At 43.1% G+C, this 72089-nt stretch overlaps 1 protein-coding gene and 1 pseudogene across 1 annotated transcript in view; both read right to left on the bottom strand.

The window, feature by feature from the left end:
* Positions 1 to 6920, bottom strand: part of LOC115329808 (enteropeptidase-like) — an 11155-nt gene extending 4235 nt beyond the window's left edge. The window contains exons 1-3 of the mRNA XM_040223543.1: positions 6700 to 6920; positions 4298 to 4502; positions 4091 to 4226 (exon numbers count right to left, since the gene is read on the bottom strand). Coding sequence (XP_040079477.1) covers positions 4091 to 4226; positions 4298 to 4502; positions 6700 to 6881 — 523 coding nt within the window. The 5' untranslated portion in view covers positions 6882 to 6920. The remainder of the gene's footprint in view (positions 1 to 4090; positions 4227 to 4297; positions 4503 to 6699) is intronic.
* Positions 6921 to 36585: 29665 nt separating this feature from the next.
* LOC115323498 lies at positions 36586 to 71836 on the bottom strand (annotated as a pseudogene).
* Between the last annotated feature and the right edge of the window lie 253 nt (positions 71837 to 72089).

Below are 72089 nucleotides of genomic sequence, written 5' to 3'. Positions count from 1 at the left end.
GTAAATAAAATAGAATTTTGAGATTAGTATATAGGTTCAGCCATGCAAAAATAATACATTTTTAAGGGAGAGCTACAGTTACGTACAGAAAGATGAGACAATACCAACGCGCTCCGTAATAAAAGATAATAAAAAAATACTTTCAGGTTTTGTTTAGTTTTATCAATGTTATGTTTTTTTTAAACAGAATTAATCTTGCATTGACAATTCTGGAAAAAACAGGGAAACACAATATGTATCGCACGTGTGTCGCCCGTTCGTTGTGAATTTTTCTGCTAGTTGCTTTGACCTTTGGGTGGTTTTGGATGCGCTGCACACTCAACACACACCTGTGATCTTCGGATTCATCAGAATTATTAACACAAGTTTAAGCTTCCTCAGGCGTAGAGTGTTTTAAGTGCAGGTTTCAATGATAATGTTTTTTGGTTTTGCTTTTTAATGGGCGTGTGTAGGGCCATGAATCTTTAGTACTTTTGAATTATCAGAATTCTCTTGTGGTAAAGGAAGTTAATCGCGACAGAGAAGGTTTATTGTGCAATTTACTCTATCAATTGCTATTTTTTTTCGAAACTCTGTCATCCATCGCAAGCTGTGCTATCTCTTCGATACGCTATGGTTCATAATTCTAGAATTTCCCGAGACTGCGTGAAGGCAGAGAAACGACAGGAAGAAGGAAAAATTTTTTTAACGCAGCATAAATTATATTGCCACGAAATACATTTATATCTGACCTGGACAAAAAAAAAGAAGAAAGGGGAAAACATGGAAAGGGGAAAACTCTCCAGTGGCACGCTCCCAAGGACAAAATAGTTGGTACGAACACGAACTGTATCATACATATTGATGTCAAAAATATGCTGAAGCTGAATTGTTCAATCAATAGTTCACAGTCTGAACAAACACATACAAAAGAGGTCGCCTCAAAACCATGGATTGTAATTATAACAAGCTCAATTGTAAACACAGTGTGCAGGGAGGCACCAAAGTTGCGGTTTTCAACAAAGAGGCCGGAGAAAAACATTTTCCACAATTTAGACATCCAGTTAGGACTACATCCGCGTTTGTATACAGACCGTATGGCAAGGCGACGGCAAAAGCAATTCTTTTGTACACCAGCTGCCATTAAAAAACTTTGAAGTCGGGTCTAGTGAGCCATCTCCTAAGTAACGCAGTCCAAAAGCCCAGCGCTCACTCTATAGTGGAGTCATTACCAAAACTGTTCAGCCGTCTCAACGAGGCAAAATACCCTCAGGAGCTTTTGTACAAGTAGCTGCACTAAGTCGTTTCTTCCAAAAGGAATGCTAAGAAAAGTTCTGGGGAGGAGGGGAGGAGAACGATGCTGTCTTACCGTTTTTTTTTTCTTTTAATACACCATAACCCCATATCTATCGCTAAATTTGGGTCCCATACAGCAATAAGCATAGACTACAGCTTTAAAAGGTTGATTACCTTCACTCCAGCTATAAAAAATTACCTTACAGCAAGAAGTCTCGCGTGTGTTTCAGCGAGTCTCTACAAAACCACATTTGACTGTGGTTTGCGCTATATTGGTGAACCCAAGCGCTGTATCAATGACCGTTTGAGCGAACATAGACGGTGTGTACATAATAAGAATCCGTATTCGGTAGTTTCAAAGCACGCCGAAGAAAGTAACAATTGTGTACCGTAGTGTAATTTGACGTCTTCTGTGATTTCAACAGACAATAATGACTACAAACATTTTTTTTTTTAAAGTGAATTTTAATAGGAAACCATAGAAAGTTAGTAAATAAGCCGGTAGAATATTTGGAGGCCGAGTGGAAAATATTTCTTGACCTCTAGCTTCTGTGGGGGTGGAGGGGGAAATATTTGTCGTAAAAGTTGTCTTTTTTGTCGTTTTTTTATTTTATGTTTTCTTCGTACATGCGTGTTCTTTAAGATGCACGGCTTTGAGGTCATCTCTTTTGTATGTGTTTGTTCAAACTGTGAACTATCTTTTGGATAATCGAGCTTCAACATCGTTTGGACCTCAAACTGACTGATATAGATAATATTCATATCGTGTGTTTTACCCCTTAGATTATATTATTTACGCTTTTTTTCCCTATACCCCGGTTTTCTTTCTCCCACTTTCTTGTTCAGCCCATATAAAAATGAATTGCATGGCAATGAAAATTCGAGCTGCGTTCAAGTATTCTCTCCTTCCTGTCGTTTTGCCTCGACACCGCAGTCTCGGGTAATTTTACAATTGTGAACTTACACCAGCTACCTTCCACCTTCCCCTTTCTTTCATTTATGTTTTGCCCGTGGTGTGATGAGTAAACATGAGGAGGAATGGCCTTCATACAGGAATCAGCTGCGGGCGCCGACGGTCACCCAAGGGACTAAGTATGGTGGGCTAGGAATCACTCGCTGCCAAAGGTGGCCTGTGGACTCCGTTTCACATTAAGTCCCACCGCAGCCACCGACGGAGCCAGTCAAGCAGTACCAAAAGTGCATAGTCAGAGCGCTAATTGCCTTTGCAGTTTTGGTATAACAGACGTCTAGGAAAACTGCTAGGACCACCTCAATGACAACGTCTAGGATGACGTCAAGGACGTCAGGTCAGCTTCAGCTGCCGGCGCCTACGAGCTTACGCGACCCGCACTTACGCGATCGGCGCGTACGCACCTGCGCTTACGAGCTTAAGCGACCGGAGTTAACATGAGCGGTGTTTAGGCGACTGGAGTTTACGCTTCAGCCGCCATCGCTTCAGCCACACTCATTACGTGACCTTCAGCGTTGTTGGGACTATAAGACTACTTACTGCCTTCAAACAATTTATGTTTTCCGGATGTCCAGCTGCCAGCTACTTAGTATGCAATTAAAGTGATGACAACCGAAGCTACGGAACGCGGTTTCACAGAGTGGACATTTTTAAATGTAATATTGCGTGCATGCGTACCCCCCCCCCTCCTCCTTCTCCTCTCCTGGCCCTGCTTTCGGCTGTCACCATTTTCGCAGACCAAAGTTCCGTTCGACCAACATATTCAGCAGCTATCTTTACGCATATTTCGTTTTCTTGGCGATTCTTGTTTGACTATATGCTAACTTGGGGCCATGAAATGCAACGAAGATCAATACAACTGCACGATTACAATATATTTTGACGGACAAAGGCAAGTCTGGCTTCGTTTCATTTGCACTTCAAAGACAACCCCGCAAGCTGAGCTTGTTACTGGAAGAAGCTTCATTGTCATTCTTAATTATGCATCACGGTTTTTAATCAATAATATACTAAATATCACAAAGGCTCGTGATTACTTTTTTAACAATTCCCGTCGATTTGATTGTTATAGGTGCACAATATAATTTAGCTGCGTATCGAACATGTTGGGAACACTTTTGAAGCAGCGTGTTGTGTTGTGGTAAACGCCCTGTACCTGGAGAATCAGAGTCGCGTCAGTGTTAAGATTCTTTGATGCTCATTTTCGCAGCCACTATATTATCATGCCCATAAAAGCATACAAAAGAGTTCAATTTTAGTCAATTATCCGTTTAAACATTCTGTCGGGGAAATCTGCGTTAACAGTTAGGTCAGTGGATACGATTCATAGCTTCAATTATTAAATACACCATTGTGCCGCCGTGTCTCCGGAACTTTTTTGTGTGTATATAAGCATTTGCTATTATTGGTTTCGCAAATACATTATATAAAATATTCAGTGAAAATTACAGACATGAAGGTAAGTTATACTAATACAGTGACTGTACCAATGAGGGCACTCTTGTTTTTATTGCTTGTTTCTGTATCTCAAAGTAGATCTATCCATGTCCCCGATCGATAATCACTACCGTGACAAAAAAATCTGATTTGTATCAGATATTTCAGAAACGAGGGAGTGCCCGCACGCCGTCCTTAAGAAATAATTTAAGGAAATATATAAAATCACCCGCATTCTTTTAGCATTTCAGAATCCACTCCTGCCACTGACCTGCCTTTTTCGTATACTGCAGCAAACTCTGTATCACTCAAAGGCTTGACTTTTATATTCTTTCTAAAATCTTTGTCCCTCTTATTTGTTTACGATAATTGATATGTGGAACAAAATGAGGCGGGAAAACTATTTACCATAAACTCTGCCCCAGCCAACAGCATACACGTCGACACTTGAAGGTGGTTCCTCGCAGTGTTGAGGAAGGCAGATTGGCTGAATGTACTTTGTAAAATTGACAGGTTTTCTTAACTTCAATATTGCAAGGTCCCTCTGTAAGATAATACTGTAGTTTAAACAAGAACCGGTTCAAAGCTTTTTTTTTTTAAAACAACAATACATACCATGAAAAGGGTACAGTTGTCCTGAAGGGGTACACAGACGTGATCGACTTCCATGCAAATGACCTGGCCTTCCAGATCCTCATGGACGGCTCTTGTATCACTTCTTTCTAGATAGTTCTCTGTGTTTTGTTGACAATGTACGGTATAATTGTTTTTTTTCGTACTTCCCAGGCGAACAGAAAGGAAGTCTGTAGTGTTCTCGGATCTTGAAGCATTAGGGGAATGGAAGAAAAATGGCAAAAATAACTATTTGTTGTTGAATTACTGAAGTCTACGTCAAAAGATGAATCGCTTCCACCACTTCAAATGATGGAGGAAAACAAACAAAAAAAAAACGGTTAGTGATATCACTACTTAAGGCCTGATAACTATGGAATATAAGAAACGTATTCTATGCATATACCGAGCGTTCCAGCTAAGACAGAAACAAAAGCTGCTGCAGTAATTTGATCACAACTAAACTCCTCGCACGTATTTTTTTTTGAGGTGTGTAGTTATTTTGGAGAAATAATTAATCTATAGAGATTGATTCAGCAACTTCCAACGAAAGCGTCATTGCTTATCGCTAATCAAAGTCGCGGTCACATCATATATGTGAACTGTTATTGTGTTTAGTATTTAGAGTTTTGCTTAAAACAAGCAGCGAAAACCACACTAATGCAGTCTACGCACGTGAGTCATGCGACCAGGGAGACATACAAGTAAAAAAGTAAATTAAGTACAATATGCGAATGCACTTGACAATTAGTAAGAATAAGCATGGTTTCCATTATAAGCTTGCTGAGCGTCGTCGAAAACCATTTCTTCATCAAATGTTAGAAGATTCTGGAGTCCGTGGAAAGCGCAGTACTAAACTAGGTGCACGACGGTGTTATTTTATACATCCGCGCTTTCGCACCACAATTTCCGGCTTCAACTAAACAAACGGCCACCTAGCGTTTCATATTCGAACTTTTCCAGGAACGGTTTCGCACTAATTAAAGTTTATGCAACGGGATTTTCGGTCGCGTGGTGGTGGAAGCACGAAGCTGTTCCGTGAGGGCCTGAAAACACGTGCTTTTAGTCGCGGATAGCGTTGCACCTCTTGCACGAGTTATAACTTTAACGCACCACCGCGTTTCTCAGGCGCTCTAAATCATGCTAAATTTCACTGACTTCGCTTTTTTTATGCCGCTCAGCAAGCTCCTAATTGGAACCATATGTTTTTTTTCACTAATTACGAATTCATTTGACATTTCAGTTAATTACTACACTTATCGTGAGCTATTCAAATGTGGCTTCCTCAAGGACCGTGCTTTTGGGAGTTCAAGCGTTGCGTGTTATCCAAAACAAAATATTTATCAAAGTAAACAATTAACCGAAATATCATCTTAATAGCCACCAAACCCACGAATTGGGGGGGGGGGGGGGGGGGTAAACTTACTTTAGACAGTGATTCGGCTACAATCACGACTTTACTAATTATTGGAATACATTTGTTCGTATTTTCCCGAATACTTTTTGCGATTCTGTTTTCAAAAAAAAATTTCGCCCGTGAGCCTTAGACAATGGTGCGACTCACGCAGATTTTCTATAAGAATGGAGCTTAAACTGCGAAATCTTGTGAGGGGGTTATATTTCTCGTTCGAAGTGAGGATAAAAGTATTTAAACTTATCCACGCATACGCTAATACTGCGTTCATATTACGCACATGCGGACTTTTCAATGCCGTTTCGACACTTCGGCGATACATGTTCCATTTTAATTCAGATTTATTCAAAACATTCGTATAAGATGCGCTAATGCGGCTTGCGCAGGCGAGTTATACGGTCAGGGTTGCATAATGTGGGTAGCTAATCTTTGCGATGAGTTGGTCGTATAATTAACTAAACTTGCTTCTTTAGCTTTTGAATTAGTAAAAATATTCATATGTTTTAATATAGAAACAGGGTCTGCAAAATCGAAAACCACTGTATCAGTCAATTGTTGTAACGACTTGAAGCAGTGGTTATTTTCCAGTTTATGAAAACATTAACTAAAATTGGGAAGTGTTCCGTAGAGGATTAAGTAAACGCAGCCCCAAAAGTTGTCTGCCCCGTCTGCGTACGGTCCTAATCACAGTTAGCGGGAACAGGTGAGCGTTTGGCATCACACGCTATCAGAGCATTCGGCATGGCAGGATTGCAGTATAGCGATTCGGATGCTCTTTAGTTATCTGCCGGGCTGGTAGAGTGCTCTCGTAGTACTTAAGAGCACGCACACTGACGTTCTCGCTAATAGTGATCAAGATAGTACCTCGTCAAGAGCTCGACTCTTATAAACCCAATTTAACCAATGTGAAATCCCAAAACGTAACGGAGGGTCTCGCAACTTTATTTTTGTCCTGAAAAAAAAAAAGCAGATGGATTGAGTGTATACATACCCATAGCAATGAGCAGCAGTTAAGACATACTGGTTGCTAAGTAAAACGCCACCACAATGGAATTGATCTTCCTTAGTGTACAGCCCCACCATCCACGGCCAGTGGCCCGGAGTTGCATTTGTGCCGTTAATAATTCGTTCAGAAACTGTATCCTGTATTCCGCGTCGTCCACATATCTTCATTAAATTATCTTTCTCCCCGTTTGTGTATCTCGAGCATGCCCCCGCTGTAAATGAAAAACAGGAAATAACCGTTTTCATATGAGGAGATCTAGGCGGTAATAATAATTATTATCAACTACTTTTTAAGCAAAATAAATAGTTTGGAAAAGTTTATTGGGCTGAGGTTGATGAGTTCACTTTCATAGCTTTCAAAGAAATTCAGCTGCGCTAGAATACTCAAATGATTGCCGACTAAAAAATAAATAATAAGTCCAGAGAATATCATCGAGACTCACTGAGAAGAATTGCATCGTTTTCTTACGAACTATAGTCATGTCTTGATTAAATCCTTCTACTTGCATTCATTTATGTTATAAATTTCACGTATATTAGTGGGCTTTCCGGCGATATAGCATATAATAAATAAACAAAGATAAACGCTATATTCCGTTAATGAGAATAATTTCTGCAGGAAATTATATAGGCAAGTTAAATTTTTTTGAGATGAACGAAGAGCATATCTCAGTAGAGAAATATTTCTGTTGCGTTGTCCTAGTAGCGGGCATCTCATATAAGATTATTTTAAGGCAGTGTAGAAGTGAACAAAATAAGTTTGGTCACGCGTTGTAATCTAATGCATATTTTATTCCCTCGACCCTTCTAAGTACTACATTTTCTTCGGAGAAACATTACTTTGCAATACGTGCCCATCTAGGCACTCTTAACATTTATTTGTTTTTCCGTTTCAGCTTTTTTTTGAGCCCATAATTGACGGTATATATATAGATGTGTTAATAATGAGCTCACCATCTGCGAGCTCTGATTGTGCTCACATGAACGTTAGTGCGTTGCATGAGTAATTTATGCGCGAGTCCCACTAGAGCAATAAAAGAGAAACAAACGATAGCGACAAGCATCAAGCCATATCCTCCAATATACTCACAAAGCCTGGCCGATCGCCGCGAGAAGCGGCCGTCGAAAGGGGTAAGGGGGAGCGGCGGACAACGGGTGAAATGTGAGCCACGTGACTGCTGCGAGACGCCGAAACACACTTGTCCGGAGCTAACAAGTGTGTTTCGGGTCCTCGCCGCTGCTGCAGGCTGTGCGCTGACGTCCAGGTTCCCCGAGAAAAGGCTCTTCGATGCTCTGTGATACAAGATCCTCGCGCTCCAAATCTGCGACCGGGCACTTTATGGCTCCATCGTCGAGCTCCCAGGCATTGTGAGTATAGAGGAGGCTATGCTAAAACACATGCACGGTGCTCGCGATGATACCTTTGGCAGGCGTTTAGTGATTCTGTGCTGGTGAAGTAAGCACGAGTGATTGCAAGCCTGCCAGAGACACCCTCGCATGCATGATGCTCGTGTTTCAGCATAGCCGTCCTTTATTCCACAAAGCCGGCCGAATTGCGAAAGACTCTAGTATGAGGCTTGTCGCTGTCCTCTATTTCCGTTTGTCCCTTTAATGGGACCCGTGCACTAAAACACAATTCCATAGGACAAAACCTTGTAACGCATTTTGAGCAGCACTCAAATTACTTTCAATATACATGAACCTGAATAGAAAGCAACACATTTCGAGACGTAAACTAACTATTTTGTCAGATATATGACAATCTGAGAAGCAAGTGATGAAGTTATATTTTCTTAAGAAATAATAGAAATGTAGTCCCCTCGCTTAGATCTTTCTCAGTAAAAATCGCGGTGATCTCTTTAATGGCCCTTCACCACCTACACAAATGACTTCCCCTAGGAAACCTAGTTGCCATAAGTTTAGTTGACTTCACAGGGATCTTCATCATAAAACAGAATTGGGGAATGTAGGCGAGAAAGTCGTAGAATAATTATGGCGCATACGGGGTTAACTTCTTTTAGGCATGGCACTTGCTGTTACATCGTCTGCTTGCAGGCTTGCTTCATAAACCGTTCGGGGAGAGTGCACAGAGGTGTGGCTTCCATAAACCGAGAAGCTCGTCAATTTTTCTCAGTGCCGCCCCTCCCTTTAATTGTCTAAGTGCTCAGTCTAGATGCGTATTATTGGCAGAAGAAAAAATGCTTGATTGATCTTGACACTACGGATAAAGTCAATGAACGCAGAGTGCGTTTCCGCGGAATTTCTCGGTGTTTGTGATGGACATTGCAGTTTCTTCTTTCTGTGGTTACTGAATGTTATTTCATTTAAAGCTGTCCTTTTGATGTGGTTGTGGGGACGTCTTGCACTTTTCTTCTACTTGAAATTTCAACAAACGGTTCAAATGGGAACGAAATAACGCCTAACGCCACTTTTCCCGTTGAGGCGGTTAGTGACACCAAAGTAATAGAAACAGTCACATAGCTTTCCCTCTATATGCCGCATGCAAAGCTCTTGCCAGCTGTCATCATCATGATATTCGCATCCGCCATATTGTTTCTTCCCACATCTTTCATGCGTGGACAGTGCGCATCTTTATTTAATTCGGTTTTCATAATAATAAGAAAATTTATTTGTGGAACCAATGAGTTCCCGTTTAGTTTCAGTTCAAAGAAGAAAAAAAAAGAGTAGCGAAATTTTGGAAGAGGAATAGGCTACTTCCGAAATTCCTCACAAGCAACACTGCGTGTGCTGCATTATGGGGCATCTTTGGACGTGGTAGGGTGTACAGTCGGGGACAAAAGTCCCCAGGACGTGCGTGCTGCGACTGAAACGCATTGCTTTGCCATCTGCCGGTGAGTCGCCTGGTTTCGAGATTTCACAAAAGCGCATGCGCTTCCTACTCTGCCTGCAAGCATCTGTGTTTTTCTGCTCTTCTGCGGCACATCACCTAACTAGGAATTGGGCACGTGATACCACTTCGGAGATAGCGCTGGCGGCTGACGAGCGCCTGCTACACATTCCGAAACTCGAGATACCGCCTGGGGCGTTGCTCTGCATTTCGGAGCAACGCCCCAGGCGTTGCTCCGAAATGCGATAAGCTGTACTGGTTATAAAGCAAGTTCAGTGGACCTTGCTTTGTAACCAGTACAGCGTATCGCCCAGTTGAACTGCCGTGACTTCTTGCTTTATAGGTTCCATGTCAGTAAGCGCTATCTCCGAAGCGGTACCAGGCGCCCGATTCCGAGTTAGGCGCCGCGCCGCAGAAGAGCGGGAAAGCGCACGTGTTGGCAGGCACAGTAGGACGCGCATGCGCTTTTCAGTAATCTCGAAACCAGGCGACCCGCCGGCAGATGGCAGAGCAATGCGTTTCAGTCGCAGCTCGCTTGTCCTGGAGGATTTTGTCCCAGACAGTACCTTACCCCAGCCATGGAGGGGAGTAGCGTGGATTCGTTTCGATCGCCCCGTCTTCTCAGCACTGTAGAAAAATAAAGGCAACGCTCCCTGATAGCCCTTATTCACCTTCGTGACAGCCTTCGTTGAAACACAAACCTACAACGGCTGTATGAACATGCCTAGAGTTAGCGAGGAGAACGAGTACGGCGGGCCGCGTCCCATATACCGTCCCTTCCAGGCTACATTTCTACAACTCAAGAGTGCGGCATGACCCTCCCGAGTGACGGATCATTTAAGTAGTCTAGGGCAGTGAGACGATGGAACAGGATGAGAGAGAGAACAAGTCTTTATTGCAATGAAACGTTCAAAGTGAAGATGTTAGCATATGCAGGACCAGCGCTGAGTTCCCCAGATCATTGATTGAAATTAAGAACAGCATATCAATCTGACAAAAAAAATATTAATTTACATATTTGCAGTGACCAAAACTTAACGTCACAATACGTCCATTCATCCCTGTTTGGATGCACCGTCCACGGACAAAGCACCAGTCCTATGTAGAAAGGGGTAGTCACGTTGCATATCGTGCGTTCCCGGTGGGTTATTTTGTCGCACGATTATTGTCTCCACACGTGAAAGGAGCTGCAGAAACCTTGCCCGGCTGGGGCAACGTTGGTTCGGTACTCCTACGGGTCAGTGAAAGAAGCTTAAGCCAATACTCGTCTAGCACGCCGCGATAATTCTTTCGCGTCCAATGAACTTTTCACCGAACAAGCCCTTTACTTGTGGCTGTGGTGTACTGAAGCGTTATGCAGAAGCGCAGAGTGCGAGAAGGAATCTCCGAACGCCTTTCCGCGAGTCCAGAACTTCGTCGCTACTATGCCGAACTCTTCTCGATTAGTACCATGGCTGTGTCACGGTCATGACTTGGGTTAGTCAAGCTAGTGGCACTTCGCGCGAAGCCTATCATGGTGTTTGTCTCGATCTGTGCGTAACGGTGGCTACGAATCTTTATCGCCGAAGCAAACGTTGATTTCTCTTTTGGATAAAGGTGCCACGCTGGGAGGTTCAAGTTTCGCAGCACTATGGGGGGGGGGGGGGGGGGGGGGGGGGCGAGCAGGTTCGGTTCGTCCCCGCTAGCGTTTGATCGTCGTCTTGCTCGTGTGGATGCGCCTGGGAGACGGGCGAACCGCGGACATGTCGTCACGTGATCAATCCGTCCGTGGATCACTCCGTCGTGTGAACCGGCCATAAGCAACAAAGTGGTTGAAAAAGCGTAGAAGCATACAAAACAAAACAATCATAAAAATAAACTGCCCGATGGCTCTAACACGGGGCCCACACCATAACAACACAGAAAAAGAAAAACACAGAAAATCAGGCGCAGAAAAGTCGCCAGGGCGCCGCGGCGTTTCATAAAAAAAAAGAAAAAAAGTAAAATAAAGTCAGAAAAACGAACTCAGAGTGAGACCGTCCTCCAATTGCTTGCCTTTATCACGCGCGAGGAAAGTTAGACATCTACTTAAGGTGGGCAGTGTATTATTGCAAACGAGTTTCCTTTTCATTTCCGTTATAACGCTCTCTTTTTTCGCATGTGTGAAAGTGGCAAATATTTCACACTCCGTTTGTTTTTCATTTAAGTCTACGTGTACGTTCATTTCTGTATTAACCTCAAATTTTATATGCACGCTCTCCTCCACGCAGCATATTGACATCGTGGTAGTGAATACGTTGTCATAGGGTTTATGCGGCGTTTTATTTTTATAGCTGGCGATGGGTGTCGGCAGGATTAGCCGATTTTGTTTTCGGTAAAACAGATATGACCAAGCTATTCATAAAAGCGGTAATGCCAACATCAAGGGTAGGGCGTATTCAATGATCCGAACACTAGATTTGAGCCATAGCTAAATTTTGTGAGCTTTAAATGTTTAAATTATAATTAACAAAAATAAATAAGCAAAGATACATTTTTGGTTCGCATTTCTTGAATAAATTTTGATATTAGAATGATTTATTGGCTAAAAAAATCTACTTAAGAGCCAAGAAAAACATTTTTTTTCGCAAAAAGTACGTGATCCTTCGCTCACAAAATCGTAAATACCTTTTAACAAACAATGCCAGTAAAACAAATATTCCGAGGACACCCAAACGCTTCTTATAAGTTGTGAATGCGAACGCATAAATGTCGTTCTTCCGCTACCTTAGTTTGTTTGCGCTGTACTGGTGTGGACGGCCACGTTGCGCTACTGCCGAGGTTGCGGCAGGCGGCCGAGTGAACGCTCTCGCGAAGAGGCCGCAGCCCCCTCCGGTAACGCCTGACGCGAGAGCGAGCGGCGACCGAGCGCGCGCTTTCGTGCAGAGGCCGCCAATGGCTATCTAGGAGCCGTTTTGCTCAGCCAATAAAAAAATCGTCGTTTCTTGCGCGGATTTTTTTTTTTTTTTGGTTACACGCGTTGTTGGCTCCGCTCCATGGAGAAGTTAATGCTTTCGCAATAAGAAGAAAAAAACTGTCGTGGTGTTATTTTTTTGTTTCCCTCGTGCGGGCGGAGATAGGCAAAGCCAATGCATTTCGAGGAGTTTGTCTGCTAGCAGAGACTCCGGGCTCACCAGGGGCACTGCGATCAGTTTTCGGCCGCGCGCAGAGGGAGTTTCCAGTGTAGGTCTCAAATGCGTTTGGATACACTTTCAAGTACAGCTTTGTTAAAGGGCATGTTCGGAAAAAAGAGCACTCCCACAATGCTAGAAACAAGGGGAATCGGTGGCCAAATTCAGCTCGGCCACCGATCCCGCACACGTTACTGAATATTGCGGGTGTGTTACTGATCTTACACCAGCGGGAGGGCACGCCGAAGTCAAAGTAATAAAAAAACACGATATATTACTATTCTTTTAATTGGCGCGCAACTTTTACGTTTGGTAAGACAACAATTGTGCGATATGATTTAAGGCTTCAGTTGCGTGTGACGGGGGCATCATGGTTTTGGTTTTGTTGTCATGGTTTTGTTGGCATCTCCAGTACGTATCTTTTTTACTGTTATTAGATTCAGTCATTTTTATTTTAGATTTTCTGCTTTAGATAATCTGAGTGCCGACTGTGCTCAAATGTCTTCAGATGCGTAAGAATGCCAAAGTGGCGACCGTACTATAGCGTTTTAATTTTGTTTTATTCTGCCAATAGAGGCAGAAAGCAGGAGTGTTCTGGACTTCATTAGAGGTCAGCAAATACGATCTCGAAAAGACACCTCTCTTCAGCTTGCAGTTGGCAGATACAATCACGTTTGCACTAACAGGCTGGAAAATCAAGACATGACGTTTCTGTGTAAATGCAATGCAGTTATCTCTTGAGCGACTACCCATATAGAAAGGAAGGTGGAAATTTTTAACTCATCAAAAGTCATCAGTCATATGTTGTTCAAAGTATGCGGCGAAGACCTGAGCATCGTTCATGCAGACACCTTCAAGAGGGAATTTGTTTGGAACACAAGTCATATGCAAGAATCCGATAAACTTCCGGAACCATCGTCGATAAACTCATACATATCTATATACAGGGATGGGCAAAATACGTGGAAATATGTATTGAAATACAAATACAAAATACTTTGTCAAATATGTATTTAATTACAAATCTAATTACATTTCCAAAAAAGCATTTAAGTACAAGATACAAATACAACGAAATGTATTTGGTCTCCTCCAAATACTTTTCCAAATACATTCCTGAAGATTTGCGTCAGCGACTTCAAGGCACCTGCAACGGGTTTCTGGGTATCTCATTTTAATTTTGCATCGCAAACTCGAGTGTTAGTGTGCGAGGCTCTAGTAACGTAATAAGAATATAATCACAAAACATGTATTCAGCTTGGACGTAATAGGTGAAAACAGTACAGAGCTCCTAGTAGTTTTTTTTTGTCGATTACATTTTGGTATAGACCAACAAAGAACTGAGACGACCAAGACGCGCAGCACTAGCTAGAGAATTTTTTATTGTTGCAACTCGCACCAGTTACAAAAATCTGGTCGACCCACGCATTTAGAATGTTCCAGGCAAAAACATGAATGCAAATCAGGCTGGAAAGCATCACAAGTTGTCACAGGTACTTATTTAGCCAGTCTGCCTGTGAACATCGATTTCATCACGGTTCTTGCCCTGGACTAGCACCGTAATCACAAAGTCACTAAACGCTTGTGTTTGATTGAGATACACTGCATTCGGTGCAGAACATAGTTTACTTCCTGCTCTGGACACGTCTTAGGATGAGCGAAATGAGTCGTGACAATAAATTTGAAGGATGGCTTCGATGCCATCTTCAAGAGATGCGCCGCCGCTTTGCTGTGCAGCTTGATAATGCAGTTATGCCGTTTGTTTTTTCGTTTTTGCCACATAAAAAAAGTTTTTTTTATTTAATTTAACTGGCGTTCTTCTAAATTGCCGCAATTTCAGGAGTCATTTAATACAAAATGTTTGTCGTTCTGCAAAAACCTGAAATTTTATTTCCTATCGCTGATCGTGGCGAAAATGGCGATACATTCAGTTACCATGCGGAGGAAGGCAGTTCCAGCACCCGGTTCAATTATATGATTTTGTACTTCATAGTTATTACCTTATTCTGTACAGCGCACACGAGGAGTTCCAAGAACAGGCTGGTGTTATAATTCTCATTCTCGGCTGTCAGGGTGTGTTTTGGTGTAGAACATTCCTGAAGTTGCCTCTTGTAAAATAAGAGCGGTCGCTGCCTGCTTGGGCAAAGTTGTCCAACCTTTAGTGCGTGGAATCAAGCTCCGTAGTACGTTTTTAACGTTTTAGAAGCACAACATTGCCTCATAGAACATTTACTTTAAGTTTTACGTGCGTCTAATACTTTTCATCCTGGGACACTATTCACCTTACAGAAGGATTATTGCTCTTGACCCAATGATTCGTGATATCGGAATCTATTTCAAGTGTTCTTTTTTTTTCTGGTTTATCTGGTCATGCTCTCAGCCACATCTCTAATTCGGCCGATTTTTGTAATTACAGCGTTTTAATGAAAAAAACAGTGAGTGCGCAGGCGAGCTGGTGGACATTGATAATGGCGTAGAAAACCTGAGACTGCGGTAAAAGCAGAGAAACTTGGTCGACCAAGTTTCTCTGCTTTTAAAGCAGTCTCGGGTTTTCTACATCATGAACGTTTCAGTGTTAGGGAACCTTAACGTACCTGCAGTTAACTGGGATTTAAACATGTCCAGTCCAGATTTAAGCACTGGATGTGAGCAGGAGCTACTCAATTTCTTGAATTATAATGGTTTTTAACAAATCAGTCGTGCTGTAAATGCTACCGGTAACGTCCTGGACCTGCGCATAACGAACGTCAGAGCGGTCTCGCACCGCGTTGTTGCCTTTCTAGTCGTTCCGGTTGACAAGTGGTGCCTATCTTTTTCAGCGGTGGTTTCATTTCCCTTTACAGTCAGATTGGATGCGCGGGCTCCGATGTTTTACTACGCTCATGGTGACTACCTCGGATTGTATGCGCATTTGAGCAATATTAACGGGACACTATTTACAAGTGTGCTGATGTTCACAGTGCCGTCTCTCGGCTGACAGATCTTTTAAAGTCTGCTTTATACAATCTCGGAAAAAAGAAAGGTATATTCTTACACCACTTGTCCCATATTCGACACCCCAGAAGTTAATTTCAACGTACAAAGCGCTGCCGTCGAACAGACGGCCTCAACGTTTACGTGGTGCTTGGGAACGGTGAGATATGCTTGATTAAATCGCTAAAATACGTATAAAAGACAGCAGAAGAAAAACACTGAGGTTTTGCACTGAGGCTAAGAAAATCCCGATTAATCTTTTTTTTTTTTTTTTTGTAGTGAATAACACATACCTTTGCTATTTTAATAAGTTGTACCACTCGGCTATCGAGCCTCCTGTGAATGTTGGGAACGTCGGTTTGACGTCACCACGATGTACGTCGAACTGAAATTTTGGGATGTCCCATTTATGGGACAAGGGGTGTAAGATTATACTTCTGGGAGTGTACCGATGAAACGTGGTAGCCGGGGAAAATTTCCTCGGTGGTTCTGAAGTGATCTCCGGCGCGCACTAACTTTGAAATCGCGTTATCACAAAAGATGTAAGTAGTCTGTCTTGGAAAATGGCACTCTTTATTTAAGGAGTATCGCTCTACCGTGAAATGTTTAATTAAAAGAGACGAATGGCCAACTGCCTGTCTTTGTTGAGCCTGACCTTAAGCGCTGTCCCGACCGCCTCTGGGGATATGTTAGATATAATAGGCCATCCAGTAGGGCTGATGATATAAGTCTCAAGACTCAAACAGGTCATGTCTCTGACTCATTCAGTCTGTGGAATCTCTTTGCAAAAAACACTTCTCATCAATACGAAACCCCAATGTCCTCCAGTCCAACAACGCAACCCTGTGTTCTGAAAATTCCTTCTGATGCCAATCCCCCCCTATTGGAAAAACCAGCTTAAGCTGGTCCCAGCTTCAAGCTGGGTTATTGCCCCAGCATGCCCAGCTTGGCATGCTGGTCATGATGGTTGATCTGGTCCCAGCTTCAAGCTGGGTTATTGCCCCAGCATGCCCAGTTTCGCATGCTGGTCATGTTGGTTGATCTGGGCCCAGCTTCAAGCTGGGTTATTGCCCAGCATGCCCAGTTTGGCATGCTGGTCATGCTGGTTAAACGGGTCATGCTGGTGAACTTCCCAACCAGTTTAACCTGTTTAAATTAATACACAGGATAAACAAGCCAAGCTCTTCAGAAAATCCAACTCGGCATTCAATTTATTATTTTCGTACTTGCGGCCCCCTCACATGAACTCAGATCCTACACATCCTCGGCGCTGACACAGTACTAACCGACGCACAGACAGTGGTTCTCGGTGCAAAGCCTACAATGTTAATAAAACCAGATTGCTTACCTTTCAACACGAAAAATACTAGACACACTCCAAAAACAGGCAATAGCAAACGAAAATACCACACGGATGAGAGAAGCGAACCTGGGTCCCGCCAGTGATGGGAGCGAAGCGGCAACTTGCGTGGTCGGCTTAGGCGAGGAAATCCGTGTGGCTTGGATGGCATTGGCGATACTCCTCGGCACCGCCGTCATTCTTGAGCACACACACGTTCGAAGACATGAAGCGACGCTTCGGTCGGGACGTCCGACATCTTCCCGCACTGAACGGACTGCCGCTCGCTGTCTCCTCGAAACCCGCTTCGCTTGCACCGTCACTCAACTAGTCTCCAAACAACGCGCACAGCCGTCCCTTCGAAAATCTGTCCAAGATAGCCAAACGCGTCGCAAATTCTCCGTTCCCGCCACTCTCTCTCTCTCTCTCTTTTTTCGCACACAAAGGTACCTTGCAGCGCGCCTGACGCGCCCGGTCGTCTACCAAAAACGAGAGGACAAAGAACAGGACGTGGCCTCGCTCCGGCCTAAGCCGACCTTGGCGCGCGCGCTCCCAGCATGACCAGCTTGACCACCACGATCATTAGTCAGACCAGATTCACGAGCTTGTCTCCCAGCAAAACCAGCTTGTCTCCCAGCTTGACCACATTGGCTCCATGGAAAACCAGTTTGACCAGTTAAGACCAGACTGGCTCCCAGCTACACCAGATTGAATCTAAAACCAGGTTCTAGAGAGACCATGATGGTTTTTACTTAAACCAGACTGACCAGCTTAAATTCTAGCTTGCCCAGCTTAAACCAGCTTGATTGCTAGTTAAACCAGTTTGACTACCACATTGACCAGATTGACCAGCTTAGTTACCAGCTTGGCCAGTTTGATTTTCATGCTGGTTTTTCCAATAGGGCCCGTACTGACTATTGATGACGTGGTCTCGGCCATAAAAGAACTTGCCCCAAAAAAGTCATGTGGGGAAGATGGGATCCCGGCTTTTATTGTCAAAGGGTGCTCTGATATCATTGCTCCTGTACTGCATCCCATTTTTAACATGTCCTTAATAACAAGTACATTTCTGTCAGCCTGGAAAACTGCTTTGGTTGTGCCAGCACACAAATCTGGAAGCTACACGTGTATTGATAACTACAGACCAATTACATTGCTTTCTGTTGTTCCGAAGGTTTTTGAAAAAGTCAGTTTTAAGCGTCTGAGTTTTCATTTTCAACAGACGCTCAGTCCAAATCAGCACGGTTTTTGTCATGGACGATCTGTTGAAACAAATCTTTTAACCTTTTTGTAGTTCGCGAAACCTATAGCTTGGTCCCGGTGGTCAAGTTGATGCTATTTATTTTAAATGTCCGAAGGCGTTTGACCTCGTAGATCACAAATTATAGCTGTCGAAGCTGTTGCATATGGGTCTTTCTTCGGGTTTCTGCGACTGGTTTGCTAGTTATCTTGGCGAACGCTCAACCATGGTTTCCTACTTAGGATGCAAATTATTCCCTTATCTGTTGAACCCTGGTACCCCAAGGGTCGAACCTCGGACTTTTGCTTTTTAATATTTTCGTAAATGATCTTGTAACTAGTGTGAGTGGCTCAATGATACACCAGTATGCTGATGACGTGAACATTTATCGTAATATCCCCACGCCTGTGGACTGCGAATTGTTACAAAAAGATATTGATGCAATTCATTTGTGGTGCTGTGCGAACTCGCTGGTTTTAAACCCCACCAAAACTAAGATCGTTACTCTTTCTCATAAAACAAATGTTGTACATCCTTACACATTAGACAGCTCGGAAATTTCAAGATCTTCTGTTGTGCTTGACCTCGGTATTTTGTTCAATTCACGCCTGAACTTCAACTTTCATGTTTCAATGGTTATTGGTGATTCTTTGCGAATCCTGGGGATAATTGCAGGCATCACCCGTGACTTCCGGAATTATTTGAGAACACTGCCGGCCAACTTTTGAGGGCCAAGGCATGATAGACAAACATCAGAAACCATCAATGAGTCCAATGAACAAACAGCAATAAACAAGTATAGCTTAGTCATTGGTGACAAAAAACAATTCATCAACTGCACTCGCAAATAAAGCGGTAGAAGCAATCGCCGTCACACTTGGTGGCAACTCATTCCACTCACTAACAGAACGAGGAAGAAATGAGTTTTTAAAAACATCTTTTCTGCAGCGGAACTCAAGGAGCAAATTCTCGTGCTTCTGCCTTGTAGCGCTATTCGCGTTATACTGCAAATAATCATCAAAATTTAAACCAGCGCTATTATGAATTATGTTATGCAAAAATGTCAAACGCCTTACTTTCCTTCGACATGATAATATAGACACTCTGGACGCGGTATACAATGGTGACACGTGTGAATCTTTGCCGTGTGAGTTGTAAATAAACCTAAGCGATTTTTTTTAAGGCCTTCCGATTGGTCAATAAGCGATTGCGAGTGCGGGTCCCACACAATGTCAGCATATTCCAGCAAAGGACGAATCAGCGATTTATAGGCCGTCAGCTTTGTCGCAGGAGTACAGTGACACATTTTCCTACGTAGGGACCACAATTTACTTGACGCTTTTGCGACAGTCTGCTCAATATGACTAGCCCAGATTAAGTTGGACGTGATAGTAACTCCTAGATACTTGTATTTATTACCTACTTCTAAGGCATTTGAATGAATAGAATAAGAAAAAAAGATAGGCATCTTCTTCAGTGTAATCGACACCTGCACACATTTCTTGACATTCAAAATCGTTTGCCATTTTTGACACCATAATGAAATCATTTGAATACTCTCCTCTAAGCATTTTTGGTTAGCTTCGCAAGATATATTTGAAAACAATACACAATCATCAGCAAAAAAAAAAACGGCACTGTACCGAGGGCTTATCAACGCGCAGGTCATTGATAAAAACCAAAAAGAGCAATGGTCCGAGTACCGAGCCCTGGGGCACTCCAGAAAGAACAGGTAACTCTATTGATTCAGCATTGCCTACGCACACAAACTGTTTACGATTTGTAAGGTACGAGTCTATCCACCTCAGTAGGCGATCATTGCCCAACACTTGCTTCAATTTGTGCAGTAACTTGCGATGCGAAACCCTGTCGAACGCGAATTACAACTGTATACTGAACCTTTTTCAGGCTTTGGTTCTATTACGGTTAGACTTTTGTTCTACGGTGTGGAAGTTTTTGGGTGTTAGTGAGGCGCTCAGTTTGGAGTGCATACAGAGACGACTTGTGAGAATCGTCTACTATCGCCACATTGGACGGAGTGTTTGTTTTATGATTATGTGCTTCTTTTGGGCACTCTTGGTCTTTTGCCTCTTTCAACTAGGCGACTAGTTCGCGACATGGTGTGTTTATATAAGTTGTTCACTTCTGTTTTTGATTCCCCAATGTTATTGAGTAGAATCTCAATTGATGTCCCCCAGCGACAAAATAGGTCTACTCCTTTTTTTTTACCCCTCTTATCTAGACTCCAGTCCCCCGCTGATATGGATGATGCTCATGTACAGCAAGTATTTTAACCCTCACGTGGACTTTTTTATACCTTTTAAAACGTTCAAGCATAGTGTCGTTGTTAGGACTGCCGTGTAGTTTGTTTAGTTCAGTACTGTTTTATAATGTGAAGTGTAACCCTAAAAAGGCCCCTAAAGCTGTTTGGGAAACACAGTAAAACCCTGATTGATTGATTGATTGATCCACCATGCCACTCACATTGGCAGCTCTGCAGTTATAGTGCTGGGACTCATCACTCGTATAACTAAACTTTTTTATGCGTGTCGCATGCATGTTTATGTTATTCTTGTCTATCATATATCTAGAATATGAAGTTTCGATTGTATGGAGTTAGCTCAGCGAACCCGATGCAACAAAAATGCAGTCTATGCAGCGACGTCCTGTGCGTATAGTGTATGGCAAATATTGGCCGAAGACATTTTTTTTTCATAATTGTGAATGACTATTTAATTATACAATCTTTAAGTTCTATATATGAAGAGCTAACCAAAGGTGAAGGTTAAATTAAAAAAAAAATGCTCAGTGATATTTATGCTCTGAGCTTCTGTGCTCAGTAAATATTAATGTACCGTCTAGTCTGATTAGGAGCGTTCTTTTTGTCATCACTATCAACATATGTCATCACCAAAGACAAGAGTAGAGATATGTGTAAATAATTTAGAGCGTGAAAGGCTTGAATATACTTTTGTTATTATATTAAGTTAAAAATTAAGTTGAATGCGATGCTTATTGCTTAGCTCAGAATTTGTTATTCTGGTAGCTTCTGCTTTTCATTTTCGTGAAGTATGTGTATTTTATATGTTTCAGTACGTTTTACATTATATTACGTTGCGACTCATTACATAATACTGATATTTATGAGCTAAGAAATAAAGATATAATAAACAGAACAGGGAGAAACATCAATAATACTTAAAAAACAAGCGAGCTGGTGATGATTTATGGTACCAAAACACGAGACTCAGAAACACAGAAGGGGACGAACACAACACAGCGACGTTGAGTTGTGTTCATCCCCTTCTGTGTTCCTGAGTTTCGGGTTTTGTTACCAGGGAGAAACATTGCAGTGAAAGGTCACAGCAATGAAAAATGATGTTCGTTTTTGAGATTAATAAAAGTATATTTTATAGCAAATGGCCACACAAAGATTGATCCTGAACGGCATCTGCCATCGTACACGTCACGCTCCCGAAATACGAGGAAATATTGCTCCATTCCAGTACAGGAATGATTTCTTTAAATACTCGTTAGTGCATGTGTTTTACTATAACTGACTAGATTGATCTATCCGATCAAGTTGTCAAATGTTGTAATCTTGATTTATATGAAATCCGGTTAAACGATTTATATAGTTAAATCGCTTCGGTGCGTAAATCAATATTTGTGAAGTACATTGCTGTTTGTAACGCTCTTCTGAATCATTCATATGAATCATCTGCTTAGTTAACTCCTTAAGTGCATGTTCCAATATTGCTAATGCATCCTTTTGTTTAGTTGAACTGTTTTGAGTGCAGGATGAATATTCCCGGTGTATGTTTTCACCCCTCTGTAGAGCGGAAGGTCCACAATATTGCAAATATATAAATACATAACATAAATAATGAGAAGCATGAAGCTGATGATGACGGTAGTGGTGGTGCTGGTGGTGATAAAATAACAATATGTCGCTGTTTTTTTTTGTCGGTACGTCTCACAAAACGACGATAATTATATGTGCTTTTTTTAATATAAATTTGAACCTTGACTATAGGCCGTATACATATTTTCAGCACAGGAGGAAGGGCAGATCTCCCTCCGGTAGCATGTTCTTTTGTCGGTCCACAGACAGATGTCTGGAGGTTTAGGCCCGTGGCTGCAGCGACCCCTGCCACCATACAAAGTGGGCTCCTATATAGCTACTTATTTGGCCACATTTTCTGGAAACGGATGTTTATTGGTGGGTTCTGCTTACGCAATTGGGCGACTTATAAATGAGTTTTAGTATCGGCTGTCTCAAATAGCGGCCAGGTTCTTTATATCGACCGCGAAATTCGGTTTCTTAACCTATCGCGCTACGGTTTTGTGCAGCGTTGCCCACAGGTGGTGCATTTTTCCTATAAAAATTGCAAAGAGCGAACTTACGCGAGGAAAAGTAAAGAAAGAAAAATCTTACCTCCTATGATAACCCAGCGAAACCACCGGTCTTCAACCAATAGGGCGCCCTACTGTTTAAAGGCCAATGGCTTCGCTGCATTTTTCATAAGAGTTAAGCTATTTTTTTTATTTTTTCTCATTTAAATTTGCCCTTTGAATATTTTACAGAAAAAATGAACAACTGTTGCCGAACGCTGCACAAAAGTGTAGCGCAATAGGTTCAGAAAGTGAATTTTGTGTTTGGTTTAAAGCGCCTGGCCGCTACTTGACACATCCGGTAGATCGTTCCATTACCTCCAATAACGATATCCGATAATGATAAGATGCCTTTGCTAAGGCATCAACGGAGTATCGGGTATCGTTATCGAGGTTATTTGAACTATATACTAAAACTACCTATTAGCTGGAAAATACAATATACATAGATTACCGTAAATCGTATTGAGGATTCGTCGGCCATAGTTTGGGATTGAGGGCGAGTCAAAATGTCACAGTCGACGATCTCTAAAACCCTGCCGTGCATCCGCGCGTTGCTTTGGAATTTTAATCCTTTATAATTAGATAGGTTTCAATATAAAGTGTAATTTCGCGCTATATACGTCACAAAATATAAATACAAAATTAATAAAGTGAAAAAGATTCTAATATATTCCACTGCCTGACTCCAAATAAAACCTCCCGAATGTTTGCAGTACGCGGTAAGAGTTAAAACGAGGGCGGCGTAATTGATGAGCTAATTTCCCGATTAAGTGATAAATGCTTTAGTTGTGATTAGTAGTTTTTAACGAATTAATCGATTGCGTTTAAAGTTAGGAAGTTTGGGGAGAACTAAAAAAAATGCTTCCTTTACAACTTGGTCCATATTTATGAACTTTAGGAGGTTCCACCGTTGCGTTCCACGGTTAGGCACTTTAGAAGTTCCCGTGGTCGTACTCCAGCGTGATTATCAACGTTAACATGTTATAAATATATGAACCATTTTAAGGGTTTGCCTTTTTTGAGGGGTACATATTCCATTAAGAATAGCATAGCCATAAATAGTAAGAAGAATTTGAAGTTGAACCTTTGTCCTTCTGCCACCTTTTGCTTTGTCTTTCGCGGATTGATGTTTCTTTAGGTTTGTCGCCTCGGTTTTGGGCAATTAGAGTTCAATATTCAAGTTCAGCCCCGCCCGGTTTGATCTGAATGAGCATCGAACCAGCCTGTGTTTGTGTGGTGCGTGGTGCACGTTAAAGACCCCCAGGCTATCAGTCGTACTGCACTGGCTGAGTTGCTCATCTATTGTGGGTAACACTGCCACCATGGTCGGGCTGACTAAACTAATGGTACATAAACAACTAACGACTCTTTTTTTTTTCTTGGGGGGGGGGGGGGTGAAATCAGCCAAATGGTGAATATACCCAAGCTAGCGTGGTCTCTCGCAGTAATTTCGTAGAATTGTGCGTGCCGCCTCGGTGGCGGCGAGGCGAGAGCGCTGGCCTACGAATCCCCATGTTGCGGGTTCGAATCCCGGTCGAGGTGCCCGCAATCTGACGGAGGCTTATTGCGGAGGAGGCGCTGTGTAACCGACGTTAAAAGATCCCCAAGTGGTCCAAATTAATCCTCCGTCCTCCGCTGGGGCGTGCTAGATGCCCGGCTTGGCACGTAAAACCGCCAATTTTGTTTCCGTAGAAAAATAAGTTTTTACGCTTTTTTAGATATTATATGCATGGACGTCAACGCAACCTAGTAATGAAATGAGCAATCGATAAAATGATAACGATCAATTTGGTTGACATTTTAATTAATTAAACGACATTGGGCAAACATATTTTTGTGTTTTAAGGGGACGGGGTGTCCCACTTAAAGCACGAAATCGTGTTTGCCCAAAGTTTTTGAATTTAAGATCCCTTAATGATTATAATAATAACACTGCTTGCCATTCCAGGATTTCAGTGGTTAACTGTATTGATGAGGGAAACACTACAAATATACTTTTTATATCTGACATTCCTAACGAATTTTTAGTATCTGTAGCAATTCAGTCGTATTGTTCAGCGTAGTATAGGTATACGCTAAGGAACTTAGCACTAAAATTAACGCTAACTGTTGTCCGAGAACTTGAAGTCAGATTTTTAACACTAAGGTATTAATGTTTGGCAACTGATATTCAAGCTGCAGGTTCACATAATGAGCAACATGCAGAATATAGGGTGGTTTAACTCACCAGCCTCGATCTAAAATGGACAGTTAAAATCGACGCCTGCACGTAGAAATTTAAACCTTTCGTCAACGGTATAACTCACAGGTCGGTTTTTTCTTGTAAAATTACAAAGCGTAGCTATCTTTCTGTAAAAAAAAGGCCAAGAAACTTGCCAAGGTCTACGGCGGGCAGTGAAGCAGACGACAAGGGTCCAGTAGTGGGATGTGTTTGGCGTTCGTATTGATAGATGGCGCTACCTACTTGTCGCGACGGCTCGCGACCACCATAGTTTATTAAAATGCATATAATATTTTTTAAATGTACCTTCGGTTAAAATAAATGCGAACAATAAAAGCAAAACTCAAAGTAAAAGAAAAAACGCGCCTGGGTAACGGCGGCGCTTTTGCTGCCAAGGGATTTCGTCTGCGTGTCGTCTGTTATCTGTCGCTGGTCGGCTGCACCTTCAGACGCTGCTCCCGACGCCATCTATCGCTAAGAACGCCAAACACACCCCGCTACTGGACTTTGTCGTGTGGGTCGCCGGCCGCCGTAGACCCTGGCAAGTTTCTTGGCCCTATGTTTTACTAAAAGAGAACTACGTTTTCTAATTTTACAAGAAAAAAAAACGACTTGTAAAATGCACCATTGATGAAAAGTTTAGATGGCTACGTGCAGGCGTCAATTTTTACGGTTCATTTTCGATCGAACCCGGTGACTTGAACCACCTTATATAGTAGTTAAAACGAAGAAGGGGAAACTCATAACGAAGATATGTTATGAATTCTGTATTTCTGCTTTTGTACATGAATGTCAGAAGCATTTTGTTTTTACATTTCTACGCGTTTTCGGTTACTCTGCACTGCAGGCGAAAGTACATTGGATCTTAAAATTTACCAGCCAGGTATTTTCCAGGCAGCCGACTTCGGGCGTTGAGGCAACACAGTTTATTGAACAACGCAGAAGCTTGTTGGGAACTCAAACGTCGAGGGGCAAGCACAAATAACAAAGGATCAACCCTTAGACCTTTTCGCTTTAATCTCAGCTTTGTGCTAAAACTACGCATCACGTTTTTTTTTTTCGTTTTTTTTTATATGGCAGATTTTCTGCAAACCCCGTCTCCCAGAACATTAGTCCTGGTCGAAATGCGATTTTTCATTTCGCAACGCAGTGCTTCGCTCTTCACCTTCTAAATGAATCACGTACGGTGAATAAGGCGCGATCCTGCGCTTATTTCTGTGTGTGATTTGATTGACCCGGTGATTTCAAACTCGCAAAAACGACGAGAGTCATGACCATGAACTTTTGGCACTGCACGCCTGGCTCCATCGGGTTGTAGCGTTGGTCGGGTTCGGGCTGAATGTGAAATGTAGCAAAGGGCAATTTTTTTAGTGGTACGACGTTCAGATTAGCGGATACCCATTTTACTTTGTATTTCGTCGATACTAGATAGTGACTCATCGAAAAAGACCTTTGTACTTTTTTCGGAACATTCTGAATCTTTCAGACGTGCGGGGAGGTTAAACCACTCAAAAATAATTCTACGTAAATTTTGCTCGAAGTCTAGGCGCTAATACCCCAGGTAATCTTCTTTCTCTCTCGATCCTAGATTGCGTTTGTATTTCCGGGGAATAACAGTGTTTTGGTCCCTGATCGTGAGAGGGAATATTTACTTACCGAAATATGTGCTGACAATAAGCAAGAAACCGAGGTGGCGTGAGCTCATATTTCCTACTTATAAGGCAATAACACGCCGCTTTCGGTTTTAAGCGTTTAAACTAGGTTATTGCCTGTATCTCAGCTATCGATGATTAGGAGAAACCTCCAGCTGTAGTTAGGTGCAGTTATGTAGGTCCTAAAAAGCACCTCGCGAGCGGGCTTCTCAATTTTTTTATGAGGAGCTCTTGACGGGTGGCTTACGTTTGAAAAAGCGCTGACGTCAGGACGAGTCCATCTGGAGCAGATAGTGGGGAGCCCATCAACGCGAACTGCCGTTATCATCTGTGCCAGAGTCACCACGGCATGATTGAAAAGGCGAGGCGATTCTCGAAGCGGCGCATGTGGAGCAGATGGGGCTCTCCCCTATCTTCCCCAAATGGAAGAGTCCTGACGTCAGCGCTGGTTCGAACATAAACTACGACTTCAGCGCTCCTCAAAAACCACAAAAAAAAAAAAAAAAAAATCGCCTACTAGCGTGGAGCTTTTTAGTGTCTTCATGGCTGTACATTGTGACGCATGTTGTTTCCTAGCTACGCAGCTGCAACACAGTTGAATGAACCCGTTGCCTCAAACAATCGTTTTAGCAGACCCCATATCATGGTGTCCTAAAGACGAGCTTTAAGTAAAGATTGTAGAGCCTAACAGATTATTTCTTCAACTTTTGGTTCGAATTTAGCCCTTCGATTAATCACGGGTTTTCATAGAGTTGGTATTACTCAGTTGGGGGAAAGAATTTATGGTACGCTGTATCTAATGCGCTACTTCATGGAAGTTACAAAAAAAATTACCGCATCTCCACGTGGTGAATGATGTTGATTGGAGCGAAGCTCTGATGGCGTTAAGGATACTGATTTTGTTCATAGGTAGTGCTGATGGTGCTGATTTTTTTTTTTAGCGGCTACTTGCAACGTATCATCCATGACATCCCCAGCTCTTGAGTTACTACCATAACTCAGAGCCCTCTACTCGTCGCGCAGTCGTGGCCGAGTGGTTAAAGCGATGGACTATAAATCCATTGTGGTCTCTCCGCACAAGTTGGAATCCTGTCGAGTGAGCAAACATTTTTTTTTCTTTTTTTAAGAAGACAGATAGGATGGCAATCGATGTGAGCACGGACGCCGGACGGACAAGGCTAGACCCTAAGGAACTTTGCCCCTAAAAAAATTTACTTTACTTGAAGTACAGTGCTAATTTTACTTGGTCATTACGCGCGAGCGTGCGGCTTTTTCTGGGGAGCGCTAGACTGGTGGCATTCGCGGAAGCTAAGCTAGTCACGTGGCGCAACATGGAACGGCCCACTCGAGGGGTGTCATGCCCGCTCTATCAGCTTGATAAGCGATAAAAGGAAAGTGCTTTATGATATATATTTTGTTTTTTGATGACGACATGGTTGATACGCCTTTATGCTTTAGTTCGTTTATTGTTCGAGAAATGTTGTTTGTAAAAGGCGTATGAGCAGCCTTTCGCGTTCGCCGCCAGCTGATAGCTGCTGATTTCATATTGCGCCACGTGACTAGCTTAGTTTTCGCGAATGCCAGCAGTCTAGCGCTCCCCAGAAAAAGTCGCACGCTCACGCGTTTTATGGACAAGTGTGATTAGCACTGTACATTTTCCCAGAATGCAATGGTAATTAACGTAAGCTACTTTTGTGGTACTTTCCGGGGAAAGTAAAACTCCCGAATCTAAATTACATTACCCAAATATTGTTTATTTAAATTTATTTCACAATATCTTGCTTTGTGAAATATGACAAAATACTGGAAGGAATAGTCACCTCTCACCAGAAACGCGAGCACAAGACGCATCGCTCTCATTGCACCGGGGGCGGTTTTCTCGCAGCATTTCAAACTCTTGATACTTCTCGCACGTTCAGCAAAAACCAGGAAGTTGTGTATATTATGAGAGGACACTCCTCAACGAGACAACTGCTTGCCGAACAAAAGGCGCTAACGTCATGCTCTCTCCTGATACGCTTAACCCCTTCGGTGCGAGCGAGTATGAGCGGAGTCAAATTCCGAAATCTGAGGGAGAGGGGGGAAATTGCGAAGGGACTAAAATGCGGAAGGCATTAATTATATTGACTGGTGTTGTTAGTCTAAATAGAGCATACTGAACAAAAATTCCCCTTGAAAGGATGCGCTTCTCTGTTTGACTCAGAGTATTTGCATGCACAAAACTATGCCTACTGCATGATCTCACTTTTACAATATGTAACCAGCTGTCGTGTCTAGCCAAGCCTTCTGACGTGCATCTTTATAGTTCCCATAGTTTTCTCAAGTATCTGATAGCAATTTACAGCTTCGGAAACTAAATTCACGTGGTTTTCGAATTGTTCTATCCTCCAGTAGAGGTATGTGAAACGTTTGGCGTTGCTTGGAACTTGCAATAACGTACCAGTCCTAAAGTTTGGAACCCTCTACTTCTCAACTTTTGCGCGTGCGTTCACTGTACCCGTGTAATCTGGCAGGCTTAAGCAAACGAATTAATATATTAACGCCTGAATCAGTTGAAAACGTGTTTTAATATTTGCCAAGGTAATACTGTCACGAATGGCAATTGATGAGGCGACGAAAAATGAACGAAACTAAACTTTTAATGGGGCGAACTTTGTACTGCGTGGTACTGTGCTGTAAAGTACTGTGTGGTACTGTGCTGTAAACATTTTTTTGTCTCATCAAAATTTATGCCAAACTTCCAGGGGAAGTTTGTATTTCGTCTAGATTTCTTACGTTTAATATATCGTGTCTTTTTAAAATAACGCATTTCACTTTCAAAAAACTGCACGTTACTGATTGCTCGCAATGCTCGCTTTTGTATCTAAAGAAGGCAATCTAAGTTTGCTTGGGATGGGGTTCAGCAAACTAAAAGACAGTGACTCAAGCGAGACTGTACGGGGGCAAAAGAGATTCGCCGTTTCACTTTCGTTGTGGCACAATAGTTTTGCGCGTTCGAAACAAAACAATCCCCCACAGGTTCTTTCTCATGAAGTCAATAAGCGGTGTTCATATTAAATATTCAGGAAATAAAACTCTTAAAAGATTAAAACAGAGCAAACGACGACGGACGAGAAACAGGACACATACACAGCGCAGTGTATGTGTCCTTCTGTTTCTGGTTTCCCGTCGTTTGCGCTGTTTTAACGTTTCACAAATGACGCATCAACTAGCCCCAGCCTCAACCTTAGTTAAATGAAACTCTTCAGAATCGAATTGTTGATGGGAGTTCAAGAAAAGAGTCACGAAGTTATAATTTCAAACTTGAGGATGAGATAAATCACTTTGGTCTAAAAAGTAAGTACTTTGTATTACCGATGTTTAAAGGAAGTTTATTTGATTTAAGCCACGAGTCTGAACGCAACAACCAACTTTTTTAGCGCTTCCGGAGAGTTCTATCATGTTCACGCTAGAAAATAAAATATTTGTATTGTCGGCATAATTGACAATATTTGATCTACCCTTTACGTTTGCGATGTCATGTGTATATTAGAAAAATAAAAAAGAACCGAGAACGGATCCGCGGGGGACCGCATATTTGTAGTACTGAAGTTCTGAGTTTAAACAATTTATTACTGCATGCTCTGTTCTAGAAGTAAGATAGTTTTTTCATCAACGTTAGTGTAACTCCACGTACTCGGGAAACAGGGAAGCTTTCTTAGAATTACACCATGTTGACCGCAATGGAATGCATTTTTAAAGTGAAGAAATATGCCAACTTCATAGGTTATAGGTTCTCAAGTATTCTGGTGTTTTAGACCAAACAATGCAACTCCTGGGGACTTATTCTTTTGAAAACCGAATTCTACGTTTACTTTAATTGTATTGTAATTATTAAAACTGGGAAGTCTTTTATGTATAATATGCACAGCGACCTTCGCGAGGACTGAAAGCACAGAAATAGGTCTGTATTTGTTTGCATCGTCAACAGGGCCACCTTTACGTATAACGGCCACACGTGCATGTTTCATTTTGTTCGGGAAAACGCCTGTGGTTAGCACAAGGTTAACACATGTGCCAGTGGAGTACACATTGTCTCACAGATGGCCTTTATCGGCATAGGCTTAATATCATTGAAAGGGCAGTGCAACGATTTTAATGTTGAAAGAATCGGCAGTTTGCATTTTTTATATTGTTTATGCAAGCCCAAGGGGCCATAAACGCGTCACCTTTCCCCGAAAAACTGCTATTCTGCTGCGTAATCGCAAAGCAAAAACGAATTATTTGCCGATCTGCAGCCGCCTTGGGCGGTTGCAGGAATTAAAAAGACAGCTTCTCAGGGGGATTCACGGAAGTTCACAGAACCTGTCCCTCTCCGCTGCTACAATCGCCGTCAGCCCCGTGGCGAACCGTCCTTGGTGTTGATCGCTCGCCGCAAACTTCGAGGATGCTAATCCTTTAGAGGTTTAGCATCCTCTAAAGCGGCTGGGGGCTCTGAAGAGAGGGTTCAAGGGGAAACCACGGGAACCCCCAGAGTACGTCACTCGAAAGTCGACGTGGAGAGTTGAGAGGCACATTGAGCTTCGATTTCTTCAATTTTTTTTTTGAAGAACTAGCGTTTGCAGGAAAATACGGTTTTTTGTTTTTCGTTTCATATGTGACGCTGATTAATTTACGCAGTTAATTGACCAAAGTCTGAAAATCTTTGCACCGCCCCTTTAATATTATCCGCTCCAGACGTACAGATATATATTTTTTAAATAGAATTAATTTAATGATTTTATACTGGTCAGTCGGATAAAGAAAGAAGGAATTTAAACAACTCGTTGTAATGAGCTCTTCGAAAGGTATTTCGACGCAGTCTTTAAAAGGAGCACCGACAGCAACAAAGTGTGCATTAAATGGGTTTGTTATCTGTGCATCCGATATCTCCAGTTCAGATGACCGACCGAATCGCGATTTTCGTCGGCGGATCGTGTACCACGTGACCGACACGTCGCCACTTCTTGCGATCCGCGCCTTGTCCGCGGACGTGCGGACTGATGAAGTCGAGCGCCTTTTCATTCCCGGATTTTTTTGACGGGAGATTGACTTGGAAATGGCAACAATACAATGTTTTCTTGTTGCTTTTTCGGACGATAAGAACAAAAATGGCGCATCATTGTGTTTTGTGCGCTCGCTGGTTCATTTTGTCTCGCGATACTTGGTTCCACGCGTGGGAGAAACTCCAGAAACTTTGTCGGGCTGACGCGACGAAGCTTCCGGCACTCCTACGGGTCCGTGACAAAAAGCTTCAGTCAAAACTCACCAGGCTCGCCGCGATAATCCTTGCAGGTCCAATCAACATTTCATCGAGCAAGCCGTTTCTTCTGGCTGTGGTGTGCGTGAGTGTTGTGCACGAGCGCGGAATGCGTGAAGGAATCTCCAAACGCCCAATTCCGCAAGCCCAGAACTTCGTCCCTTCTACGCCGAAGCCTTGGCGACACGGACCATGTCTCTGTCACCGTCATGCCTTGGGTTAGCAAAACTAGTGGCGCTTCGCGCGAAGCCTATCATCGTGTTCTGTCTCGACATGCACTCTAGGCCAGACTTGTACGTAACCCGTTACAAGTAGTGGATTACTTGTAATCGATGACATTTTAGTGTAATTTTGTAACGCTTCAATTACTTCCTTAAAGAGTAACGATCCTTGTAATTGAATTACTTTTTTGGTGTAATCGATAACAAAATTACTCATTACAAATTTTCTCAGTTTGTTTTTTTAATTTTTTAGGGGGGGGGGGAGGGGGGGGGGGGAGGGGTCAGATGTGCTGGAGTCACTCAGCTCTGGTCAACGGTCTTTTTGTTTTGTTCTTTTTCGACACACTTAAGCACAGGACCTCGAGGATTAGTAGGCCACTTCACTATGCTTCCTTTCCTGGGTACATTTATTTTTTGGTACACCGGAGACAACGTCCGGATATGAAAAATAACCTTATTCAGCCTCTTGTGAGTAATTTATTTAAGCAGCGGAATTCATTTTATTTTTATTTATTTTTTAAGAGGGAGGTGTTCGCGTCACTCACTCAGCTCTAAGCACAAACGGTCAATTCTTTCTTTTTTTCTTCAGAACAACTGAGCGCGAGACCCCATGGATTATGCTATCGCAATAAAAAAAAATTAAATAAAAAGTAACGTGGGAAGTAGTTGATTAGCTTAAAGTAATTTGTCGATTACTTTTTAGGTTCTGATTGTAATTACAATCGGTTACTTTTTATGGTGAAGTAATGGTAATTGTAACCGGTTACTTTTTTCACTAACGTGTACAAGTCTGATTCTAGATGAAAGCGGCTCCCGATTCTTGATCGAGGCAGCAAGCGTAGATCAAACAGCGTTGCGACGGTGCGACGTCAGAGTTTCGTGGCAGTGTAGGGAGGCCAGCAGGTTCGGTTCGTCCTCGCTGGCGTCCGCTCGTCGTCTCCCTCGTGTGGATGCGCTTGGGAGACGGACGAACCGTGGACAAGCCGTCACCTGATCAATCCGTCCTCGCATCAGTCCGTCGTGTACGAATCGGCCATAAGCGCCTCGTTTTCATAAGGATATTTCTGTGCCGAGATAATATTTGATGGTGTCTCTTTGCCTGTTTCCCACATCTTGCGGGGATTTCCCATAACTCCCGAGAGTTCGTTCCTGTCATTTTTACACTTTTCGTTTCAATGTTACCGTCAATTGTATTACATATCTTCCTAAATATTCGAAGGTCTCTTTCGTTTCTCGTTTCTAAAACTATTTAAAATAGCTTGTTCTGGTCCCCTATTTCATATAATTGCTTTCTTTTTTTTACTCGCTGTTCGAACACATTCGAACGCGGACACCGAATGCCGTATACGAGCGTTGGGCGTTCGGAACGCTAGTAGAGAGAAAGGACAGGCAAGCTATGCGTCCGCCCACTAATCCTTACATCCAGAGCTCGGTGTTCTGGCGTCCCTGCGCCCTCTACTTTCCTTCTCAGCAACCATGTCTACCTATACAGCTTCGAACATTTGGAACTTTTAGCAAACTGTTACCGTGTTCCGCGTAGCGCACTACCAGAGCCCTTGAAGTAAGCTTTGAAGCGAGCGCCCCGCGGTGACACTATCACCCGGGCGCGCGCTCTGAAAAGAATTATCCGAAGCGTTCGGTAGTGCGGTACGCGCAACTCGGTAACGGTTTGTTAAAAGTCCCTGTCATCTGGCTGAGTTTTCTCCCGAATATCAAGGAGTGGCATCGCCTAAATGCGTGTTTGCACCGTGGTTCAAAAGCGGCACTGCTGCTTTTGAACCACGGTGTAAGACTCACCATGTAAGAAACAGCACTTGAAAAACACATAGATATGTTCAAAAGTGTGTCCCTCCTAGGAAAACAGCACAGACGCCAGCCGCTTTTGAAGTATTACAAAAAAGAATAGTATATCTACCCACGCATCTAGAAAAAGGCGGCACCGATGCGTGGAGGAGAAGCGATAATTAAAGCGACCACGCTGCAACAGATGAACAATGTATGGTTGAAGAAACATAATGAGATCTGATTTAAATTTATTTAAAGTGCATAACCTCGCGCGTGGTAACAACTTTCTCAATCGGGGTTCCCGGGAAAATATTTTAATATGTGGATGTTGTAATTACTTATTAACTTGGAACGTCCTTTGGCTAGGTGTTGGGAATTTCGTAAACACCATGGTAAAGGCGTGGCCGCGAGGCTCGACACTGATTGGTCGACGGGTGGGTGACGAGGAGTGAGGGGCTCGACGTTAGTCGCTTAACGGGGAGGTCATATTGCCAGAGGCGTAGGCAAGGAGGGGATCGACCACTTGTGCACAGTGACGGAAAGTAGCTCGAGAACACGGAAGCCTCTGGAAAATCACCAGGTTTGTTAGCCCGATTATCGGTAATATCGCTTCATTCTAGGAACAACTATCAAGTGTACACATTCTAAGTGTTAATCTGATGAAAAGAGCCGCGAATCTCGGCGTCAACCGTATGAAAACTCAGAGTATCGCTAAACGTTTGTGATGCTATACTCGACACTACTTCTCTTGGCAATGCAGTAAAAGGTACAGGCACTGGTTCCCCCTCCCAATTCGAGCGCTGAATGAAGCTTTGCGCGGGCTCACCTTCTCTTCCTGGAAATGCCAAGATAAATAGTCGCCAAGTATAGGACCCTTTACGTATGCACCTCAAGTGCCAAGCGATTTGCCGTAATTTTCTTTTAAATCAATTTGGCAACACTAATGCAGGTGTTATTAGGTTAGTTTTGTTCTCTGGATAAAAATACGGGGAAGAACATCTTCTAAACTGAAAACTAAGCCTCGTTTGAGATTTTAGCTTAGGCGCATGGCAATGGCGGTGAAGTTTAGATATTGGGCAAGACCGCGACACCAAATCTCCCCTTCACAGAAAGCATTTTCTTTCTCGCAAAATCCAGTCGTGCAAAACCGATATATAGTCCGGTAAAGCAAAAAAAAAAAAAAACAAAAAAAAAACAGGACGCCTAATGAAAGAGAGATGTCTGTTGTTGTTGCTTCTTTAACGACATGAGCCTTCCATTCGATCAGTCCCTGTTGAGTTGAGCCCATTTCCTCGCCAATAACCGTACAGGAAAAAGCTTTCTCATGAACAGCGAGTTCGAGTCAGCTGATGGCAGACACAAGCCTCTGGCGGGTACCGCAAACCGCCCTATACCCAAAATAAGAAAGAACACATTGCACTCTCTATACCCTTCGACAAGGTGCCGATCTAAAACACAGGAAGCGCCCGTCTGCAGATATCCACGTATTAAGCCTCGCACAAAAGATCACTGTGCATAAAAAAAAACTGGTACGGTAGAGAGTACATCTGCAAACTATAACAAAAACACGTTTCTGTTACTATGCTTACTATCTTTTTTTGACGGGGAAAAAATTTAAGGCGTTAAATATCACAAGTTTCTTGGTGTATGGTTTGAAGAAACACTCAGTTGGACTGTACACATAGAAAAAATGAGGGTTGATATTTCAAGAGCAATAGGAATATTAAACAAATTCCGAGAATTACTACCAAAAAGGGTGAAACTGCAATTATATTATTCGCTGATCTACTCACGCTTACAGTACTGTATGTTAGTATGGGGAACCACTACACAAACGAATAAGGAAAAACTATTTATTTTGCAAAAGAAGGCTGTTCGATTTATTGAGAACCTTAAAAGGTACGAACACTCATTCCCAGCATTTCAAAAGTATAAAATATTAAATATAGATCAAATCCTGCTTCCAAAATTATCTATATTTATTTTTAATAAAACTAGACAAAACGAAGCGCCCTTTCTTTATATCTTCAATCAAACCTCGGCAAATTAGTCTTAGAAATGCACAGTATACGAAACCCAGGGTTCGAACTAATTAAGGTACACAGCACCTTACATATCTCGTACCAGATCTACTAAGCAAACACCCAAACATAGCAGAAATGGCCCAAGCACACATTTCGTTTTTCTATTTTAAAAAAAGGATTGTAGAATATGTACTAAATCACTCATGATCTGCAGTTAGGACGAAGTTGACAGTTGTGTGTGTTGTGTTTGTTGTGGATTTTAAAATTGCTGTATCTTTGTATATTTATTCTGTTTATTTTCCTGTGTCTCCTCCGAGTGCTGTAAAAAAGGGGCTGGAGCCTCGTCAGAAGACAACTCGTCTTCTTTTGCCCCAGCCCCCCAGACCCTTTTTTGTGTCTAAAATAAAAGATACATACATACATACATGTCCGTAGCGAAATCTGGCGCATGGTGAAACAGAAATAAGTCAATGGGACGTTTCCAATCTGGCGTTTGTATGTAAACTCAGAACTGGGCGAAAAAACACGCTCACAAAGACTAAGCCAAAGTGAGTCGGAAGACTGGCTGCAAAAACCCTCTCCCCCCACCCCCACCCCCTTTTCCGCCGCCCTCGATTTAACGCTGACAGAGGTGTCATATTGGAGTTCGGTTTCAAATTATTGCGCACAAATTCAGAAAATAGTCACTAATTGCAACTGAAGTTAAGATTGATGACATGTATTTGCAATGACTTAAATGAAGCTTTATTCACTGATTTCTTCGTTTATTGATCTGTTGTAGGACCTAAAAAACTGCTCTACACAGTTTTTACGGTCCACATCCTTGGCACATAAGCCATTTGTCCGTCCTTCTTGAGACTCCTCCTGGTGATTAATCATCTTCAAAATGAAGCTGTCGACAAAGTGTGATACCCTAACATGTATCGTAGGCTCAACAGGATAATAGCAACTATTGCGTCGAGCGGAATTAATCGCAGCAAGAAACCACTGCCTTTCTTTTTGGTACATCAAGGGTCCCCCGCTGTCTCCCTGAAAACGAGCAAAAAATTATTTTGTTTTGCCATTCCCGGGAACGATGAATAAACATATTGAAGACTTTCGCAGATGCAGTCGAACTGAATCACAGAAAAAGTTGCTGGTGCATGCCATAGCAACTGCCTTCCCCTATTTCGTAACGTTTTGTTGCAAAAGTTACATTTAAATAATGCATGTAAATGTTGCCAGGATCGTCCAATTGAAATTCTCTTCTTCGTTTATGTGGGAACGTCTTCCTTATACAACTAAGAATACATAAACTAGCTGTCAGATTGTTTATGAAAGGATCCACGAAACAGCGTCCCCCTAACCCGCCTATATTACAAGAAACCAAGAAAGGCCACAGTTAATGGGAAAAACTAAAAAGGTAGTTCTCTTTTTTTTTCTAGGAACCGAAAAGTGAAGTAGCGCGAGTTTTAGGTGTGTCATCTGCTTTCAAAAGTGTTCAATAGAAGTTTTGATATCTGCTTTTCAATGCCGAGTTCTCATAAACAAGCTTGCTTCCTGCAGAACATTTAGACAATTTCTCGTCTTAGTGGAGTTTGGATTTTGATTTAAATTGCACATGATATGCATGATAAAATTGTTTTATATGCTCAACTTTTCAAAATCCAAATTACTCTAGCAATATTTCAGTTACAAATGACTAATATTTTTTTATCGTACATCGCGTACATTTGTTATATCTTGTTATAGACCAAAAAAGGCAAGAAAAACTGGTATCTGTTCATGTTAGCGAGAGATTATGTCCCAAAATGATTAGTACTCACATAACATATTCCATAAGCAGAGCAAATGGTGTAATTTGGAACACTTTTGTCAAGCTGACGGGCGCAATTCTCATTAGTAATAATGGGTATATTTCTTTCCATCAACATATCTGAGTCATAATATGACAAAAAGCCCTCTGCTTCCGACGCTGAGGTGTCGTAAGTGTCTTCCTCTGTTTGACGGTCTGGATATTCGTACGGATATCCACCAAGTTCGTCTGTTGTTTCATCAGAAGTCTCGTTGGAAAAGGTATTGTATTCTAGAAATATTTTAATACATTTTGGTTATTATTAGGTATACACATTATTCAGAGATTTTACATGTTATATGGTGGCATTTAGTTGATCAGTGATTGGTTACTTGGATCAGATGTGAAGCTGTCAAAATTTAAATTATTGTGAATCATACTAATCAGACAATACTTTTGTAGAGCACAGTTGCTGTGATTGATTTCTCTTTAGCCGTACAGGAACAATGGACTTAGCAAAATTTGATTGTTGGTTGTTTTACGTGCATTAAGATATACGGCTACTAGCGGTGGAACACATATTATTAATTTATTACTTAGTGATATTAACTTGATAAATACTTAACATAGTGTTAAAGCTTTGTGCTCACTATTTACTACAGTTGTTTACTTTGACCTCACGGTTATAGTAAGAAACACAACATAAAAGCACGGCATAATATGTTTTGGGGCAATTTGCGTGCGCTTTTTTGCTCCAACTGCACAAGGCAATTATTTACGTTTGGAACATGCAGGGCATTCTTAACAACGATTCACTGATAAACTCTTAATAATTTTCGTATCGACGATGATAATGTCATTGACAATCTCAAAGCAATGTTTAACTATTATCAAACTATATAGTTATTTTTTTTTAAATCTGTCAACGAATTGTGAGTTATTCGGTAGGATAATACAAATAATTTCGCGGGCTCAGGTCTTAAATCTACAAATATACCTGCGTGTTTCGCGTATATTGGTTTTGCGTGTATTTTGTAATTTTGCTGCGGTGTACAAACATAATATTAGAACAGTTGATACAAATTAAACATATACAGAAAATGTCAAATTCATTAACTGTGAAAATAATTGCAATCACGTCTCTCTTGAGTATTCTTTGAAATTCGACATTTCGGATCATCGTCGATGATTATGTACAAACATATTGAAAACATTCTTTTTTATTGAATGTTTGGGGAAGTAGCAAGTGTATGTACGTCGTCTGCGAGAAATGGTTTCAGGAAATAGGCAGTGGCAGTAGCACCCGGCTCTTCTTCGCTTCAGGGCTTCCACAGTTTGTCGCTGATTGACGTTAAGTTACAGCGCCATAGAGTTTGCTTCTTTGAGTGGCTTCAGTTTCATGGGTTTTTCTTTTTTTATCTTTACCCACATCCGTAATTTGCTTAGGATAATGATAGGGGGAAAAAGATGAGGTGAGGAAACAAATTACCATAGGCTCTGCCCCAGCCCACACTATACATGCTAACATCTGAAGGCGGTTCTTGGCAGTTTGACGGAAGGCAGATCGGCTGAATGTGCTTTGTAAAATTGACAGGTCTTTTTAATTTCAATAGTGCAAGGTCTATCTGTAACGAAATACGGTAGTTTAAACAAGACTTGCTTTAAGCGTTTTAAATAAAAAGTGTTTACGTACCATAAAATCCGCACAGTTGTTGCTTTGGACGGGGATACAGATGTCATCAACCTCCATGCAAATGACGTGGTCTTTCCAGCTCCTCATGCCTGGCTTCTGTGTCTCTTCTTCCTAGATTCTGACTCTTGTCTGCGTTTCGGTGACAATCTACAGTGAAATTCGTTCGGTTCGTACTACCCAGGCGAACTGAAAGAAAGCCCTTAGTGCTCTTGTCTCTGGAAGCATTAAAGGGAAGGAGGAAAAATTTGCATTTGGGCTTAAATTGGTAAAGTTTACGTCAGAGCACAAACGGTTAACCCAATTATAATTACTCGGGGAAGATAAATCTTAGCAGTTCCACGATGCCTCATATTTGTGCCATGTTATCTATGAAACCCAACCAAAATATTTATAATTCGATTACCCAGCGTGGCACCGAGAGCTGAAGCTCGACGCAATAGTGCGGCTGTGCTTAGGTTATACGTGACAATGTTATCGTACGTAAAATAAAGACGTTTTGGGTCCCGTAGTCTAGGTGCAATCAATGAAAAACAGAAATTAAAATTCCGATTTTCGATAAGAATTGGTTTCGCCGTGGGCACATGATCGCTTACTCCACTTAATAGGAGTGAGGCATCTGCGAGAAATCCCTGCAGTAGCGGTGAAACTATTATGGTAATCTAGGTCGTATAGCTTTTCCGTCTCGCTTACAGGTCATACGTTTTTGCCACGTTATCCACGCTAAACCATCAACATCATCATTTATTTTACTTTAGTACCCGCTAGCGACATTACCCAAGATAAGGCGCATGTTTATCAATGAATAATTATAGACACATTGGGCACAACTATGAAGCCATACTAAACCCTGTAATAAAATTTGAGGAATTACGGAGGAAAGAATCAGTAGCTGCTGCATGAGAGCCATTTCGTCAGGTAGTGCAAAGCACTTTTTATTGCCAACAGTAATATCAAAATTTGATTAGTGAAAAGTACACAAAAATATTCAGTCTAACGTTATCCACCACGTAGAGATTGTGACACACGCCGTTATTGAAATGTGGGTCTCTCTGAGTCGGTGTTTTAAGAGCCCAACAACTCTTTATTTAAAGCAACCATACGGTGCCATTTTACATAAAATTTATTTAGGGGTAGAGTTTTAGTTTATATGTCCTTAACAATTCTAACACAAGAAATATTAGGGCACTAAATATAGCGGACTTACAGCCCATGAAAATTAGCGGAAATTGGTTTCCCGGAACATTATCGGAACACCAGCATTAAGGAGTTTTCGTAGATCGGTTCTGCCGTCCTGCAACACGATCTGCAACTCGCTACTATACGCGGAACTCTACAGCCAAGGCCATCGGCGCGCAGGCCCAGTAGTGGTTTCTTCGTTGCGGAGGGCGTAGTGGAGGGGGGAACGCTGTCTACGAAAACCCCATATTGTCGCACTTAACTCCGCTAAAGTTAGCGAAATATAGCGGCTCAGCTTAGAGAAACTCGTACATGAAAACCCAGCTCTGAATAATAAGAATTTTGTGACGAAAATGTCTCTAGGAATTTATGTTATAACATACAGTGCTTCAGAATCGTTAAAGATGACTGAGTTTAACTCCGCGTGTTAAGACTCATGATGACGTATATACATGTGTATTTCAATGTCGCGATTCACGCATAATTACGTCTTTAGCGAAGAAACAACAATCTGAGAGCTTCGCGGTGGTGGCTCTGCTCCATTAACAAACTTCCAAATACGTTCATTTGCAGACCCTACAAAACAAAATTATGTACCTAAATGGTTTGGCCAACCGATTAATTTTGCCCACAATTCGGAACACTTAAATAAACCACAGAAAGTAATAGGATAGCGTATTGGTTGAACATATTGAAACGGTTTTAAACGCAAGTATATACATAGAACAAACAAGGAGAAACACGACAGACACGGCCGTCATTCGACTTACAACTTTACTTCCACCACTTCGGCTTGGGTTCTCCCAGTTCGTCTTCCCCGAAGACTAGACCACAGCCCTTTCTCCGACATATCGCTGCGTGCATGATCGAGAAGATACAATTCTCCGTTCATCTAGGAGATTTGCGTCCACTCTTTCCCCGAGCGTATACGATAAGGAGGACAGAATGACCTTGCCTAGTCAGTGTCGGCCTTGAGCTTTTCCGAACATTCTAGGTAGAATATTCGATACGACGAGCATAGTAGACAAAGAGCCAAGGGCCGTATTGCCGCTTCACTCACTGATTTCCTAGCGATATTCAGCTGTTAGGCCGACGTAACGTCGCTTGCCGCAGTTAACGTTTAACGCCAGCTGCCGCTGCTTCGACGTGTGTTGTTCTTTTTCGTTTCTGGCACAAGTTCGTCACCAGTAAATCTTTAGTTCATTCTGTTTTCTTCTACCTCATTATCTTAGGGGAACGGAAAAGCAAGCCTACTAAAACAATATCAGCGCAAGGACAAGATAAAATTTGTGAAATGTGAGAATGACGCAGTATATTCCATCCCACTTTCAGGTGAAAAAACGTATATAGAACAAACAAGACACTGACACTGTTTAAATGAACGCTTAAAAGAACATAAATACAAACTAACGATCACCGGGGAGCGTCCGTGAAAAGCACACGTCTATTACTGAGGGGAGGGGGTGGTGTCAGCCAATCTTTGAAGGCACGGTAGTAGTAAAAAGAGACAGTGAAAGGCTGAACCAAGAGGTAATTGGAGCCTTTCCCTATCAGAGAAGTGGCGACAACAACGTAAGCCAAAAATTGCTGCACTTGAAAGGCGAAGAAGAAAGAATCCTGGCAGCAGAACTGGAGAAATATGTCGAAGAGACGGGAGCCATATAGCCCTCGGGGAAGAAAAGTTGGGAAGACCATGCCGAACTCGTGGATGTAAAGTTGCCGTGAGCCGAACGTGGGGAGGTATCTCTCGTGTCCCTACTTGTTCGTCATTTTTCTGTACGTGCGTTCAAAAACCTTTCAATAAATAAAGCAGTCATCTGTACTTTTATATTTCACAGCATCACCTTTGGAACGGGAATATGCGCTTTAAGGGGGCTGTATAATGGGAGGCAACGTGATCTAACTTTTCAATCTCTGATGAGGTTGGCATATTACGCATATTACGACACAAAACTACCAAAGACACCTGTGTGGGAGATTTGTGTTTTAGTTTTGGAGCCACCAACATGAGACTTAGAAGTCGCACAGTGCAAATATCAGTAAACTCAGACTACCTCCAGAATAAGTGGATATTTTTCGAGGAAACAGAGCCAACGCACCGAGATGAAACGGGACCCTGCAACTCAAGCTGTTTCCCTTCCTAATCCTTAAAAAAAAACATATCATAACCTCCTAAAACATATACTTTCTTCCACAGCACCTGAAAGAGCCAATAACTGCAATGTACGGAAAGCAAACAGCAAGAGAAAATTATTTTGTTTTTAATATGTCTGCACTGAGACACTGAGCACGAAGTTTCACGTGCTTGCAGCGATCGGTTCTCCCAAGTGCTGTACATGAATGTAGACGCACCAGTATTCGTAGAGGGAAGCTTAGGCGTTAGAGATTATTTTTATCAAAACTCCAAGCTGTCTTGTTTACTTTTATGGCTAAAATAAGCTTGCTGATCTGCGGGTGTAGATCAACGTAGGCGCAGTTACCAATGTTCCATCTAGATTGTGCAAGAAATGCTACCAGATGAAATATTCAGCTCCGACAGCGTCTTAATAACCGCCGTAGGCGCGGACGAGAGTCAACCCTGGTAGGATGCCAGACAAATACCTTACACGGCACAAATTGGCAATGATACGCGCCTAACTTGCGCCATAAGAAGATCTTTCTCCAAGGCGTTAGTTAGTTTCACAGAGCTTCTTTTTGGCGTTTCTAATGCTTTTCTTTCGCTCGCAACATTATTGCCAAGGTGCCAGGCTTGAACCAAAGATGTCACGTATAAGCTGGTTACATCAAGTAGTGAAGCCTAATCCTGGCTCTTTGTCAATGTAGGCCTTAAGTTACAGTATAGAAATAAAAAAAAAAAATTATATGGAGCATAACACGGGCACTTGATTTGCTATTCATGCCAAAACGTGCCAGATGGCAGGCAAATTACCAGCAGCGAAGCCTAACTTTGGCCCTTTTATGGCAAATTAAAGCCAATATACCCAAACGCTTGCCAATGGGGCCACGTTTGCCTTTACCTCGAGTGCTGCGGGCTTTGTAAGGCCCTAAAATATCACACAGAATCCCTATTCTTGCCACAAAAAAAGAAAAGTGCGCAATGTGAGAAGTCTTTTTTAAACAGCGATTTTGGTAAAAACGTGGCTTTTCTAGTTACATCCGTACTGATTCTTATAACTAAAAGCATTGTAGAGGAGGAGACGGGAAACTCCTGCATTACGTATTTTAGGTCACTTCACTTCTTGCAGGAACGTGAGCGCGCACTCGGTGTGTAGGTTTCACCGAGAAAATCACACGCATAATGGTTATTTAAAATGTTTTACAGTTATCACCTACGGCCGAGAAGTGCTCCATACACGTATACGTATTTGCAGCCCCCAAAACTTTCGTGGATCATCTCTGCACCTCGGCAACAGCCCGAGGTGTGTGAACCACCGTCGTGAAATCCCCGAAAGAAATGGGGATCCTAGATGCATAATATTTTTGTTGTTAAACACAAATAAATATATCCGTACTTATAACAATGAGCAGCAGTCAACACATACTGGCTGCTTATTGAAACGCCACCACAATAGAATGTGTCATTAGCAGTATACAGCCCCACCACCCACGGCCAGTGGCCAGGATGTGCCGCGGTACCATTAACGATTCGTTCTGATACAATATCTTGTTGCTGACGCCGTCCACAGTCGATTTGCCGGGTGCCATCGTTTGTTGGCTCAGTGATTGAAATTCCTGTAAATATTGTTTTGGTGTATAAGCGTTCTAGTGCCAGAAATTCCAAGCTACTGCGCTAACAAAGAACCTTCGAAATAAACAAGTTTTATCTGCTTTGTTCTTCTCTTCGGAAAAGGTGGCTGACCACATTAGGGTTGCTTCGAAAAGGGCCACAGGGAATGAGTAGGTTGAAAGTATACGAAATATTCGTTTTCATTAGAATAAAAAGGGCAGCATATCGATTCGATTCAAAATGAGGACAGCATTGCATGCTGTCCTCATTTGTCTTCATCCCGGTATCTCGAGCATACCCCGCTTTGATGTTGACGGTGATTACGTACTCAAAAATACTATAAAGATCTTGACATTGGTGCACAGCAGAAGTTTCTTGTCATATAAAGGGAGCCTCAGTCATATTAACACATATATAAGTACATTCGGCTATTCAAAGGGGAAATAAGTCATAGCAAATAAATTGTGATGAACATATGGTTGTTGCAAAAAATCTTAGTTTGATGTAATGGGGATCCTTCAAATTGCTTGTGGGAATAAAACCCTCCGCAATGTGGCGTGAGTTTAGCTGGAATACGTAGCATCATGCCGCCCAAAAGATCCGGTACATCAGTGTGACCGGACGTTCCAGGCCCCGGTGCGGCTGGACCCCACTGGTCCGGTCGACCAAACCCTCGGGGTGGCCGCCCAGTGGGGCGTCAGCACCTAGTGTAGCCGAACGGCAGAGCGAGGCAAAGCTGCCTGGGCTCCGCAGGTACCACGAGCCCAGCAGCAGCCAGGCTTGCACGGCACGGGGCAAGGCCATCCGCAGCAACATCGCGGCACGAGGAGGGGTCGTCCGGAGCAACATCGCGGCACCAGGCAGGGCCATCCGCGACGGCACCCCCTCACAACGGAGCGGGTCCGTCTACAGAGGGTACCTGCCTGGACTCGACACCCCTCCCACACCGTGGCCACGTGGACGGAGTGGGAGGAAGAAGGGGCTGTCGATTTCATCCCCCGCCGGCGTAGCCCGAAGGAAAAATCCATCAATGTAACCCTGTTTGGCAGTCAATGCTTTCTAGTGGACCGCTGACTGTGCCTCACTGTACGTCAAGCATATCTGATTGGCCAACAAGTTACTCTGACCGACAGTCAAACTACAGTCAGACTCCACTTGTCGGCTTTCTGATGGTTTCCTGGTGGCAGTCGGCCGCCGCGAAATGCCATCAAGAGTCCATCAAGATGTCTTGATGGCGATTCTGATTGTACATCGATTGGCTTTGACTATACGTCAAAAAGCTTTGACGTGCAGACAGACGTACGGTCAAAGGACGTAAAGTTCGTTCGGATACCACTATTTCGTCAAATTTATGAATACGAAAAATAATCTATGCACAAGAAAACGATTTCAGGACGTGAGCCCATAAAACCTCTGATGTTAGAGATATGACACGCAGCCGACCGACAACCTTGATCAGAAGCCCGCCGAACACGCCACTGACGCCACTTCGCTGACTTCGCTTCGCCCACAGAGGCTATGCCGAGCTTTCATGAACGATCGCTCTCGACTCGTTTTGTTTGCCCGCTTGCTCCAACCTGTCGATCCTGCCCGGGCTCTACAATGCCTTATGTTTTAGTAGAATTTCTACTCGACAAGACCCAGCCTGTTGTGAGTTCCGACGATGTAAGGGACTTTACCGGTGTAGTTGAAGACGACAAGGTGTACCAGGTCTACTGGGCCGGAGACGCGCGAACAAAAGGATCGTTCTACGGCGCGAAAGTACTCTACATGGAAGGTGGCTAGAACTGAAGTACGGCCAGTGATGTACGAGTGCTTTGTATAACATGCTGAAGGCTGAACTGCATTTGCAGCCGAAGCATGTCGTATAAAACGGATGGTCAAATCGAGTTTCCTAAGCGGTGGCTTAGCATAGGGGTTAAGGTGTCCGATTGGTGGTTGCGGGTTCGATCCGCGGTGCTTTTTTTTTTTTCTCGAACATTTTGTTTTATCGAGGCATTTGGCGATATTTATAAGTGCGTAAAGCTTTACTCTTATATAAATGCTGCCCTTGTCGATGAAATTCCCTTGGCAGTGGCAGTCAGACGGCATCTGATGGACCATCAGATGACGTCAGATGGTCCATCACGTTCCACCAAGGCTGCTGACTGGCAGTCAGTGTCCCAAATTACGTACCTTGATGAAATTTTCAATAGGGTGGAAACAGCAACCCAGACCAACGCCTGGCAAGCCCGACCACCAAGTCCCCCTCCCGTTCCGTGGCCACACGCAGCTTGCGGCGGCTCGGGTTTTGAGAGCGCCTGACACCTGCTGGCTGTGCGGAGTCCCGATAATACACCTGGAGACCGACGAAGCAGGTCGACTGTATATCTACCTGCTGAAGGCACAGCCCCTCCCGGACAACGTGGCGGAAGCGGTCCAGACCCTGAGGGCAAGCCACCGGGACCTCCTGGCTCACGCTGCCTTGGCCTCCGTCCAGCCAGCCCGGCCTCCCGAAAACCGGGACGCCACACCGGCTGCCGCAACCGCCGCCGTCGAACCCGCAACTACGACGCCCCCCCCCCCCCCCCCCCCCCCCCCAACAACGGCCGCCATCCCCTCTTCCGGCCCAAGCCATCGCGCCAGTGTCGCCCACCAGCCCCCTCCGTCCCCCTCGACTTCCGACGACGCCATCATGGCCGAGGTGGAACAACTCCTCGGCCAAGATAACTGAACACCACGCCCCCCCCCCCCCCCCCCCCGAAGACCGGGCCTTGAGGGGGGGGGGGGGGGGAGAGTGTGGGAAGCCGAGGTGGACGACGGCGCGCGAGGCGGCAGAAGTGGTGGCCGACGGCCCGGCGCTCGTGACAGCGCCACGAGGAGTTCGGAGCGAGACACGGGCTAGGACGGAAGCAGCAGAGCGAAACCCGGACGGTTGGGTGGACTCCGAGGCTAACGGCCGGGCAACACAGCGCCACGAACAGTAAAACGTTTTTAAACATATCCTTCCCTATTGAAAATTCCATCAAGGTACGTAATTTGGGACCCTGACTGCCAGTCAGCAGCCTTGGTGGAACGTGATGAACCGTCAGACGCCATCTGATGATCCATCAGATGACGTCTGACCGCCACTGCCAATGGATTTTCATCAATAAGGGCAGCATTTATATAAGAGTAAAGCTATACCCACTCATAAATATCGCCAAATGCCTCGATAAAACAAAATGTATGAGAAAAGAAGAAAAAAAAAACAAAAAACAGGGCAACCGCGGATCGAACTCGCGACCATTTGCGTACAAATCGGACATCTTAACCCCTATGCTACGCAATTCCTTAGAAAACTCAATTTCACCATTCGTTTTATACGAGATGCTTCGGTTGCAATGCAGTTAAGGCTTCAGCATGTTATCCAAAGCACTCGTACATCACTCGCCGTACTTCGGTTCTACTCACCCGCCATGTAAAGTACTTTCCCGCCGTAGAACAATCCTTTTGTTCGCGCGTCTCGGGCCCAGTAGACCTGGTACACCTTGTCATTTTCAACTACACAGCTAAAGTCCCTTACATCGTCGGAACTCACAACAGGCTGGGTCTTGTCGAGTAGAAATTCTACTAAAACATAAGACATTGTGGAGCCCGGGCAGGATCGACAGGTTGGAGCAAGCGGGAAAACAAAACGAGTCGAGAGCGATCGTTCATGAAAGCTCGGCGAAGCCTCTATGGGCGAAGCGAAGTGGCGAAGTCGCGAAGTTGCGTTTTCGGCGTTTCGGCGGGCTTCTGATCAAGGTTGTCGGTCGGCTGCGTGTCATATCTCTAACATCAGGGTTTTATGGGCTCACGTTCCGAAATCGTTTTCTTGTGCATAGATTATTTTTCGTATTCATAGATTTGACGAAATAGTGGTATCCGAACAAACTTTATGTCCCTTGACAGTGTGTCTCTCTGCACGTCAAAGCTTTTCGACGTACAGTCAGAGCCAATCGATGTACAATCAGAATCGCCACCAAGACATCTTGATGGCATTTCGTGGCGGCCGACTGCCACCAGGAAACCATCAGAAAGCCGACAAGTGGAGTCTGACTGGAGTTTGACTGTCGGTCAGAGTAACTTGTTGGCCAATCAGACATGTTTGACGTACAGTTAGGCACAGTCAGCGGTCCACTAGAAAACATTGACTCCCAAACCGGGTTACATTGATAGATTTTTCCTTCGGGTTGCACGTGTGACTTCTTAAGAGAGCGGACCCGGTGGGGACTGATCGGGCAGCAGTTTGATATAGCGACCTGCACCTTTTTAATACACAATGCCGACAGCACGCGCAAAGAGGAAATAATACAAATAAACAACGTAAGTGTCTTCGTAGCAAAGTAAACACCAGAAGCGCGGCAGGGAGACCAGAACAAAAAAAATTCCGTTTGGAACAAAATGGTTAGATAGCAATGCGCTAAAGAAAGCGCGCAGGCAGGTATCCAAGCCAGATTAGTTCTGATCAGTCTTGGGTAAGTTATTTTTAAAAAGTAATTTGTTACAGTTACAGTTACTTTCAGAAAAAAAGTAGCGAAGTTGCCGTTACAGTTACCACATCAAAAGAGCAACTCGTTACAGTTACAGTTACTTTAAAAAAGTGACAACGTTACTTTTCAGTTACTTTTATATAACACAAAAAATTAGAAAAAATTAAAAAAACGCCCCTCACAACGTTTTATTGCATAAAATTAAAAGTATGCTTTTTATTTCATAATGTAACTTAGCAGCAGTTGCTTCTCGAAGTTAGTGTTTCAAAGTTTTCACGCCAGAGTAGTGGCGCAAATCATAATACGCAACATGCGCAGTGCGGAGTAGTGGCGCTATTCAAAATACGAAGCATGCGCAGTACCCTCCACGTGTATTGTTGTTTCACGGTTGATTGACCCGATTAAAACGCGTTTGCACAAATATAAGAGAAAAAAAACACAACATAGTGCTTCAAGACACTAAGATGTGAGTGTTCAGTCAAAAAGCATTAGCGCGTGCGTAAAGATAACTAGATTTTTTTTTCCATAAAATCTACACGTGGCTATATTCGGGCCGTGACTCGCGAGAAAGAACGTATTCACAACTTTGTGCAAGGCCAACTTGAAACTCGAAATGTCGGAATAGATGATTTGGAAAGTGCAAGGAATGGCTAAATTGCACGCGTTCAGTGATAGATTATTCATAAAACACTGGAAAGTAACGACAGAAGTAACGTTGTTACTTTCATCATTACCTCAGAAAAAAAGTAATAGAACTACAGTTACAAGTTACATTTTTAAAAAGTAACTCGTTACAGTTACCAGTTACCAAAAAGTAACGAAGTTACAGTAACGCGTTACTAGTAACGCGTTACTACCCAAGACTGGTTCTGATGCTTCTGACGACGACGAAGCAGACCGATCAAACAAGTAGGGCTCTGGAGTCAACAGCTTAGTCATCATCGATGTCAGCGATTGCATGGTATCTTTGCTATTGCTCATGTCTTGCTCGTCGTCCCCATACTCCCAATCGTTATCACTCTATCGTGGTGATCAGTCATCGCGCAAGCAACTGTATACGAACAATGCCTCCTTCCCCCTTTCCCCCCGATCAAAAATGATTTGCAAAGTGGCGAGGCCACCAAAATGACTGACTGTCACTTGAGTACTTCAACAAGTGCCGTTGGAACGCGTTGACGCCACCAAGTGGCAAAGCTGATAAGCACGCTTGCCTTGGATGTGAAGAGACTAACAATACCATGAACGTAGGGGATATCCCACGAAACAAATTGTGTTCCTCGCTGTCCGATTTCGAGGCATTTTCCGGAACCGGGCATTTTAAACAAAAATATAGCCATCTGCACAAAATACATTGCGCGATTGCCATTTACGGATATTATAGACCCTATTCAACCAATTTTGAAATCTCTTGCGCATTTTGTTAAGCTTAGAGGTTGTAACCCTTCATTACAAGGGCCCTAGGTGATCTAACAAATTGTAGTCGTATGATTGTTTTTCAATGAAACAATTACTTAAAAACGTAGAACAGCCTAAATGAGGTACGGCTACTCACACCATAGAAATCTAGCTGTACCAAAATAATAAGAAAATTCTAAAAATGGCATAACTTTATGTTTCTAAAAAAAAATCACAGGCGTCACAGAAAATAACGAGATAGCTAGTTTTGAATTTTTTAAAGTAGGCAAGCTTCGCCTGATGTGTACAAGGATGGAATGCGCGTCACTTGCAATTTAAGTAAACCATAATTGTTAAAATGTTCCCCCATCAAAGTAGAGTACTTGATTTTAACAAAGCACTACTTCGTAAGAAAAAAAAAAACATATTCAAGATTGTGTCTCAGCGACATATCTGAATATAAAAATGGCCGCAGTGACATAGGGCATAATAGTAGTAACAATGCCAAAAAGATCTCCCTGATTATTCCTCGCAATAAACAAGTTTCACATCTACGATCTTAGGTATCATATCGGTATAGGCAGGCGAACAGGTTTACACTAAATAAAATAATAATCCATTGCAATTTGTGAATGAGCCGGAGGCGATAAGTAAGCAAAAACAATTTTTTACGCAATTTTATCAGTTTTTAAGCCTATTGTTTTCCCTGTCCGTGAACGTAGTTGGCTCAAACTCACGTAATCCACAAAAAATTCGGAACGAATCATACCTGTAACTTTGAGTGACGTTTAAGCATATTGTTTAACTGCGAATGAATTCGTTCTGCTTGAATAAATAAAAAAAGAAGGTAATACCCAGAGTTAATTTTTCTCACGAGTGGATCACCGAATGACTTCTGTTGGAGAATGAATACGGGACTGCGAAGAAGTAGGCAACGTGGTCACGCGCAGAGGAGACCCGCCATGTTCTCATTCTGACAAACCGCTACCATCACGTCCGATCGGGCCGTACCTTCTTCAGATCCCAAACATCTGGTGCCGAAAGCTGGGATCTAGGAGATGTCCGACAGAAAGAGTGACAGCTCCCCATCTGACAGATACGGAACCCGGACAATAACTCGCCTTCAGAGAATGGATCGACTGCGGAGGAAACGAGCCGTCATCCAGTCAGCGGTGACCCGAGCCATCAACGAGTTGCAAGCTCTATTGGATTCCTCGGATGCAACCGCTGGTGAGCTCACAGAAAACTTGAATATCCTCGAACTGAAGGAAGCAGCATTGAAGGCAGTGGACGGCGAGATTGAAGATGGGGTTGATACTGATCACCTTGAAGAAGAGATGGAAAGCGTAGAGGCTTATCAAGTGTCAATCTGCCGTTTATGGACAAGAGCCGCGCTCATGCTGGATATCCTGCGCACGCCGAACATCGCATCGAATACTGTGGAACGACTACAGGATCGGGACCAAGGTCATCTAAGGTCAAGAACGATAGCAATCAAACTTCCAAGATTAGAGATCCGAAAGTTCGAAGGAGACCTTCATAACTGGAAACCTTTCTGGGATCAATTTGAAGGGTCTATACACAACACCCTGACCTTTCTTCAATTGTTAAATTTAGATATTTGACGAGCTATCTATTCGGAAAAGCGGAAGACAGCACACGGGGATTCTCTATTACGGACAACAACTATAACATCGCTGTGGATCTTTTGAAGAACAGGCTCGGCCATACCCAGGCGATAATTGACGACCACATAACGCGTCTCCTGAATTAAAAAAAAAAAAAAAAAATCCACCACGTCGAGCGACTTCACGGCTCTGAGACGGCTGTATGATGATATCACGATAAATGTCCGCAGCCTGGAAGCACTTGGCGTAAAGGCGGAAGAATACAGTGTGCTGCCTGCTACATGTTGCCGTGAAGAAGAGGCTTCCTGGCGATCTTGTCCTCCGCTACTGCCAGCAAAGAACCACCGATATCGCGGATAGCACGGTAGCATGCAAACGTTTTTGAATTTTCTGAATTCCGAGGTAGAGAGCCGAGAATGCGTCCTTGAAATAAAGCCCAATCAACCCAATCTATCAAAGGCCCAAAAGGAGGACTCATCAAATCAGGTACGCAAAGCAAACATCACTCCATCGGCAGCAGTTTTAGCCACAAGGACGGACGCTCAAAACGCCAAATGCTTTTTTTTTTGCGGTGCACGTGAGCACTCGTTCGACCAATTCTATCAGTGAGAAAAAGAAATACTGAAAAGAGACGGCCGATGTTTCAGGTGCTGCAAAAGATATCACCGGGCAAGAGATTGTCGCAATGCCAGATTTCTCCGCTGCGCCAGCTGCCAAGGGAGACACATGACTTGTCTCTGCGATCCTGACCTCAAACCCACCAAAGACAGTCCTCATTCGTTGTCACAGCCGGGCACTTCGGAAGTGTCAGTAACGAGTGCGGTGTCTAACAACGTCGAAACAGTTCTTCTGCAAACCGCCCCAATCTGGGCAGAAGGGGAGACTAAGCGCCGCCTATTCCGGTGCTTACTGGATGGAGGGAGCGAGCGGACGTTTGTGACGACCAAGGTAGTCAACGAGCTGTCTTGTAAGGTTCTAGGAAAAGAGGATTTGAGCACCACACTCTTGGGCAATACTGCCCTTGGTAATGCGAGTAAACTCCGGAAGGTAGAGGTATGGCTTCAAAGCCAATACGATCGGAGACGTGTACGAATTGATGTTCTGGAAGTTCCTGCCATCTGCCGTTCTTCTGCGTTCCCTGTAAGTCTGCAGGACAACTCAAACGTGCCCCAATTCGCCGATCTTTCATGCTCGGAGCTCAAGAGAGACATTGACATTGATATACTGATCGGAGCGGATAATTACTGAAAAGCTGTCACTGGGTCCATCAAAAAACTTGACGGAGATTTGACATCTGTAGATACAATATTTGGTTGGACACTGCAAGGTCCAGTACGACCATTTCTGGAAGTGGGCTCACACGAAGCAACTGTTATGCAGGTAATGACTCGACTTCAAAGCAATCGGCCTTTTCAGCAGCTACGGAAAAAGAATCACATCCTTCTTGGCACATCCTTCTCAGGAACCGGTAGGATGTGCCAAAGCCCAATTAGTCAAGCATCAAGGGTGAACTGCTGCCCGACGGAGCAGTTCGGAAAGACAGTGATTTGGAATCCGACGAAACGGAGTCACTGAAATGGACGCCCTATACGGTACTGAAACCTTGCAATAGCCCCGGCATTAGCAATAAATCTGGTTTCAAAGATGACCGGGAAGCAGCTGGCGCTCAGCTACTATCGGAGCCTGTCGGTTGCCAGCGCGAGCTGAGTGCCAGTGACTTTAAGAAGGGCAGTGGAATCCCTGACGTGAACGTCATGAGCAATGATATGGAGGGAGATGAAGAGACTCCCACTGATGCTGATGAAACATTCTGAAACCGACCAGCCTTATAACCGTTTTCACAAAGTTTCAGGAGGGCAAAGTGGTCAGCGTCGACTGGAAGAAATTTCGTAAACGGGACCGACCCGGAGGAATTATGAGTTTACCTTCGAAGACGTTTGCATCAAAGAAGTAACAGCTGAATGGCTCAGCAAATCGAAAGGCGGGGGAAGATAGTGACGCAGTTGGCGAAGTTCTTCGTGGCCTCATAGAAACGAGTGCGCAAGGGTCAAGTAGACTACTGGGTTAGAAAATCTCTACCGAAACCCTTAGACATTTCTTACGAACGTTCTGCGAGAACAGCGGTTACCGCTACCAGGACTTTGTGAGTGACGAAGCGGAGCTCAATTTAAGTGCCCTTTTTGAACAGCCTTTGATGGAAATACAAGATAATGCAATGGGAAAGTGTCGCCGTGGTAGCTCGGACCACGGGTCGTCATCCGATTACGGGTTCGAAGTTCCACCCACGATAACCAGGAAGTGGCAGAAATGTTCTACTCCCGTTCCCGAGAAGCGAATGCTCACACGAAGCCAGCGGGGAAGGACATGTAATGTGAAATATTTCAGATTTGGCCGCTTGGAGTTGCAATTCGCAAACATGGTAGGCTCATCTAACTCAAGCGGCATTCAAGTGAGAGATGTTGAGCTTCTCAGGAGCAAAAATCGCCCAAAAACATTTTGATATCTGGCCGTCGTCGGCAAGAAATTTCCTGGTCGAGATGGAAAAGTGCATGCCTAAACTATTCGACTCGGAAGTCGCGTGAAGAAAGGAAGACCCATTCAGCTTCCTTACCGTCTAGAAATTCCGACGAAACAGTCGGTTTGACTTTGTTGGGTGGGAGAATGTTGGAGAATGAACACGCGACGACGAAGAAGTGGGCAACGGGGTCACGAGCAGAGGAAACCCGGCATGTACTCATTCTGATAAACCGCTACCATCACGTCGATTGGGTCATACTTTCTTCAGACCCCAAAAAACTTCTGAAACCGAACCAGGCCAGGTTTCTTGGCTCATAGACTCCTCAACACCGTCAGTAAGATAGAAAATATAAAAAAAAAATGTATAATTAAGTTTCACGCCGAGGTAGAACACGAAAAAGTTATCATGGGGCCGTGTAAGAGCTGGATGATAGCAATTATGTCTCAGGAATCTAGGACGGTATATATCTTAGGGGGAGGTGATAAAATGAAGACGCAACTGCTGGTAAAGTGTCAAATGCTCCTGCCAGCTTCCATTCTCCTCATGTATGTGCACTCCTCCTGAGGGATGCCAGTTATTTGTGGGACAGAATAAACGTCAACTGATGGGCGAATTTGTTGGTTGATTAATGAAGAGGTGGATTGATTCATTAATGTATAGATTACTGGATTGATTGATTGAATGATCTATGATTGATTAATTTTTAGATTGGTGATTGGTTTACAAATTTATTTATTGATGAACCTTTGGCACCGAAGGCAATTTTAGGATGATCTCTCGAAACAAAAAAAAAGAGATATAGGTAGAATCCGCATTATCACAATTTTCAAGCTTTATAAAATTATCGTTTTTTTTATTTACATTGGAGCAGATCTCGCCCATTAATGTCCCAGGACGACGAACTTTTGTCAGCTTCCTCCACAAGCTAGAATATCTATGATGATGTCTACCACTGTTGGGTTTATGAAGACCTTCAATGACGGGTCAGACAAATGATGCTTTCGAACGGAACGAACCGCTAAAGGTACCCAAAACTTCCTGACGTCCTTTTTGTTTTGTTTTTTTAAACCGAGGCCGCAACCAGATGTACAGTACTACAACCAGCTAGCCCATCCTTGGTTTAAAGAGTAAAAGTGAGGGAGAGAAGGAGATGAGTGCGGAAGGGTACATCAGAGCGCGAAGCTTCGATTGGAAGGATTAGCGGGTAGACAGATAGTCTAGCTGCCTTCGTCTCTACCCACTGTATCCAGCCAATCAAAACGAACAATAGCCTTGTCTGCTCCTAGCGCAGTGTCTAGCGTTCGGATGCCGGCGTTTGGCGTTCTAATGGTTTCGAACAGTGCGAAGGGACCAAGGCAGCTGTACTTTGCGTCTCCCCCCTAACCTTCCAATCAGGGTTCGACCATCTGACGTCCCCCCGTGCACTCTCGTCTGCTTCTTTATGTTAGTTTGTCTTTGTATTGTGGCATTTCCCCTTTTGGGGGGGTACCACTTAGAAAAACAGAAGGTTCCTTGGGTTCGGATAAAGACGTGTTTATTGACTGAAACGCCAACACGCTTCGCTCTTAGACATGAAAACTCTGGGCGCTGGCTCAACTGCCAGTATCACCCGGTCGGTTTCCCGCGCTGCCGCATTAGGCAGATTCACGGAAATTCGGAGGCCCACAAAGGAAAACCGAGCTCCGCACAGCCAGGGCCTCCGCCGACGAGACCCCCTTGCACTCCGTCGGGGCCAGCTTCTGTAGCCTCGGAGAATGGACGCGCCCGGGGAGGCCGCTAGCAGTCGCGTCCATTATAACTCTCAAGGGTGTGCCGAAGGCGCGTTCACCCAAAATGGGCAAGGGAGAGCCGGCCCCTCCGGGGAATTCGGCTTCGTGGTTCCTTGTATCCGGGATGCCGACGCCATTGGTGACGACGACTCCCACGGCCTGCTTGAAGCTAGGCCTAGATAGGTATAGAGGGAACCCCATGGTTCCCACAGTATACATACAGATACCGAGCAAACTTGGGGTCCCTTAAATGGATATATCCTCGATGTTTCCTGAGAGAGGTGAGCAAAGATTAGTGAGAGTATTTCTCTACGTGATGACTATGGACATGACGTTTATCCTGATGCACTTTGAAGAACGACGAACGTCAAGTTTGATCTCCCAAGGAAGGACGTTCCTATGCTGTTTTCATAAATGCAAGGAGCACTAAAACACATAACCACAGAACGGCCCGCCTTCTAGCAGAGAAGTTGAAACTAAAAATCCGGATTCCCTTAACTGGATGAACAATTTAAAATGACGGTACTATTCACTCCGTCGCATTGGATTTTAAAACTGGTCAGGCCGCACAAAGCCATTTAGGGGCTACTGCCAAAGACATAACCACGAACGTGGAAGACATGAACCCTGCATCTAAGAGAAGTGATTAGGCTGACATACAAACGGAACTACTAACGGCAACCCACCAAACCTTTTAAGGATGCTCAGGAACTACTCGGAACGTATTTGAAGGAGCAGTCAAGTACCTTTCATTGGCAAAAACGTGAATAAAGTATAAGCATTTAGGAATATAATGGGATTATTTTCGTAAATGCTGGAAAAGCTGAGAGGCATGTCATAAAGTCATAGTTCTGAATTATTTTTAAAAGTTAGATAACTTCTCCTCGCTGAAAATTGCATCTCGGGGTGACCGTTCTAGTGGCCCTCCGGGACTTAAACAGATTACTTTTTTTAGGAACCCTAGGTGCCTTTAGTTTAGTTGATTCCTTCAATACGCTGTAGGATAAGAAAATCGGGACAGCTAGTTCTGGACAAACTATGGAGAAAAATAGGGCTCACGCCTTCTTGCAATGGCACCTTTTGCTCCTTAGCATTCGTTGCCAGGCCTGTCTCATGACATCTTGCGGCATATGATTGCGTAGGGGTCTGCCTCGCATACCCCGAGAGCTGCTGTGATTTTTCTTTTTGTTTGGGTAGCCCATTTCTTCATATGTTCACGTGTGAAGTCGAGGCACGTGTTATGGCACAATGTTGAAGTGATATTGTTGTGCAACCCGCAAACGTTTACGCCCAAGTAGAAGTCACGAGAAACACAATATAATTTTTCGTGGTTATACGCTACTTGTTCGGTGGGTGAGGCAAAGAGTGTGTAATGTGATTTAAGCAATCACTTTCCTTTGACGTTGGCATTAACGTAATTTTTTTGTTGGCAATGGTATTACAAATATCTGCTGGATTTTTAATTTTACTTTCTTCCAAAGTTTTTTTTTTTTTTTTGCTGTGCATACCCTATTGAAAATTCCATCAAGGTACGTAATTTGGGACACTGACTGCCAGTCAGCAGCCCTGGTGGAACGTGCCCTGATGGTCCATCAGACGACGTCTGACTGCCACTGATGGAATGTCCCAAATTACGTATGTGGTGGTCTTTGATGGAACGTACTGTGGTGGTCTTTGATGGAACGTATTGTGGTGGTCTTTGATGGAACGTATTGCGGTGGTCTTTGATGGAAGGTGTGATTGTGATCACTGCTGAGCTGATAGGATAGCCTAACCAAATTGCAGCGTTGCCAGAGAAACTATTACATACTTTCGACTGCCATAGGATCACTGCAAGTTAACTTCAAGGAGAACAGCCAATAAAATGACAAGTAAAATGCAAAATCAAACCTGTTGTATCTTTATTAGGTCACAGAAAACGCCTGCCTTGAGCGATGCTCAATCTGAAAAGGTAAAACAGCACAGTTAAAATAAATCAAGTTAAAGCAGGTGGTAACTGCAATGGTGAAACTGACAAATGGTGATTTGGAGCTCTTGTAGCAGGCAAAAACTGGTTTTGGGGCAGACATTCTCACTTTTGGAGCAAACATTTTACCAATGTTATTGCGTCATTTCCAATGCAGAAGTTCAAAAATGCTATAACAACTTGGAACCTAATGCCGAAGCTGAGGGTTTCTCAGCAATGGTGACAGCTGCTCATATTAAATTCGAACAAGGGGATAAGTGTGTACCCGTCCTTATTTCTTGTTTTTTTTCTTTCACTTTTGAAATTTGATTTTTTAGGCAACAGGGACATTCCTTCACAAACGGGCCCACGTGCACCCAAAGCATGTTTCAGAGAAACGCCCTCGATGTCTGAACCTTTCGAGACGACCGTATACTTTAATTCACAAAACGTATGCGACTCAGCTGAAGCTAGAGAGCAAGCATGCATGCTACGACAGGCAGTCCCTTGCTTCCATGGATGAACACGAGCAGCAGACATATCTGAACTATGCTCACGGATGCTTTTTGTCTGCGCTCTTCATGAAACAATAATAATGAGCTGCGACATAGCGGTAATGCCAATAGCCCATCTGTAAAAAAATTTGCCTCTCTTACGGAGAAATTCTCTGGCACCTATGCTGCCGGAAAGGTCATCCGTAATTCTAATAACGGAAAAATCCTCTTAAACATATACACAATCCGTTAATAAAAGGACATTCCGCAAAACAGATTATGGAAAGTGCTCTACTATCCGTAACGCTATTCAAGAGCTGTCCATAAAACGGACTGGAATATGCATTCCGTAAAACCTATTACGGAAATCGCTCTAGTATCCGTAAAAGTGCATAAAAGTTGTCGGTAAAAGGGCAAACAGAGTAGACTTTCCGTAACTTATATTACGGAAAGCACTCTTGAGTATCCGTAATCCTATGGGGAGCGCAAGTTTGTCTGCTTCTTGCACAGGGGTTGCGGTAATGTCAGAAGGCCGAGCTCTTATTGGCTGATTGAACAAAAAAAATAGTGCGTAGACCTCATGGTGTCTAGCATTGTGGTCTACCCACTATATCCTTCCAATCAAAGCCAATGAGAGATCGTCACCCTTCTGACATCACCGTAATGTCTGTGCAAGAAGCAGACGACTTACTCTCCGCATAGGGCGGTGTCAATAGAAAAGTAGGCTGTAAAATGAGCTCGAAGAATTAATGCCTTCATCTAGCAAGCTGAACTTATCAAAGGTTTTCTTTTTGAGACACAGATTCCCATGAAAACTTTTAAGGTGCAACTCCAGTCTGTGTAAAATAAAATTACATTATTTGAATTTGACAATGGGCACCAATGTATAGAATCGAGAGCTGCCACAACCTGTTGTGGAAAGCAGGCAACACAGCTGAGCAATGCATCTGCAGCAAGTTTCCTCAATGTCAGTTGTTTTTTCTTCTGTCAGTTCTGGCATTCAGACCAATGTGCACAATTATAGAAGGTAGTGGGATTACAAAACATTATCTGCAGTCTGAACGACCACCGCAGTCATTGCATTTTTAAACAGCGATTTCTTGGCAACACCAAACGTCACTCTCACTCATCTGCGTCGGCACTCATGCTTGAAAATAAAGAGAATGCTGTTTTCACATTCCACAGAGACGGAGCTGTGCCTTTACATGTCACAATGGTGTTCACTGCTAAAATAGACCTTTGGTAAGAATATGAGCTCAATGCTTGTAGGTGCAGATTTCTCCAGTTCATTTAACAGGCAGTCGCTTAGTGATGCTGCCCTATACATAAAATAATGTTCATTATGACGCTGATACAACCAGGTTTTCTATAAAAAAAGTTACAGAATTTTGAAATGGAAAAGGATCTCTTTAAACGAATATTAAAAACTCTTTCCTATGCTGCTTGCAGCAATCATGCAATGTCACCTGAATAATTGATGAGAAAAAAAGAAAAGTACCTTTGAACACTTTATTTGGGTCCTTGAAGAGCCAAAGTAGAGCCCCCCGTGGTGTTTGGCCTTTGTTTTCAGATGCTGCATGTAGCATGATGTGCTAAAGAGAAAACAGAGAAAAAATAATTAAATATCTATAGCAGATGCAAATTGAGCTTGTGCATAAAACACAGCCCCCCTCAGTCCATTTAATTATTAGCCATGAATCTTATACAAAAGTCAAATGGACATGGCCTCTAATTGTTCATCCTGTGACCCGATATCTGAAACCAATGTTTGACGTGAGGGTCTTGTTCTCCTGTTCCTTAGTCAAAACCGATACACTTCAAGCCTAAATTCGTTCGAAACTTAGAAAAAAATGCAAGGCCGGAATTGCAATAGTGATTTGGTTTATAATGTGAGGCATTTCTTGAGAACTGATGAACCAACCGGAAAACTCGATTCAGTTTGAGTAATGCTTTATTTCTAAGGTTCATGAGATGTTGCAGAAGAGTCTATGTAAAACTGGCTAAGCTCATATCCCAGACTTTCATAAGTTTGCGCAGCCACTCAAAATCTCCCATTAGAACGAAGGGCTAGTTGCACTCTTTCTCGTCGAATCAGGTGGTCAGCCTTGAGTGCTTAGAGTGTGTGAACATAGAAACTTGATTTTCTCTTTAGATATCCCAGAAGGTTTTCACAGAACTGAGCGGGTGAAAGAGTGCATGTGTACTAAAACTGCTATCAAAAACTGGGGACTAAGCAGTAGCTTAGTCCATAGTCCCCAGTCTTACAATTTGGGAGCTCCATCCTACCCACGTTTGAGCACATCTGTGCACACGCTTTTGAGTTGAGCGAGTGGTAAAAATTTACAAAGTATTTATATATGGCATGCAAGTCTGTTTGCAAGCTCCACACTTTGTGCACCTGATTACCCCCAAAATGTGATCTAGCCATTCCCTTTACCCCAAGTGCCTACCACTCAAGGAGCTTGCTTGGCCACCTCGTCAGCGCATTCTGGCTGCGCATTTCTTTTGTTGCCCGTTGAAAGGCGGACCCTTCTTCATAATTTTCTCTGAGAGACTGTTCCGATGTGTGCGAACGATGCATTTTGGTGTACCTGCATGCCATATACTCCAATTTACAAGTTGGATTTGGAGCTGACAAAAGCATAGGGTCAGGTGCACGATTTTAAAAAGCTTTCTCTCTGCATGAGCGCTCATACAAACCAAGCTGTCATCATGTGCCTCTGCCGTTGCCTGTGCTAGAGTCAAATCGGTCACACAAACCATAAAACAGACCAACCGACTGGTGAAAAGTGACAAAAAGGTTCGCCCACAAATGCTGTCGAATTTAGAGTGAAAATAGGTCAAGCCGAGACGAGCAACCCATTAAAAAAAGGTACCATGAAACTTTCATTACACCAGTTATTTTATATCTACAAGAAATAAATATGTGAAGCCAACCGCATAAAATTAATTTATAGAGACCATATCGGATCTGCACAGATGAGGAAAAAGCCAATCTTGTGGAAGGCCTTCTTAATAACTGTGGCCTTTGATCTAGTGAAGCTGTACAAGTTAGGATAGAATAAATGTTAGATTTTTCTCCATACATTGTGGACAAATAGGCATCCGACTATGACTGTGGAGGGGAGGGGGACACAGGCAGCAGCTGCATCTTTCTTCTGCGTGCACCTCGACCAAGTCGTATTAATTTGGGTTGTGGGGACCTGTACCTGCATGTCTTGGCACAGAAGTCCGCCGAGCACAGCGATTTCTGTGCCAAGACATGAAGGCCACAAGACATTTTTCAAAGAATTGGGCAGCTAGCAGGACTAGTGGGCAGCGAAACCACTGCCACCCACTGTGAGAAAAACCCTGGTTAGATGTGATCAATATTGTTTAAACAGTTTTCAGAAGGGTGCTGTCAGTCACATCAAGTTTGCTTTTCTCTCAGACCATGCTAGATTTTAAAAACTGAACTATTTACTTGCCAGCAAAAAACATGTGCAGCCAACTCCACAAAATGACTTTTTCAAAGTGACCAATCGTCAAAAACTGCTCCACGTTGTACAATTCCAAATGTAGTTCCTGAAAAAAAAATACAAACACGAATGACAATCTATACAAATGAGAGTTGCTTAAATCGTAGCTGGCTATAACTATCCAAGGTAATCCTGCAATACAATGGCCACAGGAGACTGCCAGAAATCAGCTGACTTGTGCTCCAAGAAATTCCTACAAACAAGACTTAAGAACCATGCAGTTCCCTTTACTTAAAGGTTACCTTATAATGTGTTAGAATATACAAGAAAACAGATTTCAAATCTTAGAGCAAGACCTTGTAGGCATCGACAAAAACTAAGCGAAAAAATTATGCGATTAGAGGACCCTTACAATATTTGTCGCCTTGGGCAAGATACTTTATATAAAAAGACTACCTAATTAAGCTAGTTAAGAAAAACGTAGCCTATATTGGTTACTCCTAAGAGGTAATTCCATTATCTTACTTTACTTCTTTTATTAAACAAATAAACAAGGAAAACTAGGAACCGGCTATGCTCAGGTTTTTTGCACAAAGTGCCGGTATCAGTGTTATTACATCTTATACTGAAGCAGCAGTTGCTTTTCTAAATTTTCATCCAAAAGTTTTACATTACTGAAGGCAAGCACATCCATTTCCATCGCTGAACAAACTTTCAACTGGCACACTCGGTGGAATGGCTTGCAGGCACAAGGATTTGTTCCTGGTTAAAACCTCAACAATATACAAAGCCATTGCCTCTGAGGTTACCTTTCTCCACCACTGCTCCTCACTGTAAGCACAACTTTTGGAGGGAGTTGAGAAAAAAGTATTCTCCATGTTTATCTGTTGTCAGTGTTTTCTCTGCATTGCCAGCTGCACTTTGTCATTGGCACATGTCATCCATAATCCGAAGTGCATAATCTTTTTGGTCATTGTTTATCCAAGACAATCTAGATATAAGGTACGCATCACATCATGCTCCTCAATATAACTGTAATTAGAAAATTAACTCCAAAAGAACATTGCTACTTTTTTATTCAGTAAAAATAATGTGATACAGAACTTACTTCCCACAAACTTAGTGTGTGACAGTTAGTGTTACCAAGAAAACAATTGTTACATCAATATGTTGCTTGCAACGTGTCACTACTTGATACTACCTGCGATTCAAACATGGCAAGTTCATCGGCTACAAAAAGCCAGCAGCAGGTGACCTAGTATGTTTGAATTTAGCTATAGTAACTAGATTCAAATGAATTTAGGATATTAGGTTTGAATCTAGCTATAGTGAATAGTAACACCAGGTGGGGTCAAAACAATGTTACATGCGACGGACACTACTACAAAACTTGTCGGAAGTGACACCAGCTGGATCAGCGTTGTCTCCCTCTCAGAGTCGTGCTCGATCTGTAATAACTCACTTTTTACTTACCATGAAAATACACCAGCGAAGTTGACTCCGTAACTCGACTTGTTCAAATAGTTAAATCATAAAACGTTGCTCGACATTTCGTATCTTCTGAAAAACAAGACATACACAAGACTGTCAGAATGCCAGTTAAAGCAAGTGAGAGTAGCTTAAACCGCAGTTGGCACTGGACATGCAAAGTAACCCTGCAGTCCAAGCATGGCTGCAGGAGGCTGCAAGAGATCAGCCAACTTGTGCCCTGAAAAACCTCTACAAGACAAGAATAAACCATGCAGTTCCATTTTGATGTTAACTCATAATCTGCTAAATTATGCATTAGAAAAAGGCTTGATACATGTTCAAACTGGGGCTTTAGGGGCAACATGTTAGATGTGGCTGGTATTGCTACAACAGTTGTCGAAAAAGTGACATCAGCTACTTGAGCGTTGCCTCCCCCTCAGGGACATGCTCATTCTCTAAGAACTCAGACTGGAGACTTACCATAAAAAAAATACAAAAGAGAAGTTGACTCCGTAATTCAACTGGTTCAAATGGTTAAGTCGTCAAACATAGCTCGACGTCTTGAGGTGCACACTGTATTTTCTGAAAAACAAGACACAAGATTGTCAGACTGTCAATTTAATCAGGTTAGAGCAGCTTAAATAGCAGTTGGCACTGGACATGCTAAGTAATCATGCAGTGCAAGCATGGCTGCAGGTGGCTGGCAGACCGGCCGACTTGTGCTTTGAAAAACCTCTATAAAACAAAAAGAAAGAACCATGAGGCTTCACTTAGTTCAAAGCTTAAAAGTTACTATTTAAAGGGGGGTGCAACGATTTCCGGACTTCGGTCAAAAATTTGTGGAGTTTGCTCTCCGACACTTCTGAAGTAAAGAACAGGAAACCGATTTCGCCTGCGCGTCCTAGTTGTTGCGTAAAAAAAAAGACAGCTATTGGCATTTCGGGCACCCCTCAACTCACTCCCAGTCTTCAGGGTCACACCTGGTCGCACTCCTAGTGACGTCATTCGGAGTGCCGTGTAGGTTCCCGTGTGCTATCTCGGAGGACGCTTCCTCTCCCTCTCTCTGCTGACATTAGCGGGCGTTATGCTGCAGCTTGGAGTCGAGCGAGGGCACGTAATCTAGCCGTAGTTCCTTCGGCTGCCACTTGCGGCTGCAAGTGGGGGAAAAAGCTGGGCTTTTGTTTTGCGATTATGCAGCGGAATCGCAACATTCTTAATGAAGGAGATGTTTTCTGTATCCTCCGGGACGTGATAAACAACATAAAAATGACGAGATGCAAATTCTCTTAATCATAAAATCGTTGCACCCCCCCTCTAATAATAATACATTTAAATATCAAACGAATAATTATTTTGCGCGAGAGCAAGGGGCAAAAAAGTTGCAAGGAGATAATTTGTAAAGTGGCAGGATGCCGGTTGCTGTAATTAAACAGACGCAGACTCCTAATAACACGGGATATGAGTACCATATCATGTCGCCCACATCTGCCTTGACACTGTAGCACTCGCACTGCGTGCATGCATCACCGGTTCACAGCAGCATACCGCAGCAAATCATGTATTGGCTCTGGGGGCTCAAACATTTTACAGATCAACCATCTGTGGTTACAATTACAGGATGCCTTCCCGTTTTAAATAAACGAGTTGAAATAAGTTTTATTTGCATACAGTTCCCAGACTTCTGTGTGGGCTTTTGTGAGTCGTTTCAGTTGCTTTTTTACGATGGTGTGTCCTGGAGCATTCTCAGATTGAAAATTCGTACAACTGCCGAACCGTCCTATCCGATGAAGTATAAACAAAATATGACATCATTCGCTTCGATATTTGAAAGTTCTGAATACTCACAAAGCCCTTTGTTACGCTTCTCAAAAGATTGGCATCAGTCACTTTAGAGTTGTCTTCCTCTTAGGTACATGCTAGATGTCTAGGAATTCAAATTTGCACTTACCATAAAAAAACATACAGGTTCAAGGGATTTCTGTGGAGACTTCATTTGAAGCCCTTCAGCATCGCTAAAATCTTGAGCTGGGCCGTCGTTCGCTTCACTGCTCCCATTTTCTTCAAGCCCTTCTCCAGGTTGATTTGGAAGATTGGTCTAGGAGGATATATTGCATCATCTAACATTAATGCCATGCCTGCTTCAAGCATACTCAGCCTGGTGAAAGTGAAGCCATTTATTTTCTACTATCAAGTCAGACTATGGTAGTGTTGGAACATGTTAAACCTGAATGACTGCTGAACAAGCACACATTCTATAGACCGACACCCTGTTTATAAGCAAGCCCGCGTTGGCCAGACCAGGTGTGAGCACTGTGCGTGCGCAAAAACCAAATTCGCGTAAAGTGAAGCGTCTGCGCTGTGCCGCCGACAGCGCCACCGCAGCTGTGCGACGTCAGTGCTGCGTGCTGGTCTATACAAGATAACCATGCTTCCCTGCCTTGAAAGTTACAGCCTAATGACAACCAGTGTTCCCACTTTATCAATTCATTATAAATATGCAGCAGCGTAATTCTTTGTAAAATTAGTACAGCTCAAATGTTTGTGCGAGTTGTGAAAAAGGGCGCTACGGCACGATAAATGATAGGGTAATCTTGATTATGTCATTCTATGACACATCCTGTGGACTTGACGCATTTCAAGATTTTCTCACATTTGCATAAACTCGAGAGTGGCCATGGCTTCCATTGAATAGGTAAATTCAACACGTAAAAAGCTCCAAACAAGACGCATACCGCCTTCAAGAATGGCATAGGCTCTTTAAACATTGGCCAATGCTCAGTGACAAGGAAGCAATTGTCGTTGAAGACGCCTCCTGAAAAAAATATGAGCTTGCATCTCAGACAATTTGAAACAGCAGGAACCGTGGCTATGTTCCTTACAAACAGTCTGACTGAGGAGCCAAGATTAATGCACACAATTTTGTAGTCCGTGGAACAGTGGTATTACGCGCCCTCCTGAGTGGCGTCGTGCAAGTATTGAGCGGAGGTATATTGCTTTAATATACACATAGAATATTATGACCATAAAAATGAATATCAATACGATGATCTTAGACCATCTGGTTGGGGGGAATCAGCGTACAGTGACACAAGTGCATTCTGTGAAATGAGAAATTCATCGGCTGCATTATGACTGCTAACCAACCAGTGAACGTGAAGTACGCAGTGGTGATACACCAATGGGGAATCAGTTCATCGAACGACGTTTCCTCGACAGATCGTTTCATCGACAGCTCGAGTTAACCTTCTTTTTTTTTTTTTTTTTTTTTTTTCGGGGGGGGGGGGGGGGGGGTAAGCTGCATGAGACTGTCGCCGCGAAGCGACCTGTACGGGTCGGTTAGGTGGGTTAACATTTTTGTAACGAGCAGCCGCAGACTGTCGCCGCGACGTGGTGTGAACGCAGGCAGGGGTGTGGGTTTACGCGCACTTCAGTGATACACGAGTGGCGAAACGTCACTGCAGCATGCAATTCGCGTAACGAGTGTCGATGAAACGTTCGTGTCGACGAAACGTGTCCATAAAAAGTTGTCCACGAAACGTACTGCCGCGAAACGAATTTCGACGAAACGATATGGACCCCCCGGCGAAATGAGAAGGCTACAGGAAGCGCGAACAACGATGCGAAACTCGTAAAGCGCACTCACGCACTCAGACGATGGGTTGTCACGTGCTTTACTGCAACTCTTGCGAGCTAGCACGCGCGAATAGCCTCCCAATCGCTACAAACGACGAACCGCGCGTCCCAGCGAGCTCACGACATGACACAAGGTTCAAAAGAGCACCCGACTTGAGCTTTCAACTCTGAGAAGAACGTCAAACACGAACTGAGATAGCAGCGACAGTCATTGAACCCGAAAGTTTCAAGCGACGCAAATCCGTGGTTTCGTTTCTTTCGAGGAAAGAAGTGTCAAAAATACGAACGTATATATGACAGTCCCCAATCAATGTTAATAAAAAGAGCAGAACAAACTCACCGTTTTGATAACAACAGGGAAAGCTCGCACAAAAACCACCAAGCACCTCTACCCCTTGACAAAACAAGCGCGGCAGTAACGGCCGTAACGGCAGCAAAACGACCGAGCGGAGATGGGTAGATAAGAGATAGCGGCAGTGTGATTATACTAGACAAAAATCTCACCTCGTGCTTTTCAATTGAGCGGTAACTAGCGCCACCTCGTTTCGGAACGTTTATCATTAGTTGATTGACAGTGCAATAAATGATTCTTTAAAATGTGAGAACCGTTGTCTATTAGTCTAAACCAAATAAAACAACTTCCAGCTTGTCGCAAACAATTTTAGTTGTTTAAAGAATCGTAACTTTAGATTTACGGACAAGTCAATCGTATTTCAGATTACGGATGCTTCTCCGTAGCTTTTATTGAGAAGCGCTACGTTTTTTTACGGAACGTTTTTACCGTGCACACCTGATAGAAAGATATAAACTTTCTTGCCTAAACCTCTCGGACCGAGTCAAGAGCATTTCAGTATTGCAGCGAGAGGTTCCGACAATGAGTGCATCGCTCTAAAAAGTGCTTCGGCTGCATATGCAGTTAAACCAAGCAATCGTACATCAATCGCCGTACTTCAGTTCTACTCACCTGCCATGCACAGTAGTTTCGCGTCGTAGAATCCTCCTTTCGTTGGAGCGTCTCCGGCCCAGTAGTACACCTTGTCGTCTTCAACTACACCGCTAAAGTGCCTTACATTGTCGGAGCTCACAACAGGCTGGGTCTTGTCGAGTAGAAATTCTACTAAAACATAAGACATTGTAGAGCCCGGGCAGGATCGACAGGTTGGAGCAAGCGGGCAAACAAAACGAGTCGAGAGCGATCGTTCATGGAAGCTCGGCGAAGCCCACATGGGCGAAGCGAAGTGCGAAGTGTCGTGGTGTCGTTGTGTCGTGTTCGACGCCTCGGCGGCTTCGGCGGGCTTCTGATCAAGGTTGTCGGTCGGTTGCGTGTCACATCTCTAACGTAAGCGGTTTTATGGGCTCACGTCCCGAAATCGTTTTCTCGTGCATAGATTACTTTTCGTATTCATAGATTTGACGAAATAGTGGTATCCGAACGAACTTTACGTCCTTTGACCGTACTTCTGTCTGCACGTCAAAGCTTTCTGACGTACAGTCAGAAACAATCGATGTACAGTCAGAATCACCACCAGGACATCCTGATGGCATTTCGCGGCGGCCGACTGCCACCAGGAAACCATCAGAAAGCCGACAAGCGGGGTCTGACTGGAGTTTGACTGTCGGTCAGAGTAACTTGTTGTCCAATCAGACATGCTTGACGTACAGTCAGGCACAGTCAGCGGTCCACTAGAAAACATTGACTGCCAAACAGCGTTACATTGATGGATTTTTCCTTCGGGTAGGATTTGACTGTAGTATGTGACCTAATGTTTTCACATGCAGGAAATACCGAAAAAACGCAATTATATTGTCCATTCTTTGAGATCAGCCAGAACAGACGAGAAAGCTTTACTAGTCTAGAAAATGCAGTCTGGAAAAAATCGAAGCGCTGTTCTTTAGCTTGGAGACGGTGGCCACAACCTTGTCTCCACTCTCAGGCGGGAAAGCGAAGCCTGTTCAGATGGAATGCCCCTTTGAGCGACTATACCATACCTATTTGGGATGAAGGCAGGTATTTGTTTGAATGAGAGAAATTAATCGGGGATGCGACGTTCAAGGTAGTCTGCGAGTACCTGAGGATCACTTGTTCAGACGCGTTTAAGAAGCCACAGTTACACTGCTCATGCATTATAAGAAAAACACGGTATGCTCTAAAAACACGTTTATAGAATTTTCTTTCTGATACGTCTCAGGTAGGTTAGAGGCCCCTTTGCTTTGCGCATATATGTGCTTTGATCACGTCTGAAGAAAGTTTTTGTTGACCACTGCGACATGACCAATGTGACACAATGTGAGACCAGGAATAAACACGCATCAGTTAGTGTCTTCAAATTGTCTTTTGTAAGATGTATTATTTCCCCACGACATTGGAGAATTTGCTTGAAACACTAGTCGTATTCAGAGAAGCGAAGTGCCAGAATCGGTTGTAGAGCATTTTTTGCCGGGCGTGCTATATAGCGGAGTTATGATTTATAGATTATTGCCATTTTCATTTTCATTCCTCTCAGCATATTCGTTGAGCCTGAGTAGTGTTTGACGCCCTTTGTTTTTGAAGCCTTCTCAGAAAACAATTCGTTTTTTTTTTCATCTGCAGCTTCGAGATTGCAGTTATCTCTTTGGTTAAATTTACATCTAATTCGTTTAATTTTTAAATGCCGTCATACTAGTTTAATTTATATTCCTTCTTTTTCTCTATTTTTCTGAAGCGACGTATGTCCGTTTTTTTATACGTTTGGACCTTAACTCTACAAAATGTAGGTCGTTGCACGTTTTTGACGATAGAAAAACAGCGGAGCACTCGCCAATGTCTTGATCTTCGAGCGGTCCAAAACGTCCAGAAACGTAAGAGCATTCGTCTAATGGCAGCAGCGATTCTGCCCACGGTACAAAGATGTGCGACTTATTTTAAAACAAATTATTTATTTGTGAATACTGTTTACCCCAAGTGCGGGGCTTTAACAGGTGTGGGGTACAGGAGAACACTCAAACGTAAAATATCAGGACTACAATACAGTACACATTCAGCGACGTCTACTTGTAATAAACGGGCTTAAACAGTGCAAACATTCAACATATTATCTAGCACTAAACAAAATAAATTCTCAGCTTTCAACATCTACTACATAGCAAAAATATTAGAACTAATTTTTATCAGTCCAATTCACACGTATTCTAAAGGGCGCTCTCAAATTCATCTGAACAGTTCGATGACAAAATATTTTGTGGGAGATCATTCCAATCTATTACAGTTCTAGGGAAAAAAAAGAAAAGCGTCAAGATAACATTTGGGCACTTCAAACTGATTACTGCTAACGTATCTGAGTTCTTTTGATGCGCGATGTGTTAATCTAGAATCCGGGTCATTATTATACAGGTGATGAGAAAACATAAAAAAAAACTTTAGTCGAGCAATTTTTTGACGGACGGAAAGTAAGGGGAGATTGAGGCCGTTCAGCATATCTGTGACTGCATCAAGTCGGTTGTATTTGAATAAAATCAATTGCAACGCCGTGCTCGAACTTTCTTAGAGTTCATCGATTTGATTTTTTAATGGGGTCCCATACCGATGCAGCGTACTTCAAGCTAGGCCTAATATAGGCTGTGTAGGCCATTAACTTCACTTTAGGCCGAGCACGGTTCAGATTTCGTCTTAAAAACAAAAGCTTGTTCATTGCTTCGTGGCACATTTAATTTATGTGCATACTCTAACTTAAGTCGTGCAATTTTGTACAATTAGAAAAAAACATTAACGAGGTGCTCGTGAATTGTTCATATTATGTCTGTCCACTGTCTTATTTTTCTTCTATTTTGTTTTACGCATCTCCCAGTCTTAGGTTTTAAGCATCATGTTTTATATGACTTTTTTTTTCTCTGAAAATGGCAATTTAGAGGGGGATGTGGTTTACGCAATGGCGCGACTTATAGGCCAATAAATACCAAATACACAAATCGCCACCCCCCCAAAAAAAAGAAGAAACGTCTCTAGGGCCAGTTGGTATGACAGCTTGATTAGACGTCCAATCACAATGTCACGGTCGATAATTTTTTTTATCTCGAAGTACTTCCCCGTTTCTTGGGGTTCTATTCCTCGGGCAATTCAAGATTGGAATGAGCTACCAAACGATATTTTCATCTTCATACCTGTTGAAAATTTCATTACTTGTGTGGAATTCTTGCTTACCTGAATTTTCCCTCTTTTTGATTCTATTTATGACTGTACTTTCTGTCGCATAGTGTGTCCACTCTTACTAAGGCTCCTTGAGTGGAGCCGATAGTATTTCCAAGTTATTAAATATTTAAAAAAAAATGTCTGGATTTAAAGCGTTACCTTTCACGCGGTATACTCAAGATGATATAATATTCAAAGAAAATTGGAGAATACAAATATATCCCACTTCCCGAATCCAAATAAAACCGCAAATATGTTTGCAACCCTTGTTTAGGGTTAAAACAAAAAGAAAAAAAAAGTTTCATTAAGTCCTCGACCGTAAATTAAATGAACGATTCAAAGAATAACAAAACACACACTTACTGGATTTAAGAACCTGATTGAGATTACGTCGGAGACTTTACAGAAATAATATTTATGTGTGGCATTCCTCGCTGCCTTTTTACATTAGTAATATAAAATATGCCCAGCGATTTCTCAGAATACATTTACATTTAAGCAACTTTGTTTTCAAAATTACTTTCTCGATTTTATAATTTGTTTTGACAATTATTCATTCTTGAAAGATTCGAGTGCGGCACAGTATATAAAACTGTAAGTATACTTACTGAGCAATGTCGAGAACACAGCCACGAAAGCATAGTAAGATGAACCCATCACGACCGTTTATTAAAAGTTTTATCTTTCTGCTTGTGTCGAAGAACGCCTCTATATATATTTTAGATTTTTATGCATTTTTTTTTATTCTGCACTGCACGTGGGAGCATCAAGGATATCAATACACTACAGCTGCTAGGCGTTTGCTACGTCGCCAACGCCATACGTTGAGTCAAAAACAAAAGTTAATCAAGCACGTGGAATTCGGTTGATAAATCAAAATGCTTGAAGGTCGTGGCGTCGACTTCTACAT

This window comes from Ixodes scapularis, unplaced genomic scaffold, assembly GCF_016920785.2.
Source record: "Ixodes scapularis isolate PalLabHiFi unplaced genomic scaffold, ASM1692078v2 PGA_scaffold1__304_contigs__length_218370807, whole genome shotgun sequence".
Classification (NCBI taxonomy): domain Eukaryota; kingdom Metazoa; phylum Arthropoda; class Arachnida; order Ixodida; family Ixodidae; genus Ixodes; species Ixodes scapularis.
This window is presented reverse-complemented; position numbering and strand designations above follow the sequence as displayed.